This window comes from Lactuca virosa, chromosome 2, assembly GCF_052849685.1.
Source record: "Lactuca virosa cultivar CGN04683 chromosome 2, Lactuca_virosa_CGN04683_v6, whole genome shotgun sequence".
Lineage (NCBI taxonomy): Eukaryota > Viridiplantae > Streptophyta > Magnoliopsida > Asterales > Asteraceae > Lactuca > Lactuca virosa.
Genome location: NC_136427.1, coordinates 106308247 through 106380335, shown reverse-complemented (window position 1 = coordinate 106380335; position 72089 = coordinate 106308247). Strand labels below are relative to the sequence as shown.

General features: G+C 39.7%; 3 protein-coding genes and 1 long non-coding RNA gene across 4 annotated transcripts; all 4 read left to right on the top strand.

The window, feature by feature from the left end:
• Window positions 1–23526: 23526 nt before the first annotated feature.
• LOC145156468 (uncharacterized) lies at window positions 23527–31036 on the top strand. Its single transcript, XR_013736727.1, has 3 exons — window positions 23527–23670; window positions 24973–25061; window positions 30143–31036. It is a non-coding gene; the product is annotated as an uncharacterized LOC145156468 (long non-coding RNA).
• Window positions 31037–33899: 2863 nt separating this feature from the next.
• On the top strand, window positions 33900–36561 carry LOC145157662 (uncharacterized). Its single transcript, XM_079076672.1, has 6 exons — window positions 33900–34182; window positions 34456–34536; window positions 34921–35117; window positions 35212–35233; window positions 35387–35452; window positions 35540–36561. Exons 1-6 carry the CDS (start codon window positions 33900–33902, stop codon window positions 36559–36561), a joined length of 1671 nt encoding a protein of 556 aa, XP_078932798.1.
• A 62-nt stretch (window positions 36562–36623) lies between these two features.
• Window positions 36624–37750, top strand: LOC145157661 (uncharacterized). Its single transcript, XM_079076671.1, has 3 exons — window positions 36624–36705; window positions 36801–37006; window positions 37052–37750. Exons 1-3 carry the CDS (start codon window positions 36624–36626, stop codon window positions 37748–37750), a joined length of 987 nt encoding a protein of 328 aa, XP_078932797.1.
• Window positions 37751–37762: 12 nt separating this feature from the next.
• On the top strand, window positions 37763–38587 carry LOC145157660 (uncharacterized). Its single transcript, XM_079076669.1, has one exon. The coding sequence runs from the start codon at window positions 37763–37765 to the stop codon at window positions 38585–38587; it is 825 nt and encodes a 274-aa protein (XP_078932795.1).
• Window positions 38588–72089: the final 33502 nt, after the last annotated feature.

The following is a 72089-nucleotide window of genomic DNA, read 5'->3' as shown; positions in this document are numbered from 1 at the left end:
ATGAAGTTACATATTGACAAGCTGTGAGAGTTGGGTATCGAAGTCTCAAGGAAGTTGGTTGTTGACTGGGTTCTTCAATCACTTACCGAGTCATATAGTGAGTTCATTAAGGACTACTATGTGACAGACCACGACATGACCCTTATTGATCTTACATATTTGCTTGTTGCTGCTGAATCAACAATGATTTGGCGCACTGGTAAAAGCAAATTTGATTGGAAGATCTACTTCCCAAACTTCCATGGACATTGAAAATAGTAACATTGGAAGTTCAGAAAAGCTTTCTCTTCCCAGTGGAAAGGGATCGGCCATGGTCAAGTCATTTGACCAAATGGTAAAGAGAAAGGCTAAGTATGAGATAGTCCCGTGTACCATTCCAAAGAGTCCATATGTTTCTATTGCCAAGAGAAGGGGCATTGGTTGTGAAGTTGTTGTATCTACCTGAAGGACCACGAGGATGGTAAACTCAGAGTGTATGACTCTACTTTAGGTAAAATCCACTATCTAACTCTATTCAGTTCCTATTTGGAGATTCTTAATATATGATATAATGCAGTTACATTTTGATGTTTTGTAGACTCAAAGGAAGCTTAAAAGAAGAGTAAGCTGAGTTTGATCGTGAAGAAATGGATTTCGATCGCATGGTTCGATGATCAAATTCTTGAGCTGTTGCTTAAGAGTTATGATAAATTGCTTAGAAATATTTAGAAACATAGTTTTCATTTGTAACTGCATTGTAAGGAAAAGTTTTCCGCGTTTTATAAATAAATAAAAAATTTTATTTTGTTTTATTTTATATCTCCTTACAATGGCTTTTGTGAAAATTGATGTTTATGTATATTCTAGCAATGTTCGATATGGATTTGATTCTTTCGTTTGTGGTAGTGTCATAATTTACCAAATAAGGAAAGATTCTCATCACCCAAGTTTCAGTTGGATAGAAACTTGGAATCATGCAACTTGTATTTTGTGATGAATAAGAACCTTCATCTTTGGGAAATTAAGACTATTTCTTTGTTCACATGTATATGTGAGTCAAGTGAAGGACTAGGGGATTGGGTACACTAGGTGTGTGCTGGTTAGGTCCACCACAAAGAACGATAAGACTATTCGTCATGATTTACTAAAGTTTAGTAAATATGGTTATGCTTACAAGTTTAAGTATAATTCTGAACATTGAAAAAGTTTCAATGTATGGCAGTACGAATGAGAAGAATCAAATTAGGGAGAAAGATAAAAGTTTCTCCAATCAGAAAAGATGGGAGAGTACTTTAGTATCGTGTTTTATGATCATCTTAATGATTATGAAAACCAGATCACAATTGATCCTCTAAGGTCATCTTAGTGCATTTCTATGTCTAAGAAGATTAATCGTGAACTGTTGGAATGGTTAAATCAAAAAGGTGAATCATACTTCGTTCCAAATCGAGTCTTAGAGTCATACTCCAAAATTGAGCCTTGAGTGACATAATCTTAAGAAAGGTTTATAACACTTATCAAATGTAGAGTAAAATGTTTTCTACTCTTGTACATTTGAAATTGGTAAGTTGTGATGTTTTGGCTAAAACAAAGACCGACTAAGGCCAATGGTGTGAAGCGTTAGTCTTGATTAGAATCCGCACTAACTCTTGAATATTTGTTTGTCAAGGAATGGTTCATGACAAGAGAATCTTATATGTCAAGAGGTCAGTAGGAGTCTTAAAGATCTTGACAAGTTTCAAGAACTAATCAAGAATAAACCTATTGTTAAACACTAGCAAACGACTTGAGGTTTGTACCCTATCGTGTTGACTATGCAAGTGAATTCTATGAGTTCTCAGTTGTTTGCATAACAACTTGGAAGTGATGGCAGGCCCTTGTGCTTCCAGGTGGCAACAAATTAAGATTGAACAAATTCAATCCATATGAGTTTGGATTTGTCACTAACATTGTCTTGTGATTATGGTTATGACAAATTCACATGGATAGGAACACATACACCATAAAATCTAAGTGTCATAAGGTTTCTCTCCAATTCTTGAAAATGATTGTGAGGAAACGCTTTCACTAAGTAGATTTTAAGGAGATAGAATTATGATATTTGCATCCTCCGATTCAATTATGATTACGTCATCCCTCTTCATAATTTGAATTGTGAGAAATGGAAAAGGGTCTAAACATTTGAGACTTATTGATGTAAGTTCTATAATTGTTAAGACACACATGTGATCTATCTAAGAAGAGGTGTATGATTTTGAGAAGCCTAGATAAAGTCTTATCGAAGCATCTCGTATCAGAAGTCTGAAGTTTTGTAATGAAAGTCAATAAGTATTGATTTCTAGAAGTCCAACTGATTTCTGCGTACCTGTCAAAGCTAGTGGGAGCATAAGTGTTATGCTAGTAAGATAATAATTATTGTGCTAGTGGGAGCATAATTATTATGGTAGGTGTTGCAAGTTAGCAATGTGAATTATAGAAAACAAAAGTTTCAATTCGCAAAGTTGTGGGTTTGAAAAGTTGTTTTGCTATAATTAAGGGAGAAGAATTTATACCTCATTTCAAAATCTAAAAAGCTTACATTGAGTTTTTAATCAAATTTAGTCATATATGTATGAATCTTATATTGGAATGGTTCAACATAAGGAAATTCTATATATAGAAATGTTAATTGTGTTCTCAAAATTTGATTATGATTACGACATCCCTCTTCATAATCAAAATTATGTGTAGCACCCGATTCCTGGTACATATTTAATTTCATTGAAATGTTACAATTTACTCTGGGACTCGGAGATTTGGAGGCCCAACTCGTCGAGTAGACTCGACTGTTGGATCGGGGGTTTAAGTGACCTACTCGATGAGTCGGAAGACCGACTCGACGAGTAGGAGCTGTCTGGACAAAACCCTAATATTTAGGGTTTGCACCTTATTTAAACACTTTATCTCGTCCCAAACCAGCCTCCATCACCCTCCCAACTCAGAGAAACCCTAGGTTGAAACGCTAAACCCTTTTTGAGTGATTCTTGAGCTTGTTGTGCCATTTTGTGCAAGTTCGAAGGTTGAAGAGTAGAAGAAGGAGCTTGGGATTTTAGAAGAAGCAAGGAGATCCAGAGATTTTGCTTCATTTCCTGTTTATAGAAGGTAAAAAGTCCAGACCTTGCTTCTTCTTTCATTAGATACTCTTTTGGAGTAACTTAGGGCTTTTGGAAGCCATTTTGGAGCCATACTAGGATGCAACCACGATTTTGGGATTAAGACTTCAGATCTGGAGCCATTGAGGGTTCCCATGGCATAAAGGTGCCAACTTTATGGACATGGGAGACCCATGCATCATATAAACCCCTTTTTATGGCTTTTTGAGCCAAAGGCCCCATGCATGTGCATCAAGTTTGAAGCTTTACGTATAAAATGGACCCTAGGAGGCCAGATCTATGGTTTTAACGCGTTAAGACCCATTATAATCGACTGTATAGTGTTGGAAAAAGAGGGACTCGGCGAGTCACTTGGGTGACTCGGCGAGTCGGGACGCTTTTTCCCCCAAAGTGTCTCCTGGAAATGGTTTTGGTTGAGTGGAAGGAACACTCAGCCTGATAGGGGTTTGTTTTGGACCTGGAAATCATGGGACTCGACGAGTGTAAGAACAGACTCGACGAGTCCAAGGCAATCTCCCAACCCTTGAAGACGGACTCGACGAGTTGTTCATACAACTCAGCGAGTCATAGACTGAACACGTTCGTATGAGGGAGATGAACTCGACTAGTTCAAATGGAATTCGGCGAGTCGGTTGAAGATGGTCCCGATGCTATGGATGAAGGCGAACTCATTGAGTTCTTGCTAGACTCGACGAGTAGAGTCGGGGTCGTAACACTTGAAAGGATAGGGACTCGACGAGTTGGTGGACCAACTCGGCGAGTCAAGTCAATTGGATGTTGACTTTGACCATGGATTGGACTTGGACATTAACTGGGATTGTGTGATCCTTGTAAGGGTTATGAGTATGAGTTGATAATTTAGAAGAGTTGTCGTGTAGGGACAGAGGAGTCGGGGAGACTCGATTTCCACATCGAGATCAGTGCAGCCACTACGCGACCGCGAAGTGAGTTACCTTCCAGTAGCGGTGGGTCAACGGCCACAATGCCAACCCACCGGTAGGAATTGTATGTTAGATGATTGTCTTTGTGATATTCATCTAGGTTTGCTACTACCTAATATGTTTATGTGCTAGCATGGTATGTTATATGTGATAGTGGTAGTAGGGGGAGAATAGTCCCCAAGTTCGGTCCTTAGGACCGAAGGGTAGGTCGGACACCCCAAAATTGTCTGACAGTATCCTATGATATTATGTGGTAGTAGTAGGAGGTGAAATAGTCGTCGGGTGTCGGTCGTGAGGACCGACGGGTAAGTCAAGCACCCCAGAACGGCTTGACCTGGGTAGTCAGGCACCCCAGAATTGTCTGGCAATATATGTGTTATATTATTATGTGGTAGCGGTAGGGGATGAAATAGTCCCCGATAGTCGGGCGAAATAGACCAACGGGTAAGTCAAGCACCCCAGAATGGCTTGACCTGGGTAAGTCAAGCACCCCAGAATGGCTTGACCTGGGTAAGTAAAGAACCCCAGAATGGCTTGACCTGGGTAGTCAGGCACCCCAGAATTGCCTGACAGTATGTTATTGTATGGTGTGTGGTATGATGGGGGAACTCACTAAGCTTCATGCTTACAGTTTTCTGTTTTGTTTCAGGTACCTCTTTAGTGAAGGGGAAAGAGCCGATGCGTTAGCGGCACATCACACTCACGCATGATTTCCGCATTGAGTTTCTAGGATTGTACTCTGATTATTATTATTGTCCGATGATATGTTTTTGAGACACGACGTAATGGTTATGAATTAATATAATATTTGCAATGTTTGATAAGTGATTTTACATGATTACTTAATTAAAAATTGAATTTTTGGTCTTGAAATTTGGGATGTTACAAGTTGGTATCAAAGCCTTAGTTTGATGGATTCGGATACACTCTCGGGTGTGTCTGAACTCAAACTGAGGACTTGATAGGAAAATTTTCAAAAAGAAAATCATTTTATGAAAAGGAGTTTGAAAAGAGAAAAAGGAACCTTGAAAAAGAACAAGATGTGTGATGTGCGCGAACGGCCGAGCTCAAGTGAGTTTTCCCCAAGATACCCATACATGTTATGTTATGATATGATATGATTATGAGAACCGCATGCTAGATTAGGGCTAGAGGATCTAGGAAGGATGCCTTATATGCCTACTATGTATGTATGAGAAATGCATGCTAGATTAGGGCTAAGGATCTAGGAAGATGCCTGATATGCCTGCTATATGTATTTTTGAGCTGCAAGATGTTACTGATTAGTCAGTTATATGATAGCTTGGATAGAGTATGATTGGATTGGGTTACTCAATGCCCGAATGTTGTTGCTTTGTGCTTCGGAAGTCCTAGTTATCTTTAGCTAACTAGTAAACGAATACGTTAAGTTACATATTGCGAGGACGAGATAATTCCAGAAGGTTAGGTCTAGCCCTACTACACAGCTCTTGTTTGAGTCCAACCGTTGTGGGGTAGGACCTTTCATTCGAATAATTATCTGGTCTTAGTAATATGTAATGGTATTCGCAAGCTAGCTAGGTAAAGGTAGCAGGGGTTCCTTATGCAGCTGATGGTGGAGAGTAGGTTGGAGAGTTACCCTAGGGTAAGCCTAGGACGAGATTGGAAAAGAGTGCAACAATAGTAGAAGGGACTTGGCGAAGTCGAAGAAATCCTTGAGGAAAGTGCGGATAGATGTGGAAGGTAGTATGGGCCCGTACTACTGAAAGCAGAGGATCCGTACTCGAGTCAATGAGGGCCGAGGTGGAACCAGGAAACTTGTAGAGTGTATGAAACCTCCAGAGGTTTATGTATGAATCTGACAATTATGTGTTATGTTTCAGAATGGTGATGATCACACGTCATGGAGGGGGAGGTTCAGGATTAGGATCTGGTTCAGGATCGGGCTCGGGGGCAGGTTCCGAGCCAGTGGATGAGGGACTACGCGAGTTGATCGCGTCTGAGGTCACGAGAGGTATCCTTGAGTTGATCCCAGTGATTTTCGGGTTGATCAAGGAAGGGATCATTGAGCTCATGGAGGATCGCCTCAGGGAATTCAGGAGCGATATGGCACTCAGTCAGTCAGGATCACGCACATTGTCCTTCATGGACTTCAGGGTAGTGGTGCGCCGGATTTTCATGGGGCTAAAGACCCCATCGCAGCCAGGAGACGGATTGCAGACATTAAGTCTGCATAGTTGACGGGCTTCTTCCCTGAGGGGTCGAAGGTGCGATGTGTCGCAGGTTGTTTGAGAGATAGGGCCAGGGATTGGTGGGAGTCGGTTGGTGACTCGTTGGGGGCCTCGGCTATTGAGGCTATGACTTGGTCCAACTTTGTGACCAGGTTCAGGGCTGAGTTTGCGCCATCTGTGGAGCTTCAGTAGTTGGCCAGGGATTTCCTTGATATGAGGCAGACGACAGAGACGGTGGCGGAGATTACCGCCAAGTTCTGGGAGAGGGCATTGTTGGTGCCCCAGTATGCGGGAGATGAGGATATGCGGAGGACCTGCTATCACGACATGTTGAGAGCTGATATTCAGGACCATGTCAGCTTCTCAGCATGCCCGACCCTAGATTCCATGATTGCCAGGGCGAGGGAGAGAGAGATAGACTTGGAGCACATCAGGAAGAGGAAGGCGGAGGAGAGGCTTCGGGGAAGATGTCCAAGGAAGCAGACACTAGCCCGAAGGGCCAGTCGGGACAGGGCTGCTGCAGGAAATGCGGCAGGGCTCATGAGGGGGTTTGTAGGATGGGATCATCGGGCTGCTACAAGTGCGGAAATACGGGGCACGTCAGTAGGGATTGTACCGCCCCTGCGCCCACTTTCTAGACATCAGAGTTGTTGTGTTTCCACTGCAACCAGCGAGGCCATAAAAAGGCCAATTGCCCTCAGTTGACAGCAGCAGTGCCAGTGAAGACGCCAGCTCCAGCGACCCTGCGGATTACTAATGGCCGGCAGGGCAAGACAGAGGCTCCAGTGGTGAGGAGCCGATCCTTCCAGTTGACTACCGAGGAGGCACGCGCCGCACCCGATGTGGTGATGGGTAAGATTTCTCCTCCCTAGATTTTATTTTATGTTGCTTATGATATTGATGTGCCATATGATATGTCTTGTTTAGGACCGTTCCATGGGAACGGTATCCCAGTTTAGGTGTTGTTTGATTCGGGTGCTACCCGATCATTTATCTCTCTTGCGCTTAGCAAGAGGTTCCCTGAGTCTTCGGGCATGTTGGATTGCCCTCTAGAGGTCGAGATTGCGGATGATCAATCAGTGCAAGCGTCAGAGGTTTTCAGGGACTGTGTTTTGAGGATGTTTGAGGAGCGTTATTTGGTAGACTTGGTTCCCATTCCGTTGCGTGGGAATAATGTGATTATAGGCATGGATTGGTTGAGCCCCAACGGAGCAGTGATCGATTGCGCACCGCAGTTAGTTCGGATCAGGACCCCGAGTGAGGAGATCTGGTGAGTCAGGGCGAGAGGCCACAGCGCGGACCAGCACTATGTTCAAAAGCGAGGGCTGGGCGCTATCTTCAGCAGGGCTGCGCTGGGTATGTCGCCTATCTTATGGATACCCGGGAGGTGGGTAAGACGACGGTGACAGATGTTCCGATGGTGCGAGATTACGCGGATGTATTCCCAGAGGAGCTGCCTGGGATACCTCCGGAGCGACAGGTGGAGTTCAGGATCGACCTAGTCTCTGGTGCGGCTCCGATAGCCAAGGCACCATATCGGTTGGACACAGCTGCAGGAGTTGTTAGACAAGGGATTTATCAGGAGTTGTCTACACAGCTGCAGGAGCTGTTAGACAAGGGATTTCTCAGGCCGAGTAATTCACCTTGGGGAGCCCCGATCCTGTTTGTCAAAAAGAAGGACGGGTCGCATCGCATGTGCATAGATTAACGGGAGCTGAACAAGGTAACAGTGAAGAACCGTTACCCACTCCCGAGGATAGATGACTTGTTCAACCAGCTTCAGGGAGCATCTTGGTTTTCCAAGATTGACTTGCGGTCAGGCTACCATCAGATGAGGGTCAGGGATGAGGATATACAGAAGATTGCTTTTCGGACTCGCTATGGTCACTACGAGTTCGTGGTGATGTCCTTCGGGCTTACCAATGCTCCTGCTGCATTCATTGACCTCATGAACCGCGTGTGCAAACCGATGCTAGATTGGTCTGTGATAGTTTTCATTGATGACATCTTGGTTTACTCCAAGACGCAGGAGCAGCATGAGGAGCATCTATGAGAGGTTTTGGATACATTGAGGAAGGAGAGCTTGTATGCCAAATTCTCCAAGTGCGAGTTCTGGTTGCGCGAGGTGCAGTTTCTTGGGCACCTTATCAACCAGAACGGGATATTGGTTGACCCGGCCAAGGTGGAGGCCGTGATGAGATGGGAGGTTCTGAAGTCTCCATCTGAGATTCGGAGTTTCCTCGGATTGGTAGGCTATTATCGGAGATTCATTCAGGACTTCTCCAAGATATCCGTACCTCTGACCTGACTGACGAAGAAAGATGTTGTCTTTCGCTGGGGGCCTGAGCAGCAGGCAGGGTTTGAGACGTTGCGATAGAGATTGTGCGAGGCGCCGATCCTCGCCCTGCCCGAGGGCGTGGAGGATTTCGTGGTGTACTGTGATGCGTCCATTTCAGGTTTAGGCGCAGTCTTGATGCAGAGAGGGCATGTCATCGCCTACGCCTCGAGGCAGCTGAAGCCTCACGAGGCGAACTACCTGACGCATGATTTAGAGCTGGGGGCGGTCGTCTTCGCCCACAAGATTTGGCGACACTACCTCTATGGGGTCCGTTGTACCATCTACATGGACCACAAGAGTTTGAGGTACCTCATGGATCAGCCGAATCTAAACATGAGGAAGCGTCGGTGGTTAGATGTGGTGAAGGATTACGATTACGAGATCCTTTACCACCCGGAGAAGGCCAATGTCATGGCCGACGCGCTTCGCCGTAAGGCAGCGCCGATCAGAGACATCTGCATGAGGATGACGGTGGTGACTCCTCTTTTGGAACAGATCCAAGAGGCCCAACATGAGGCTATCAAGGAGGAACATCGGAAGAGCGAGCGTATTGTGGGACAGATTTCCTCCTTCGTCTATGATAGTCGTGGGTTATTGACGCTATACCACAGGGTGTGGGTTCATTATCATGGGGGTGTGCGCCAGGTTCTGATGGAGGAGGCGCACAAATCCCAATTCTTGATTCATCCCGGGGCAACGAAGATGTACAAGGATCTTCGGCCCGATTACTGGTGGCCCTGCATGAAGTGGGACGTCGCCTGGTACGTAGAGTGATGCTTGACCTGCAGGAAGGTCAAGGCCGAGCACCAAAGGCCACATGGAAAGATGCAGCCGCTAGACATTCCCATGTGGAAATGGGAAGATATTACTATGGATTTCATCACCAAGCTTCCCAGGACTGCACGAGGAGTGGGTTCGATCTGGGTCATCGTGGATCGGTTAACCAAGAGTGCTCACTTTATACCGATCTAGGAGAGAATCTCGGCCGAGAAGTTGGCTGATATCTACATCCGAGAGGTTGTGGCTCGACACGGAGTGCCAGTCTCCGTGATTTCAGACCGAGATGTGCGGTTTACTTCCAGGTTCTGGAAGAAGTTTCACGACGAGTTGGGTACTCGTCTGCACTTCAGCACAGCGTTCCACCAGCAGACGGATGGTCAAAGTGAGCGGACCATGCAGACTTTGGAGGATATGTTGCGGGCCTGCGTTCTAGACTTCGGTGGTAGCTGGGATACCTACATTCCATTAGCCGAGTTCTCCTACAACAACAGCTATCACGCGAGTATCGATCGTCCTCCCTTCGAGATGTTGTACGGGAGGAAGTGCAGGACCCCGATATGTTGGGGCGAAGTCAGACAGAGGCTCATGGGGAGCACCGAAGTGGTGCTCAAGACGACAGAGAGGATTCAGCAGGTTAGGAGCAGGCTTCAGACTGCTCAGAGTCGGCATAAAAGTTACACCGACAAGCGCCGATCAGACCTGGAGTTTCAGGTCGGGGATATGGTCCTCCTAAAGGTGTCGCCTTGGAAAAGCGTCATCCGATTCAGGAAGCGGGGCAAGTTGGGCCCCAGGTACATTGGACCTTTCAAGCTTGTAGCGCGAGTGGGAAAGGTTGCATATAGGCTGGACCTGACAGCCAAACTCAGTCAGATTCACAGTACATTTCATGTCTCCCAGTTACGGAAGTGCCTGGTGGACAACTCGGCTGTGGTACCCTTGGAGGATGTTCAGGTGGATGACAACCTGAATTACATCGAGCGGTCAATAGCGATCCTCGACAGGAAGTCGAAGGACCTGAGGAACAAGAGAGTGGAGCTGGTGAAGGTGAAATGGCAGCACCGCAAGGGATCGGAATGGACTTGGGAGCCGGAGGATGAGATGAGGGAGCACTACCCCGAGCTTTTTCCAAAATCAGCAGCAGACTTCGAGGACGAAGTCTAAAATAAGTGGGGGAGATTTGTAGCACCCGATTCCTGGTACGTATTTAATTTCATTGAAATGTTACAATTTACTCTGGGACTCGGTGAGTTGTAGGTGATCACAAAGTGATTTATAGTTTTTGAATATATACATACAATGTGTGAATTTTGTCTAATTCGGAGACTACATCATTCCACCCGAAAAGTTCGCGCACCAACCCTAAACCGAAAAACGACATTTCTAGCCCCTAAACAGTCCCGAATGGCAGAAATAACATCGTCGGTCATAAAACAGTTTTTTCTATAGTTTTAGCATATACATACAATGTGTGAATTTCGTCCAATTCGGACACTACATAATTCCACCCGAAAAGTTCGTGCGCCAGCCCAAAAACGAAAAACGACATTTTGAGCCCCTAAACAGTCCTAAATGGCCAAAATAATAATGCCGGTGATCACAAAGTGATTTATAGTTTTAGAATATACATACAACGTGCGAATTTTGTCCAATTCGGAGAGTACATCATTCCACCCGAAAAGTTTGTGTGCCAATCCAAAACCAAAAAACGACATTTTGAGCGCGTAAACAGTCCCGAATGGCCAAAATAACATTGTCGGTGATCACAAAATGACTTAATGTTTTAGCATATACATACAATGTGTGAATTTCGTCCAATTCGGAGAGTACATCATTACACTCGAAAAGTTCGCGCTCAAACCCAAAACAGAAAAACGACATTTTAAGCCCCTAAACAGTCCCGAATGGACGAACTAACATCGTCGATGATCACAAAGTGATTTATAGTTTTAGCATATTCATAAAATATGAAAATTTCCTCCAATTCGGAGACTGCATGATTCCACCCGAAAAGTTCGTGCGTCAGCCCAAAACTGAAAAACGACATTTTGAGACACTAAACTGTCCCGAATGCCCAAAATAACATCGTCGGTGATCACAATGTGATTTATAGTTTTAGCATATACATACAATGTGCGAATTTCGTCCAATTCGGAGACTGCATCATTACACCCGAAAAGTTCGCGCTCTAGTGCAGAACCGAAAAACGACATTTTGAGGCACTAAACAGTCCCGAATGGCCGAAATTACATCGTCGGTGATCACAAAGTGATTTATTGTTTAAGCATATGCATACAATGTGAGAATTTCGTCCAATTCGGAGACTGCATCATTCCACCCGAAAATTTCGCGCGCCAACCCAAAGTCGATAAACGACATTTTGAGCTCGTAAACAGTCCCGAATGGCCAAAATAACATCATCGGTGATTACAAAGTGATTTATAGTTTTAGCATATACATACAATATGCACACTTAGTCCAATTCGGAGACAGCATCATTCCTCCCTAAATGTTCGCGCGACAGCCCAAAACTGAAAAACGATATTTTGTGCCCCTAAACAGTCCCGAATGACCAAAATAACATCGTCGGTGATCACAACGTGATTTATAGTTTTAGCATATACATAAAATGTGCAAATTTCGTCTAAATCGGAGACTGCATCATTCCACCCAAAACGTTTGCGCGCCAACCCAAAACCGAAAAACGTCATTTTGAGCCCCAAAACAGTCTCAAATGGCCAAAATAACATCTTCAGTGATCACATTGTGATTTGTAGTTTTAGCATATATATAAAATGTGTGAATTTCGTCCAAATCGAAGATTGCATAATTCCACCCGAGAAGTTCGCGCGCCAGCCCCAAATCGAAAAACGACATTTTGAGAATGTGAACAGTTTTAGCATCTTGGTGATCACAAAGTGAATTATAGTTTTAGCATATAAATATAATGTGCAAATTCCGTCCAATTCGTAGACTTCATAATTCCACCCAAAAAATTCGCGCTCTAGCCCAATTCCGAAAAACGACATTTTTAGACCCTAAACAGTTCCGAATGGCCAAAATAACATCGTTGGTGATCACAAAGTGATTTATAGTTTTAGAATATACATATAATGACAGATGTTCATCCAATTCGGAGACTTCATCATTCCACCCGAAAAGTTTGTGCGCCAACCCAAAATCGAAAAACGACATTTTGAGCCTGTAAACAGTCCCGAATGGCCAAAATAACATCTTCGGTGATCAAAAAGTGATTTATAGTTTTAGCATATACCTATAATGTGCAAATTTCGTCCAATTCGGAGACTGCATCTTTCCACCCAAAAGTTCGCGCTCCAGCCCATTTTGAGCCCCTAAACAGTCCCGAATGGCCGAAATAACATCGTCGGTGAACACAAAGTGATATACAGTTATAGCATATGCATACAATGTGAGAATTTCGTCCAATTCGGAGACTGCATTATTCCACCAAAAAAGTTCGCTCGCCAACCCAAAACCGATAAACGACATTTTGAGCACGTAAACAGTCCCGAATGGCCAAAATAACATCGTCGGCAATCACAAAGTGAGTTATTACTTTAGCATATGTACATACAATGTGCAAATTTAGTCCAATTCGGAGACTGCATCATTCCTCCCGAAAAGTTCGTGCGGCAGCCTAAAACCGAAAAACGACATTTTGAGCCCCTAAACAGTCCCGAACGGCCAAAATAATATCGTCGGTGATCACAATGTGATTTATAGTTTTAGCTTATACATAAAATGTGTGAATTTCGTCCAAATCGGAGACTGCATCATTCCACCCGAAACGTTCCCGAATTGTCCCAAAACCGAAAAACGACATTTTAAGCCCCTAAACAGTCCCGAATTGTCGAAATAACATCGTCGGTGATCACAAAGTGATTTATAGTTTTAGCATATACATATAATGAGAGAATTTCGTCCAATTCGGAGATTGCATCATTCCACCCGAAAAGTTTACGCGCCAACCCAAAACCGAAAAATGTCATTTTGAGCCCGTAAACAATCCCGAATGGCCAAAATAGCATCGTTGGTGATCAAAAAGTGTTGTATAGTTTTAGAATATACATACAATGTGCAAATATCATCTAATTCGGAGACTGCATCATTTCACCCGAAAAGTTCGCGGTCCAGCCCAGAACCGAAAAACGACATGTTAAGCCCCTAAACAGTCTCGAATGGCCAAAATAACATCTTCGGTGATCACAATGGGATTTAATGTTTTAGCATATACGTACAATGTGCGAATTTCGTCCATTTCGGAGACTGCATCACAACACCCGAAAAGTTCGCGCCGCTAACCTAAAACCGAAAAACGACATTTTGAGCCTAAACAGTCTCGAATGGCCGAAATAACATCGTCGGTGATCACAAAGTGATTTATAGTTTTAGCATATGCATACAATGTGAGAATTTCTTCCAATTTAAAGACTCCATCATTCCACCCGAAAAGTTTGTGCGTCAACCCAAAACCGAAAAACGACATTTTGAGCACGTAAATAGTCCCGAATGGCCAAAATAACATTGTTGCTGATTACAAAGTGATTCATAGTTTTAGCATAACATACAATGAGCAAATTTAGTCTAATTCAGAGACTGTAGCATTCCTCCCGAAAAGTTCGTGCGGTAGCCTAAAACCGAAAAACGTCATTTTGAGTCCCTAAACAGTCCCGAATGGCCTAAATCACATCGTCGGTGATCACAAAATGATATATAGTTTTAGCATATCGATACAATGTGTGAATTTCCTCCAATTCAGAGACAGCATCATCCCACTCAAAAAATTCGCGTGCCACCCCAGATCCGAAACACGACATTTTGATCCCCTAAGGGGTCCCAAATGACCAAAATAACATCGTTGGTGATTACAAAGTAATTTATAGTTTTAGCATATACATACAATGTGCGAATTTCTTCCAATTCGGAGACTACATCATTCCACCGGAAAAGTTCGTGCCAGCCCAAAACCGAAAAACGACATTTTTAGCCCTAAAGAGTCCCGAATGGCCAAAATAACATCGTCGGTGATCACTAGGTGATATATAGTTTTAGCATATACATACAATGTGCGTATTTTGTTCAATTCGGAGACTGCATCATTCCTCCCGAAAAGTTTATGCGCCAACCCAAAACCGAAAAACGACATTTTGAGCCCCTAAACAGTCCTGAATGGCCGAAATAACATCGTTAGTGATCACAAAGTGATTTATAGTTTTAGCATATACAAAAATGTGAGAACTTCATCCAATTCGGACACTGCATCATTCCACCCGAAAAGTTCGCGCGCCAGCCCTTAATCGAAAAACGACATTTTGAGCCTGTAAACATTCCCGAATGGCCAAAATAACATCGCCAGTGATCAAAAAGTGATTTATAGTTTTAGCATATACATATAATGTGCAAATTTCGTCCAATTCGTAGATTGCATCATTCAACCCGAAAAGTTCGTGCTCCAGCCCAAAATCGAAAAACGACATTTTTAGCCCCTAAACAGTTCCGAATGGCCAAAATAAGATCGTTGGTGATCATAAAGTGATTTATAGTTTTAGCATATACATATAATGTGCAAATTTTGTGCAATTCGTAGACTGGATCATTCCACCCGAAAAGTTCGCGCTCCAACCCAGAACCGAAAAACGACATTTTGAGCCCCTGAACAGTCCCGAATGGCCAAAATAACATCATCGGTGATCACAAAGTGACTTAAAGTTTTAGCATATACTTATAATGTATGAATTTTATCCAATTCGGAGACTGCATCATTACACCCGGAAAGTTCGTGCGCCAACCCAAAACCAAAAAACGATATTTTCAACCCCTAAACAGTCCCGAAAGGCCGAAATAACATCGTTGGTGATCACAAAGTGATTTATTGTCTTACCATATACATACAATGTGCGAATTTTGTTCAATTCGGAGACTACATCATTCCTCTCGAAAAGTTCGCGCCAACCCAAAACCGAAAAACGACATTTTGAGACCCTAAACAGTCCCAAATGGCTGAAATAACATCGTCGGTGATCACAAAGTGATTTATAGTTTTAGCATACATACAATGTGAGAATTTTGTCCAATTCGGACACAACATCATTCCATCCGAAAAGTTTGTGCGCCAGCCCCAAAACCGAAAAACGACATTTTGAGCCTGTAAACAGTCCTGAATGACCAAAATAAGATCGTTGGTGATCACAAAGTGATTTATAGTTTTAGCATATACATATAATGTGCAAATTTCGTCCAATTTGTAGACTGCATCATTCCACCCGAAAAGTTCGTGCGCCAGCCTGAAATCGAAAAACGACATTTTGAGCCCCTAAACAATCTTGAATGGCCAAAATAATAATGTCGGTGATCACAAAGTAACTTATAGTTTTAGAATATAAATACAATGTGAGAATTTTGTCCAATTCGGAGACTACATCATTCCACCACAAAAGTTTGCGCGCCAGCCCAAAACGGAATAACGACATTTTGAGCCCTAAACAATCCCGAATGGCCAAAATAACATCGTTGGTGATCACATAGTGATTTATAGTTTTAGGATGTACATACAATGTGAGGATTTCGTCCAATTCGGAGACTGCATCATTCCACCCGAAAAGTTCGTGCTAGCCCAAAACCGAAAAACGTTATTTCTAGCCCCTAAAGTGTCCCGAATGGCCGAAATAACATCTTAAGTGACCACGACATGATTTATAGTTTTAGCTTATACATACAATGTGCAAATTTCGTCCAATTCAAAGACTACATCATTCCAACCGAAAAATTCACGCACCAGCCCAAAACAGAAAAACGACATTTTGAGCCCCTAAACTGTCCTGAATGGCCCAAATAATATTGTTAGTGATTGCGAAGTGGTTTATAGTTTTAGCATATACATACAATGAGACTGCATCATTCCACTCGAAAAGTTCGCGCACCAGCCCAAAACCGAAAAAACGACATTTTGAGCCTCTATACTGTCCCGAATGGCAATTTATAGTTTAGCATATAAATACAATGCGAATTTCGTCTAATTCGGAGACTACATCATTCCACCCGAAAAGTTCGCATGCCGGCGCAAAACCGAAAAACAAAATTTTAAGCCCCTTAACAGTCCCGAATGGCCGAAATAACCTTGTCGGTGATCACAAGGTGATTATATTTTTAGCGTATTCATGCAATGTGTGAATTTCGTCCAATTCGGAGACTGCATCATTCCACCTGAAAAGTTCGTATGCCAGCCGAAAACCGAAAAAATATATTTTAAGCCCTGAAACAGTACCGAATGGAAAAAATAACATCGTCGATGATCTTGAAGTGAGTTATAGTTATAGTAAATACATACAATGTGTGAATTTTGTCCAATTCAGAGACTGTATCATTCCACCTGAAAAGTACGTGCACCAGTCCAAAACCGAAAAACGATATTTTGAGCCCCTAAACAGTCCCGAATGGCCAAAATAACATCATCGGTTATCACAAAGTGATTTATAGTTTTAGCATATACATATAATGTGCGAATTACGTCAAATTCGGAGACTACATCATTCCACACGAAAAGTTCGCCGCCAGCCCAAAACCGAAAAACGACATTTTGAGCTCCTAAACAGTCCCGAATGACCTAAATAACATCGTCGAGATCACAAAGTGAGTTATAGTTTTAGCATATACATACAATGTGCGAATTTCGTACAATTCGGAGACTGTATCATTCCACCCATTACGCGACATCCCAAAACCGAAAAACGAAATTTTTTGCCCCTAAACAATCCCGAATGGCCGAAATAACAATGTGTGAATTTCGTCTAATTCGGATACTGCATCATTTCACCCGAAAAGTTCGCGTGCCAACCCAAAACCGAAAAACGACATTTTGAGCCCCTAATCTATCTCGAATGGCCAAAATAACATCGTCGGTGATCACGAGGTGATCTATCGTTTTTGCATATACATACAATGTGCGAAATTCGTCTATTTCGGAGACTGCATCATTCCACCTGAAAAGTTCACGTGCCTGCCCAAAATCGATAAACGACATTTTGAGCAGCTAATCAATCCCGAATGGCCAAAATAACATCGTCGGTGATCACAAAGTGATTTATAATTTTAGCGTATATATACAGTGTACGAATTTCATCCAATTCAGAGACTGCATCATTCCACCCGAAAAGTTCACGCCAGAACAAAACGAAAAACGACATTTTGAGCCCCTAAACTGTCCGATTGGCCAAAATAACCTAGTCGGTGATCTGAAAGTGAGTTATAGTTTTAGTAAATACATACAATGTGTGAATTTCGTCCAATTCGGAGATTGTATCATTCCACCCAAAAAGTTCGCGTGCCAGCCCATAAACGAAAAACGACATTTTGTGCCCCTAAACAGTCCCGAATGGCCAAAATGACATTGTTGGTGATCACAAAGTGATTTATAGTTTTACCATATACATTTAATGTGCGAATTTCATCAAATTCGGAGACTGCATCATTCCGCCGCCAGCCCAAAACCAAAAAACAAAATTTTGGGCTCCTAAACAGTCCCGAATGACCAAAATAACATCATCGGTGATTTATAGTTTTACCATATACATACAATGTACGAATTTCGTCAAATTCGGAGACTGTATCATTCCAACCGAAAAGTTTGTGCGCCAGCCCAAAACCGAAAAACGACATTTTGAGCCCTAAACAGTCCTGAATGGCCAAAATAACACCATCGGTGATCACAAGGTGATTTATAGTTTTAGCCTATACATATAATGTGCGAATTTCGTCAGATTCGGAGACTGCAACATTCCACCCGAAAAGTTTGCTCGCCAACACAAAACCGAAAAATGACATTTTGAGCCATTAAGCAGCCCAGAATGGCCGAAAAACACAACTAATGGCGGAGCTAAGATTCATGTTTATTTTCCCATTTTACATCAACTGTGCGAACTTCGTCCAATTAGGAGACTGCAACCTTCCTCTCAAAAAGTTTGCACGCCACCCCAAAACCGAAAAACGACATATGAGCCCCTAAACAGTCTCGAATGGACGAAATAACATTGTTGGTGATCAATAAGTGTTTTATAGTTTTAGCATATACATACAATGCGTGAATTTCGTCCAATTCGGAGACTGCATCATTCCAGCCGAAAAGTTCGCGTGCCAGCCCAAAACCGAAAAAAATGACATTTTGAGCCCTAAACAGTCCTAAATGGCCAAAATAACATCATCGGTGATCACAAAGTGATTTATAGTTTTAGTATATACATACAACATGCGAATTTCGTCTAACTCGGAGACTGCATCATTCCACCCGAAAAGTTTGTGTGCCAGCCCAAAACCGAAAAACAACATTTTGAACCCATAAAATGTCCTGAATGGCCGAAATAACATCGTCAGTGATCACGAGGTGATCTATAGTTTTATCATATACATACAATGTGCGAATTTCGTCTAATTCGGAGACTACATCATTCCAGCTGAAAAGTTTGCGCGCGAGCCTAAAACCGAAAAACGACATGTTGAGCCCCTAAACATTCCCGAATGGCCAAAATAACATTATTGGTGATCACTAAGTGATTTGTAGTTTTAGGATTTAGATACAATGTGCAAATTCCGTCCAATTCGGAGACTACATCATTCCACCCGAAAAGTTCGTGCGCCAGCCCAAAATCGAAAAACGACATTTTAAGCCCCTAAACTGTCCCGAATGGCCGGAATAACATCGCCAGTGATCACTAAGTGATATATAGTTTTAGAATGTACATATAATGTGCGAATTTCGTCCAATTCAGAGACTGCATCATTCCACCTGAAAAGTTTGCACGACAACCCAAAACCGTAAAACGACATTTTGAGCCCCTAGTTTGTCTCGAATGGCCAAAATAACATCATCGGTGATCACAAGGTGATTAATAGTATTAACATATATATATATACAATGTGCGACTTCCGTTTAATTCGGAGACTGCATCATTCCACCCAAAAAATTCGCGTGCCAGCCCAAAATCGATAAACGACATTTTCAGCCACTAAACAGTCCCGAATGGCCAAAATAACATCTTAGGTGATCACAAAGTGATTCATAGTTTTAGCATATACATACATTATGCGAATTTCATCCAATTCAGAGACTGCATCATTCAACCCGAAAAGATCGCGCGCCAACCTTAAACCGAAAAACAATATTTTGAGCCCTAAGTAGTCCCGAATGGCCAAATTAACAACGTCGGTGATCACTAGGTGATTTATAGTTTTAGCATATACATTAAATGTGCGAATTTCGTCCAATTTGGAGACAACATCATTCCACCCAAAAAGTTCGTGCGCCAACCCAAAACTGAAAAACGACATTTTTAGCCCCTAAAGTGTCCCGAATGGCTGAAATAAGATCGTCGGTGATCACGAAGTGATTTATAGTTTTAGCATATACATACAACATGAAAATTTCATCCACATCGGAGACTGCGTCAATCTACCCGGAAAGTTCGCGCTCTAGCCCAAAACCGAAAAACGACATTTTGAGCCCTTACACTGTCCCGAATGGCCAAAATAACATCGTCGGTGATCAGGAATTGATTTATAGTTTTAGTATGTACATACAATGTGCAAATTTCGTACAACTCGGAGACTGCATCATTCCACCTGAAAAGTACGCGCACCAGCCCAAAACGGAAAAACAAAATCTAATACGGAGACTGCATCATTCCATCCAGAAAGTTTGCGCGCCAGCCCCAAACCGAAAAACGACCTTTTGAGCCTTAACTCTCCCGAATAGAAGAAATAACATCGTCGGTGATCACAAATTCATTTATAGTTTTAGCATGTACATAGAATGTGCGAATTTCGTCCAATTCGGTGACTGCATCATTCCACCCAAAAAGTATGCGCCCCAGCCCAAAACCGAAAAACGACATTTTGAGCACCAACACTATCCCGAATGGCCAAAATAACATCGTTGGTGATCACAAAGTGATTTATAGTTTTATCATATACATAAAATTTGCGAATATCTTCCAATTCGGAGACTGCATCATATCTCCCGAAAAGTTCGTGTGCCAGCCCAAAACCGAAAAACGACATTTCGAGCCCCTAAGCTGTCCCGAATTGCCGAAATAACATCGTCAGTGATCACGAAGTTATTTATAGTTTTAGAATATATATACAATGTGCGAATTTCGTCCAATTCGGACACTGCATCATTCCATCCGAAAAGTTCTTGTGCCATCCCAAAACCGAAAACGACATTTTGAGCCTCTAAATTGTCCCGAATGGCCAAACTAACATCGTCGGTGATCACGACGTGATTTATGTATACTTAAAATGTGCAAATTTCATCCAATTCTGAGATTGCATCATTCCACCCAAAAAGCTCGCGCGCCAACCCAAAACCGAAAAACGACATTTTGAGCCCCTAAATAGTCCCGAATGGCCGAAATAACATCGTCGGTGATCACAAAGTGATTAACTGTATTAGCATATAGATACAATATGCGAATTTCATCCAATTCGGAGACTACATCATTCCACCCGGAAAGTTTGCGCGCCAACCCAAAACCGAAAAACGACGTGTGGAGCACCTAAACTGTACCGAATGGATGAAATAACATCTTCGGTGATCACAAATTAATTAATAGTTTTAGCATGTACATACATTGTGCAAATTTCGTCCAATTCGGAGAATGCATCATTCCAGCCGAAAAGTACGCGCGCCAGCCCAAAACTGAAACATGACATTTTGAGCACCTAAACATGACATATAATGTGCAAATTTCTTCCAATTCGGAGACAACGTCATTCCTCCCAAAAGTTCGTGCGCCAGCCGAAAACCGAAAAACGACATTTTGAGCCCCTAAACTGTCACAAATGGCCAAAATAACATCGTCAGTGATCAAAAAGTTATTCATGCGTACAATGTGCGAATTTCGCCCAATTCGGAGACTGCATAATTCCACCCGAAAAGTTCGTGCGTCACCCCAAAACAGAAAAACGACACTTTGATCCCCTAAACAGTCCCGAATGGCCGAAATAACAACGTCGGTGATCACAACGTGATTTATAGTTCTAGCATATACATACATTGTGCGAATTTCTTCCAATTCGGAGACTGCATCATTCCTCCCGAACAGTTCGCGCGCGAGCTCAAAACCGAAAAATGACATTTTGAGCCGTCTAAACTGTCCCGAATGGCCGAAATAACATCGTCAGTGATCACAAAGTTATATATAGTTTTAGCATATACATACAATCTACGAATTTCGTCCAATTCGGACACTGCATCATTGCACCCGAAAAGTTCGCGCGCCAGCCCAAAAACCGAAAAACTACATTTTTAGCCCTTAAACTGACCCGAATGGCCAAAATAACATCGTCGGTGATCACAAGGTGATTTATAGTTTTATCAAATACTTACAATGTGCGAATTTCATCCAATTCGGAGACTGAATCATTTCACCCGAAAAGTTTGCGCGCCAGCCCAAAACCGAAAAACGAGATTTTTAGCCCCTAAACTGTCCCGAATGACCAAGATTACATTTTCGGTGATCAAGAGGTGATTTATAGTTTTAGCATATACATATAATTTGTGAATTTCGTCAAATTCGGAGACTGCATCATTCCACCCGAGAAGTTCGCACGCAAGCAATCCTGAATAGCCAAAATAACATCGTCGGTGATCACAACGTGATTTGTAGTTTTAGCATATACATACAATGTGCGAATTTTGTCCAATTCGGAGACTGCATCATTCCACCCGAAAAGTAACTGCACCAGCCCAAAACCGAAAAACGACATTTTGAGCCACTAAACAGTCTCGAATGGCTAAAATAACATCATTGGCGATTGCAAAGTGATTTATAATTTTATCATATACATACAATGTAAGAATTTCGTCCAATTCGGAGACTGCATCATTCCAACCGAAAAGTTCGAGCGCCAGCCCAGAACCGAAAAATGACATTTTCATCCTCTAAACTGTCCCGAATGGCCGAAATAACATCGTCGGTGATCATGAACTGATTTATAGTTTTAGCATATATTTACAATGTGAGAATTTCATCCAATTCGGAGACTGCATCACTCCACCAGAAAAGTACGCGCGCCAGCCCAAAACCGAAACATGACATTTTGAGCACCTAAATTGTCCCCGAATGGCCAAAATAAAATTGTTGGTGATCACAAATTGATTTATAGTTTTATCATATATATATACAATGTGCGAATTTCGTCCAATTCGGAGACTGCATCATTCCACCCAAAAAGTTTGTGTGCTAGCCCAAAACCGAAAAACGACATTTTAAGCCTCTAAAAAGTCCCAAAACCAAAAAACGACATTTTGAGCCGATAAAAATCGTTGTTGATCACTAAGTGATTTATAGTTTAGGATATACATACAATGTGCGAATTTCGTCCAATTCGGAGACTGCAACATTCCACCCGAAAAGTTCGCGTGCCAGCCCAAAACCGAAAAACGACATTATGAGCCCCGAAACAGTCCCGAATGGCCAAAATAAAATCATCGGTGATCACAAAGTGATTTATAGTTTTAATATATATATATATATATATATATATATATATATATATATATATATATATATATATATATACACTATATTATAAGGCATACATACTTATGTCTTAAATATAATTTATTATGCATGATGTACAATAAAAATAAGCATCTCTTAAAACAAATGTCTTAAAAACATATTATACTCCATAAGATAAAACATTTCAATGCACCACAAATCCTACCCCACCCAAACCCCCTCCCATTCACACACATACAAAAAAATAATAATAAAAACACGGATAAGTATACAAGATATCATTCTATAGCATACTACACATACATATAAATATAAAATACAAAAAATAAATAAAAGCTTAAGAGAAAAGGTGCAAACTGGATTTGTCTGACAATCCAACAGTTCCCCAAGATTGCTATCTTTTTAGCCTTTCCCCTATGTTACCATCTAATCCAACGCCTTTCCCCTATGTTACCATCTAATCCAATGGAGGATATTACATCTTAGCATTAAGAGGATGAATCAAAGGATGGATTTTAAACAAATAAATATTTCACTCGGATCGCTGATGGTTTTTACCTGCTTTAAAACCAGAAGACCCATAACCATTTTTTTACTCCTCATCTTCTCTCTTATATCTCTTTCTCCCTCTCTTTGTCCCAAAAGTAGCTTCACCACTCTATATTTTTTTTTTGATAACCATCTACATTGGCCTTTCTCCTTGTGCCATATTTTCGATAATATAGTTGAAGCCAGGTAATGGTTTGTTTGCACCTCTTTATCTCTTTCAAAGGTCTATCATCTCCTAGAAAAATCAAAGATTATCAACATGATTGCACATTACTTCAATATATAAAAAATCATTTGTATCGTTTTTATTTTACACAATGTAAAATGATATAAATGAACTTTTCAACAAATTATTACATGATTTTAAAACCATACACATGATATTCTCATTAGATGTAAATGATACAAATGAACTTTTCAACCGAAGTAACTTTTAAACAAAATGAACTTTTAAACAAATAAATTTGTCATATAACTTTCTACTAAATGAACTTTTCAACAGATGTAGAATGATACAAATAAATTTTTTTAACAATTAAAGTTTTCAATATATATATATATATATATATATATATATATATATATATATATATATATATAAAAGAAAGAATCCAAATAAACTTTTGAAGAAATCCAATACTAATGTTACATATAGCTTTTAAAAAAATGAACTTTTCAACGAATGAATTTTTCAATAGATGTAAGAGGATACAAATGAATTTTTTTAACAAATGGACTTTTGAACAAATTATTATTATTATTATTATTATTATTATTATTACTATTATTCTTTTTGCAATCAGTAAGTAAAAAAAAATAAAGAATCCAAATGAGCTTTTACAGGAATCCAAGAGTAATGTTATAGATTAATCAAGAGGTTATCATTACCTTTCAAGCATAATATCCCACGTATGTATTTTCTCGAGCAAACATATGATGGTTAGGAAATGGTCGATTAAACACTATTTCACATAAATCTCAATATTTCTAAGCTGGAACATGCTTCATAAAAATAAAAAAATCCCAAAAGCATCAACTCTACATCTAAATTAGAAAAGATTAAAAAAACATGGACCAAAAGTGATTGAAAAATGAGCATCCATGCATAAGTATTTTTCCATTGGGGTTTGAAAAAAATAATAGGCTACCTTTACTTCAGATGTAGCACGGAGAATCGAAAAAACCATTGCATGTACTGATATTTTGGAGTCTAAAAAAGTTAAAAGAAAAAAAAAGAGATGTTCCACATATTAAAGTGATTCTTGAAGTCCCTTTTGGCTGTAATTTCTATACAAAAATAGTTGATCAAATATTAGTTAATAAATTACATCTTAAAAAATGGCTAACAACTTGTCTTTTTAAATTTTAATGTTGAAGATCTTATGGAAAAAAAATTAAAAAAAAAAAAAGAGGACAAGGAACAACAATAATAAAATTTTAATAATATAAATGTATTTTTCACTTAACTAATTTTTTATTATTGTATAGGGAACAAAGGTCATAGTTGGTGTTCTTGGAGCTGAAGGATCATAAGAAAAGTTCATCAATTTCTCCAAACAGCAAGCTGGTGCAAGAAGGTACTAAACTAAATACTATCAAGAGATACGATTGTTCTTAATGTCCATTAGGAAACGTGATTTTTACCATCAATTGAGCAAAAACCAAGATACTTGTACTAAATTCCAAATGCTATATGACATGATTTATTTGTTTTCATGTTTGGGTAAAGGATAAAAAACCATTGTAATTATACTAAATTTCTAAAACATAAACCCACATTGTATTAATAGAATGTGTAGATGAGTAGAAAATACCATCATCAAACATATGTGTAGATATATGTGACACCATAGGCATATCTCCACTTACTATTTGTTTATTGTTTGATTTAAAGCCTCCCAAAATCAAACCAAATATATGAACAATTACATATCTAAATAGGAGAATATTAATGACGACTTTCAATAATGAGTATCAATTTACCTTATTAGCACAAATAGTATATCAACAATTATGCATAGGATTTTACGAAAAGGAAATGTTGGGTCAAAATATTGGTTTATACTTTGCTTTTCTAGTTGATTGTATTTTTCTGTAATGTCTTATGAGTTTACGGTCAGGTTTACGGCCGTAAACCCTGTTTACGGCCAATGTTTCTCATGTATATATAGGGGTGTGGGGTGTGAGGTACGATATAAGAGAGAGAGAGGAGCTTATGTGTGTGAAACTCAAGGTGTGTTCTAGAGAGAGAAAGTGAATCTTGTGTAAGGAACTTCAATCATATCATCAATACATTCAAGATTCATCATCTTCTTCTTCTCCTTCTCTTCTATTTTGATCTGGCATCATCCGTTTGATTGGGATTCCGCACCATCAAACGGATCTGATTGATACACAAGCATTTTAGGGACTTACAATTGGTATCAGAGCTTGGATAGTATCAATCATTTTGGCCAGATCTGGAGCATATTTGATCTTATTTTTGAAAGATTCTTGCGTTTTTGGATAGATCGTGGCAAAATAAGGGGGGTTTGTTCTTCGCGTTTTTGATAAAAATGAGTTTTTGATCGAGTTTTGGAGCTACAAAGTCGAAAAAATGTTGTTTTTGGTCGTAACCTGCAAGGGGGTGGCGGCGTGTATGGCCAGCAGCTAGGGTTTCCGACGATTTTATGGCCGGGGTTGGAGTTTACGGCCTCGGTTTACGGTCTTCGGTTTCCGGTCAGCAGTTTGCGGCCAGCCTCGCTTCGGACGTTTACGGCCCTCGGTTTGCGGCCAGCGTCGCACGTGTACGACTCGGAGTTTCCAGTTCGCTTCGATCTCGGCCTCGCACCTCGTCCTCGCATCCGCGCATCTTCACTTCGCACATTATAAAAAAATTGGAAACGGAATTGGGGGGTGCCGGTGATCGAACCCGGGTCTCCTCCCTACTAATCCAAGCGCCTTACCAACTCCTCTAGCATCCCCTTTGTTCCTTTCCTTCGCAATTTTTATTCAAAAACACTCCTTCTCGGTTCCTTTTTCGATTTTTGACACTTTTAACCCCAAAAAAAATTCAATTTCTTTTATTTTTAAATTACTTTTTCACAAAAAAAAAATTATAGTTTTTAATTTTTTACTTTTATTTTTGACTTTTTACTTAAAATTTTGACTTTGACTTTTAAAATTTGTCCTTTGACTTTAAACTTTAACTTTCTCGTTTAAACTTTTAAATTTTCAAATTTAGCTTTTCAGTTTGACTTTTAAGTTTGACTTTTCAAGTTTGACTTTTGAGTTTGACTTTTTAAATTTGACTTTTAAGGTTGACTTTTGAGGTTTATAGTCAAAGGGCATTTTTAAATTTAGGTTTGACTTTTAAGTTTGATTTTGGCTTCTAGTTGTGCTTTTAATGGTTTTTGAGGTCTACGAGGGAATTGAAGACATGAAAGAGAGTCGTCAGGATATGTTAAGACAAAAGTTCAACATGTTCAATTATATCCCTGGAGAAACCCTGGAAGCTCAGTTGCAGCGATTTACTACACTTACTACTGAGATAAATATAGCTGGGATCTTCTTAACTAAATCTAAGATAAACAAAAAGCTACTGAATTCACTTCCGAAATCGTAGGATATGAACGTGGTTGTCATCAAGAAGACAAAAGATCTCAATCGTCTTAGTCTTGCTGCTGTAACTGAAGAACTTGACGCTTTGAAGTGTGGAAAAACAATGAGTTCCGCAAACATCCCGGTCAATGAAGTTTCATGTACTCCATCTTGTGAAGATACGATTAAAATTCTTCGTGAACATAATGATTTGCTAAAAAGGGAAGTCGAGGACCTAAAATACGAAGGATATCAACTCAGGAAAGGATAGAAACCCCTAAAGGCTGAATTAGAAGCAAAAACCAAAGACTTTAGGAAGCTTCAGGAAGATTATAGCAATAAATATGAAAATTATAACTATGTCATGAGACAACTTGCTGAATTAACTGCTGAGCTTGTTAAAAAACAAATTTGAAAATGCAGATTTTGATTTTAGAAAATTTGATGTGTCAAGCGAAGTAGTTGCGAACATGATAGATCATTGTTTGCAATTTAAAAATAACCAACAAAAAGGTCTAGGTTATGATAGTGTTGCTCCACCTTTCAATCATAACTACACATCCATCCCTATGACACAGGAAGAAATTGACAGGGAGGCACATCTTCAATATGGAAAACCAGCTGGATTTGTGTCAGGAGGTATTCAGGTTGAAAATACTAATGCTTCTACTTCCTATGCAGATCAACCACTAAGCCAATCCAAGCAAGCATCTGAAGAGAGTGTGTCTGATAGTAAAGTAGCAGAAGATGAGAACAAGGAGAAAACCATTGAACAAACCAACATCTCCTTGAACTCTGAATCTGTTGCTTCGAACTCAGCTGCTTCTGATCAACCTGCTGTTGGTAAATACAGGCCACCAATTCCAGTGAAACAGAGTGCCTGTTGTAATTGTGCTTGTGGGAAAAATAAGAGACAAGGCAAGGATACGCCACCAGGGGCAGGAAGAAACAATTTCACAGTGAAGAAAAGGACATGTTTTCACTGTGGAACACCTGGACATATTGCCAGAAATTGTCCTAATCGCGCATACGTTCCCTACTATGCACAAGGGTGGCAGAACGCGCCAAGAGGGAGATACTCCAAAAGAAACCCCTCAAGGTCACGTTCAGACAATGGTGACTGGAATGCGCTGAAGGCCAAGAATCAAACCCACAAGGCCAAGAATCTGAATCCCAAGGGCAAGAAGGGAATGTCAGCCAAGAAGCCCAATCCAAGAGATGCTCCAGTGAAACAAAGACCGGTTAGGTCAAAGTCATCTCAACGGCCGACATCAAGATCAAAATCAAGTATTGAGCCACCCATCAGATCGAAAAAGAAATGGGTTAAACCCAACTACAAATGGGTTCCAAAGGCTCACTCTCCCAAATCTTCTAACGATTCTAATATTTCTTTATCTTTTGTTTGTGATAAACAGGATATGTCATGGGAGAGAGTACCGTGCAAGGATGAAAAAGCTCAACCCAGTTTCAAAATGGACTGGGTTCCAAAGACCAACTAATCCCGCTCTGTGTCGGAGCAGCTATGGAGGCATATCATCAGACTTCGGTTTGTTGGTAGTGGCTGTTCCAGGCACATGATAGGGGACATCTCTCAACTGTACAACATTTATAACTTTGTTTGGGAGTATGTGTCCTTTGCGGGAAAGGAAGAAAAGAAGGGATCACACATGGGGTTAGTGCTTAATGACATGAAGAATTTTCGGATCTGTTCTGAGATTATGCGTGCTGTTCTCAGACCTCCTGAATGCAAATTCAATCGGTGAATTACGGTTTGTGTTTTGCTCTCTATACTCCTGAGTTTATCTTAAATTGATTCTTTTCAAAGACAATTTTTCATTTTCTTATAGTTTTTCGTTAGTAGGTATTGTTTGGGAAGTGATATCAAGAAAGTGATAACGGGCAGTCTAAAACCAGTGTAAGGGACTGAATCTGAATTGTCTAGACTCTGTGTTCAATGTGCTGGTAGGCACGAAGGATTTGACAGTGTGGATTTAGTTAGGATTGTTTGGACTGACCATACGACGCTCGAGTAGATTAAGCAGTGAGATAAACACGGGAACCCACGGGATACACTAAATTAATACGCATCTAGAACAGTGGTTCAACTTTTCCTTGATGTACGGACTTATGTCCTTAATTCTGGTTCTGATAGGGCGACTGGGGGGTTCTGATAAAGTAGGTCTGTAGGAAATTATTTTCTTGCTTTCTATCTGTCAGTCATATGTTGCTTCCTCTGCGTGATTGGAAGAGATCCGACCTGGATTGCAACATATGCAACTCTATTTCTATGCATTTTCTTTATCTCTGCAATTCTTCCTATCTGTGAGCCATATTTTGTCCCCTCTGCGTGATCGGAAGATCCGACCTGGGACACAACATATGCAACACCCTACTATCTCTATAACCCTCTATCTCTGTTAGTCATATGTTGTCCTCTCTGCGTGATTGAAATATATCCGACCTGGGACACAACATATGCACCTATTTCTAAATCTGACTTCCTCCTTAATAATTGTTTACTCACCTAAAGTAAGGAGTCCTTAGGAAGTTCTTGATAACCAGGGTATATCGGGAAGTGGGGAACACGTTCTAGTGCAACTAAAATTGAACCATTTAAGAGGTTGCCTGTAGATCTCGTTGCTTAATTTAAGTGGACAACAATACCCGTAGTCGTCGTCAGCTAAATGGTTTATTTAGAAAAGTTTGTCGATCTCCTTCGTGTTTAAGTGGACCACAATACCGGCAATTGACCAGATCTATTCATGAAGGTGAAGGTACTGATAAACAAGTTCAGACTGTCTCACAACTTTGATCCCAAATATTTTTGTTTTTGTTAAATTTGTTCATAGTTTTTCTCTATGCACAAATTTAGGGGGAGAATTAAAAAAAAAACAAACAAACAAAAATCAGAAAAATTCAAAATAAAAAAAATAATGTTATATTCTGTTTTATTTCTTGTTCAAGAAAATCAAAAGTCCAAAAATATTTTTGTTTCTGTTTTATTTTTTTTCAGAAAATATGAAAAACCTAAAAATATTGTGTGCTAAATTTTCTTTTAGTTTTGTTTTGTCTTGAAAAGTGAATTCAGGTGAAGATGAAACTCATGGAGTTTGTGTCGAAGATTTCTGAGCCAAGGCTTCATCCGTGATCATCGAAGAATTCTTATTCGAAGGAGCAAGAAATGAAGACATTCTTTCGACATTCAATCTTTCAACCCCAGAAGCAAGGTGAAGTTGCACTTGAAGATTAGGTGATAGATTGCATTGAAGCCTCCTCAATCAGTCTGATGCTATCTTGAACCTGCTGAAGTGATCCAGAAGATTTGTTCTCTCTGATGTTCTCTCTGAAGATTCTCAAGCTGAAAGCGCTATCTTTCAAGAATCAGTACATCAAGCCTCCTGACCCAATGTGCGTTCAGAGTCAAATCTTGAAGAAATGCCCAACTGCTCAAGATGAAGTCAATTATTGAAGATTCATCATGTTCATCTTGAAGCTGTGAAGAATTTGAAGATTATTGTTGAAGCCAAGCTCCCAATGAAGATTAACAAGAAAAGCCAGCTACTTTTTAGGGGGAGCTTGTTGGGTCAATTAAGAAAAGAAAGCTATAAACCAAGGGGGAGATTGTTGGGTCAAAATATTGGTTTATACTTTGCTTTTCTAGTTGATTGTATTTTTCTGTAATGTTTTATGAGTTTACGGTCAGGTTTACGGCCTGGTGGGTGTTTACGGCCGTAAACAGGTTTACGGTCGTAAACCCTGTTTACGGCCAATGTTTCTCATGTATATATAGAGGTGAGGGGTGTGAGGTACGATATAAGAGAGAGAGAGAGAGAGAGAGAGAGAGAGAGAGAGAGAGAGAGAGAGAGAGAGAGAGGAGCTTATGTGTGTGAAACTCAAGGTGTGTTCTAGAGAGAGAAAGTGAATCTTGTGTAAGGAACTTCAATCATATCATCAATACATTCAAGATTCATCATCTTCTTCTCATTCTCTTCTATTTTGATCTGGCATCATCCGTTTGATTGGGATTCCGCACCATCAAATGGATCTGATTGATACACAAGCATTTTGGGGACTTACATGAAAAGATCAATGGAAAAAAAATCAACATTTAAAAAGGTGGAGTTATTATCCATTTTCATATACACATCTAACCAGGAGCATATTAATGAAAAAAAATCAATAATGGTTATCAATTTACCTTATTAGCACAAATAATATGTCAACAACTATAGATAATCTTTTACAAACAATATAAGATTAATGAAAAAAATCAATTATTAAGAAGGTGAAGTAATTATCGGTTACCAAGATGTTGTCTGATTTTCAAACGAACCGATTCTCGACCCAATGAAGATGAAGGTCGAATGTTGAAGGATACGGTCTGATTTTCAAAGTCGAAGGTGGCATCTCCAATGATATGATGTTATTAGGGAATTTTCTGGTGTCGAAACCATGTCGGTGTAGAGACTGGCGATTAAACAAATAGAAATCATCACCGATGGGGAAGAGATACATAAGTAGAGGTAGGTACAGGAGGAATCGTGATCGATGGGGAAGAAGGAGAAAGAAGAGATATTGTAGGTTAAAGTGTGGATTCCAAGAAAAAATTGGGTTAATTTATGGGCTGAAATTTATAAATTTATGGGCTGAAATTTCAAATTTATTTGGATTGCAAAAGCCCAAGACATTACCATTAGTTTTTTTAAGATTTAATTATTTACGTTATTTTTTTTATTCACTAATAACTAGCATATAATTATGGTCTTTTTAATCACATATTAAAATAGACATAAATAGAAATTTAAACAATTATTTATTAAAAAAAATAAAAACTTGCGTATGAATGTTTCCTAAATAAATGGAAAGTGAATAAATAGTGGTTTTTTATATTACTATTGTTACGTATTATGTATTTTTTATTATTTATTTGATATTTTGTAGAAAAGGGATATGTATTTTGAAGTTGAGACCTTTCGTTCGTTAAAAGATGTAAATTGCTGGTATAATTTCAAGTGTGTTCGTGTTGATTTGGTTTGGCGGGATGTTAATTGCTGGTATAATTTCAAGTGTGTTCGTGTTGATTTGGTTTGGCGGGATGTTATAAAAACAGACTAATACTGCTTTTAATTGATAAAAATGTAAGTTCCAAATACTATTATTATCTTTTTTATACTTAATTTAACTATTTACATAATTTACGCTTTATTTATATTTGTTCAACAATATTTTAATTTAGAGACAGAAAATGGTGGCTATTGTGCCTAGCTATTTGATGGAATTATATGAAAGGAGATGTATGACTGGAAATTTATATTCTATAAACCATTTTAAAGTCGAATGGACTCACAATGACTACCCGCGGTATGAATGATACATCATTGATGATGATGAGTGGATAATAGCTATCAATCAATATACACAGTTTACTTATCTTGAACCGGGTGTTGAAAACCCATTTCCGATTTATCCTATGGTTGCTTCCATTGAAAGTCTTGTAAGAAATTATCATCAACGAAGATTAATTGGTAAATTCACATTATATTACTATTTAATATTTAATCTATATGTCTAAAATATCTAAGTTTGTTTAATAGATGTTGCTGGAAAAGTTATTACCGGAGGCCTTCTACGATTTGATTGCGCGTGCGAAATAGTTCTTCAAGACCAGTCGTAAGTTTTCATATTATTATTATTATTATTATTATTATTATTATTATTGTTGTTGTTGTTGTTGTTGTTACAATATTTCTTCCAAATTTGAACAGGGGCTTTGTAATTAACCGGATTTTGTATCTTGCTCCTGCGTCATTACCTTATAACGTCGTCCATGCAATTAAAAGCAATTGGATCATATACGTATCTAATGTGAAACTCAATGGACGAGGTGGAAGTAAGTTTAAAATAATTATTTTCAATTATTAAACAAGTTAACTAGTTTTATTATGTTAATTGATGGATTAATGTACAAAAACATTTCAACAAATTATCTATCTTCTACAAACATTTCGAGGGTTACTTTTCATCCGGATATGCCAGAAGCAGAAACTATTAGGAATATATATGGATGAATAGTTTATTTATTTTTATTTTGTATGTTTAAGTATTTATAGACGAATGAATGAAGTACTGGACTATCATTGGTAGTAATATATATATTTTTGAGCCTTATTTAAGTGTCGAACATGTTGAAAGACTTTGTAGATGAACAAATTGAAGTATTGTTCAAACTTTATTGTAGTCATACATATTCTTGATTTTTGTGTATTCAAGTGTTGAGTAAATTTATGTATTGAAAGATTAAAATATAATACGTTGTTTTTCATATTTTGTAATTTTATAGCGTGGAATGACGAATGAAGATAGTGAAATGAGGACTGAAGATAATGAAAATGAAAATGGCAATTTGACCCAAATCTGTATAGATATTGAAAAGGGTATGTGTGATATATATAAATGTAATTATATGTTTAGTTTATTTATTTGAGCTAAGACACTTGTAAGAAACACTTTATTATAAAAATTATTGCAGAACGAAGAAAAATTAAGATACAATAAAAAGTATTATACAACACATAATGAGAAAAACAAAAAGCAAAAAGTTGTTAGTGGCGTTGCATCCCAAACTAACTCTTGCTGAAAAACGAAAAAAAGTTAATCAAGGATATTACGCACGAAAAAAGGAAAAACTTGGAAAGTTAGGTGATGGTGAAGGAACAAGTCTATCATAAGTACTTACCACTAACTTCACTGAAGAAATAATAACTCCAACAAGTAGACAACAATTGGAAAGAGTACCATTTGAAAACTTGCAAAATCGATGGTACTTTAGCCGTGAAATGAGGTCATTTACAAATGAGGCTTCAACATCACAAGACACTCCAGTCGTGGATAAGGAAAATACTATACCGCATGGTGCAAATAAAGTTGCTCAAAATAGGAAAGATACTAATCGAAATTATTATAAGCGAAGTAAAGAGAAGAAGAGGATGCTTGAAAATATTCACCAAGGAAACATTGAAGGTTTGTCAACTACCGAAGAGACTATTCAACAACATCATGTTACACGTAGAGAAGAAAACAACGAAATATGTTCGGGGTTAACACATCAAAGCTTCAATGGTAAAAAACATACAATTTATAAACTTTTAAATATTACATTGCTTATAATTGTGGCATTCTAACATTATTTCATTCTAAAATAGACATACAAAGTCATGCGAACATATTACTACCTCTATTTTATGAAGCGATCAGCCGAACCTCGAATGGTTAGTAGCTAATCTAAATTCACTTCAATATTTTATTTTAACATCGTTTACTTAAAATGAACAATTCCATATTTTTACTTTGTTGTTTAAAAATATTTTCTTTATTCACATTTCGTAAATGTAGGAGGTGGTGGTGAGTTTCATGGCGATCCAATGATTCGAGATGGAATCCTCCCAGAGGATCCATACCATTTTGTTTTCGCAGGTATCCCTGAAGTACATCGCGTTTTAGAAGGAAGTGATACATGTGTTCATTGTGGAGCAAAGCGATTCAAATTTGAATTCGCTACCTTTTGTTGTATGAGTGGGAAAACAAAGTTAGTGTCTTCTCAAATTCCTGATGAGTTATACCATCTTTTCACATCACAAAATGAATTAGGAAAAATGTTTAGAGATAACATACGTTCTTACAATACAAACTTTTCTTTCACATCTATGGGGGTAAATTTGGATGATGATTTGGCCAATATGAAATCTGGGGTATATACATTTCGAGCCAATGGATGAATATATCACAAAATCGACCAGTTAGTACCACGGGATGGAAAACCTAGATACTTACAATTATATTTCTATGATTCTGAAACAGAATTTACACATAGACTTCAATGGCCAAATCTTGACAAAAGCATCATTCAAGCGTTGATGAATTCTCTTGCTACAAATCCATATGTTACAACGTTTCGAAGCCTTCGTGAGCTAGGACCTCTCGATAACTATAGAGTCACTCTGAATGCATCGGTGGATCTTGACCAAAGGGTATACAATCGGCCTACCACGTCTGAGGTTTGGATATGTTTATTTACTTTTTCTTAGTTTGAAGTCATTATACTAATTTGCATGTTTAATATACACCATACTAAAATAAAGAATTATGTAGGTTGCTAGTATTTGGGTAGAAGGTAATGACAATATAACCACATATAAAAGAAGCATTGTTGTGTATGGGCGTTCTGACTACAATACACAAATTTAACCCTATGAAAGTTGTTATGATCCTTTGTCTTATCCATTGTTATTTCCTAATGGTGAGCCCGGTTGGCATGCAAAAATAGCAAGAGATGAGGTGTCCATTCATGAAGTTATGGCTGATGAAGAAAATATTGAGGATGATGTAGAAGGTATGTATGTTTCTATTATCGTAAATTGAATAATTTAGATGAAAGTTTATGTATAATTTATATGTTTTGAACATTCCCATCATGTAGGGACTAACCTGAGAAAGGGTAGGAATACTGTACCGATGCGTGAGTATTACTGTTACAAATTCCAGATTCGTTCATATAATAATTTGATATTATTGGGGGGAAGATTGCTACAACAGTTTGTGGTAGATATTTATATAAATATCGAGACATCACGATTGCTATTTTGTAGACTAAACCAAAAAAAGATAAGATCGGACCTTTACCAAGGAATTGTGGATTGTGTCAATGCTGGAGAGGTCGAACCAAGTAGAGTCGGAAAAAGGGTTGTCTTGCCTGCATCTTTTATTGGAGGTCCACATGACATGTGGCGATGGTTCTTGGATGCAATGACGTTAGTTCAAGATGACGGAAAGCCTGATATATTCCTTACCCTAACATGCAATCCAAGTTGGCCGGAAATTGTTAATGATCTGAAACTTGGCCAAAGTGCTCAAGATCGGCCAGACCTTGTATCTAGAGTGTTTCGTGCAAAACTAGAAGATCTTAAGGATCAACTTCTCAAGAAGCATATCCTTGGCATGGTACGAGCATATGTTTATGTGGTAGAGTTTCAAAAACATGGTTTGCCACATGCGCATTTCCTCCTGATAATGAGACCAGAACACAAGATGACAAATGCATACCATTATGAGAAGATGGTGTGTGCAGAACTTCGCGACCTGAAAAAGTATCCCAAAATTCATGAAATTGTTGTGAAACACATGATGCATGGTCCTTGTATGCAAGGTGAGCCAGCACAATGTCGTTGGAGATATCCCAGACAATTTAATGAAGCGACGACACAAGGAAATGACTCATATCCGTTATATCGTAGGAGAAACAATGGGATAGAGTTAGACGTACCAGGAAATACACTTGATAATAGGTGGGTGGTCCCATATAATCCAAAGTTGCTAATGATGTTCAATTGCCACATGAATGTAGAAGTTTGCTCGAGTATAAAATCTGTGAAATACGCTTTTAAGTATGTTTACAAGGGACATGACAAACAAGTTCTTCATATTGATCCAGATGGAGCATAACCTATTGTTAATGAGATCACCAGATATCAAGATGCATGTTATGTCTCGCCTCCTGACGCAATATGGCGGATTTTCAGCTTTGCACTTTCTCAAATCCACCCTTTTGTCATGGCTTTGCATCTTCATCTCCCAAACCAACAGTTAGTTAGATTCTCAGATAACGATACGATGACTAATATTATTGATAGGGAGAAAGATAGAAGTTCAATGTTGACCGCTTTTTTTTGACACGAATAAAGAACATGAGATAGCGAGGCAATATCTGTATAAAGAATTCCCAAAATACTTTACATGGAATGCAACCAAACGTTGTTGGAATCAACGAAAGAAAGGAGCAATGAGAGGCCGATTGGTTTCTGCTAACCCCGCTGAAGGAGAGCGATACTACATGCGAATACTATTGTCACATGTTAGAGGGCCAACATGCTTTGAAGATCTTTACAAGGTGAACAACATATTACACCCGACATTTCGTAAAGCTGCCATTTAGAGAGGATTAATAGAGAACGATGATAATCTATCAGAATGTCTTACAGAGGCCTCATTATTTCAATTTCCTGGGGCTCTAAGAAGGTTATTTGCTACTATATTGATTTATTGTGACCCCGGAGATGTTCGTAAGTTATGTGATAGCCACTATAATTCACTTTCTGAAGATTACAGGCAACAATGTGAAAGTGTTGAACGAGTTCAAACTATGGTTCTTGCGGATATTGCTATATATTTGCAATCTATGGGTAAGGATCTTGGTGACTTTGATCTTCCTAGGGTAAATACAAACATCAACTTGGAATCTAGAGGATATCGTGAGGTTCAAGAGGAGTACTCTATTGTTGTTGAAGATGAACACATTTGTGCTAAAGATTCTCTTAATCGCGATCAAAGAACTGCATATGATGAGATCATGAGGCATGTAGATCATAATATACCAGGTGTGTTCTTTATAGATGGTCCTGGTGGAACTGGAAAAACATTTTTGTACAAAGCATTACTTGCCGAGGTTCGTTCTCGTGGTCTTATTGCACTTTCGACTGCTACATCTGGTGCTGCTACTAATAATATGCCTGGAGGGAGAACAGCTCACTCGCGTTTTAAGATTCTGATAAATCTTGATAATAACTCATTGTGTAATATCAACCAACAGAGTGGGGCTGCACAACTACTTCGTTTGGCCAATATAATCATATGAGATGAATCATCGATGGCGCATAGGCATGAAGTGGAAGCGGTGGATCGAACGATGCAAGACATTACAAAGGTGAGCTTCCCTTTTGGTGGAAAGATAATGGTCTTAGGAGGTGATTTTAGACAAGTGTTGCCAGTCATTCGACGTGGCACTCGGGCACAAATTGTAGACTCCAGCCTGCGGATGTCACCTCTTTGGTCTTTGATTAAAAAGATATGGTTAACTATAAACATAAGGGCATTGGTTGATCCATGGTTTTCAAATTTCTTAATACGAGTTGGTGATGGTGATGAAGAAGCTATCGATGGAAGTTTTATTCGAATACCTGATGACATGTGTATTCCTTACATTGATCAAGCTAAATCGAAAGATGATTTGATTAATGCAAATTTTCCTTCTTTGCAAATCAATGGAGGTTTCTCAGATTATATTATTTCCAGGGCAATATTATCAACTAAAAATGAAAATGTCGACGAAATTAATGTCCAACTGATCGATAGGTTCCGTGGAGACGAAAAGGTGTACTACAGTTTAGATGAAGCAGAAGACGATAAGAATAACTTCTATCCGATGGAATTCTTAAACTCTCTAAATGTTAGTGGTTTGCCCCCTCACTACCTTAGACTTAAAGTTGGATGCCCTATAATATTATTACGGAATATTGATCCTTCGAATGGGTTATGTAATCGAACAAGATTGATATGCAAAGGTTTTCAAATGAACGTCATCGATGCAGAAATAGCAGTTGGTCATCATGCTGGAAAAAGAGTATTTTTGCCAAGAATCCCTCTTTGTCCATCTGCGGATGATATGTTTCCATTCAAACTAAAAAGAAAATAGTTTCCGGTTCGACTTAGCTTTGCTATGACAATCAATAAAGCTCAAGGCCAAACAATTCCAAATGTGGGTGTTTTTCTACCCGAATCAGTATTCTTGCATGGACAACTTTACGTGGCGCTCTCAAGAGGAATATCACGCTAAAATACAAAAGTCCTAGTGAAGCCTACTAAAGATTTTAATCAAGCTGGAGTTTACACATCAAACGTGGTGTATCGAGAAGTTTTACGTGATATGTAAAATAAAATTACGTTCAAATTCTATTTATATGTATTTAAATGTTAATGATATATATCGATGCATTCTCTGATTTTTGTAATGTGAAAAGTTTTCGTATAAAACTAATCGTTTAAAGAACACGATTCACCAAGAGAATATTGTTCGACGCCTAACTAAAAGAAATTAATTATAATATTTAACCAATAGATATGTTCGTTAATGAATATAATGTCGTTAAGTTCAAACATTAAAAAGAAAAATTATGGACTTTTAATTCTTTAAGATAAAACAATAATTCATATTTTTAAACCTAAACAAATTATCGTTGGACATTAATCGCCGAATAAAGTATTTTCCGCCGCCGCATCGCACGGGTACCCTACTAGTATATATATATATATATATATATATATATATATATATATATATATATATATATATATACAATGTGCGAATTTCGATCAATTCGAAGACTATATCATTCCACCCGAAAAGTTCGCGCGCCTGCCGAAAACCTAAAAACGACATTTTGAACCCTTAAACAATCCCGAATGGCCAAAATAGAATCGTCGGTGATCACATAGTGACTTATAGTTTTAGCATATATACATACAATGTGCGAATTTCGTCCAATTCGGAGACTGCATCATTCCACCCAAAAAGTTCGTGCCAGCCCAAAACTGAAAAACGACCTTTTGAGCTCCAAAACAGTCCCGATTGGCCAAAATACCATCATCGGTGATCACATAGTAATTTATTGTTTTAGTATATACATACAATGTGCGAATCCGTCCAATTCGGAGACTACATCATTCCACCCGAAAAGTTCGCACGCCAGCCCAAAATCGAAAACGACATTTTGAACCCCTAAACAGTCCCGAATGGCTAAAATAATATCGTCAGTGATCACAAAGTGGTTTATAGTTTTAGCAAATACATACAATTTGCGAATTTAGTCGAATTTAGAGACTGCATCATTCCGCCCGAAAAGTTCGCGTGCCGCCCGAAAACCCAAAAACGACATTTTGAGCCCCTAAACCGTCCCGATTGGCCAAAATAACTTTGTCGGTGATCACAGTGTGATTTATAGTTTTAACATATACATACAATGTGCGAATTTCGTCCAATTCGAAGACTGCATCATTCCACCCGAAAAGTTCACGTGACAGCCCATAACTGAAAAACGGCATTTTGAGCCCTTAAACAGTTACGGGTGGCCAAAATAACATCGTCGATGATTTTGAAGTGATTTATAGTTTTAGCATATACATAAAATGTGCGAATTTCGTCCTGTTCGGAGACTGCATCATTCCACCCGAAAAGTTCGCGCGCCAGCCCAAAACCGAAAAACGACTTTTTGTGCCCCTAATCAGTCCTGAATGGCCAATATAACATCGTCAGTAATCACATAGTGATTTATAGTTTTATCTTATACATACAATTTGCGAATTTCGTCCAATTCAGACACTGCATCATTCCACCCGAAAAGTTCGCGCGCCAGCCCAAAACCGGAAAACGACATTTTGAGCCCCTAAACTGTCCCAAATGGCCGAAATAACGTCCTCAGTGATCATGATGTGATTTATATTTTTAGCATATATATACATTGTGAGAATTTCATCCAATTCGGACACTACAACATTCCACCCGAAAAGTTCGCACGCCAGCCCAAAACCGAAAAACGACATTTTGAGCCCCTAAACAGTCTCGATTGTCCAAAATACCATCGTCGGTTATCACAAAGTGATTTATTGTTTTCGTATATACATACACTGTGCGAATTCCGTCCAATTCAGAGACTGCGTCATTCCATCCGAAAAGTTCGCGTGCCAGCCCAAAATCGAAAAAAAGACATTTTAAGCCCCTAAGTAATCCCGAATGGCCAAAATAACATCGTCAGTGATCACAAAATTATTTATAGCTTTAAAAAATACATACAATGTGCGAATTTCGTCTAATTCAGAGACTGTATCTTTCCATCCGAAAAGTTTGCGCGATACCCAAAAACCGAAAAATGACATTTTGAGCCCCTAAACTGTCCCTAATTGCCAAAATAACATCGTCGGTGATAACAATGTGATTTATAGTTTTAGCATATACATACAATGTTCTAATTTCGTCTAATTCGGAGACTGCATCATTCCACCCGAAAAGTTCGCTTGCCAGCCCAAAACCGAAAAACAACATTTTTAGCCCTTAAACAGTTACGCATGGCCAAAATAACATCGTCGATCATAAAGTCATTTATTGTATTTGCATATACATACAATGTACGAATTTCGTCCAATTCGGAGACTACATCATTCCACCCAAAAAGTTCGCGCGCCAGCCCAAAACCGAAAAACAACATTTTGAGCCCTAAACAGTCTTGAATGGCCAAAATAAAATCGTCAGTGATCATGTACTGATTTATAGTTTTATCATATTGTAACGCCCCGTTCGAAAAGTACTTATTTATGAACTTTCGAGATCAAGAGTAAGGGCGTTTCGGTCTTTTATGGGAAATGGGTTTTATTCGAGAAGGTTTCGGGTCGGGGTGTGTTGCTAGAAGCATAGGGCTTCTCGCCACCTTTTCGTGGATATAAAGTTCGTCGGAAGTGGACTTAGAATAAAGGAGTTATGACACTCTGAAGATAGTGTCAAGAATGGTCCCTAAAGGAAATATCTGGCAAAGGGGTCCTAGACATGCATGGAGTGCATGCGTGTAATTGGCTGGGTACGCCCAGCGTAAGCTAGGTTACGCCCAACGTAGAGTGGATAAATGAACGCGGGTGTTGGGGGCGTACGCCCAGCGTACAGGATGTACGCCCAGCGTACGTCCAGAGTCTTTAAACCCTAATTTGAGGGTGAACCACTATATATAGAACATAATGGCTTCAACCCTAGCCCCCATATCATCCTCCCTAACCTCAGAAGAAACCCTAGAACGTTCCAACCTCCATTTTTAGAGATCTTGGCCTTGGAAAGCTCATCTTGGTGGTTTAAGCTTGGAAGAGGAAAAGAGAAAGTTGTCAAGGAAGGAGTTGGGTGGCTGGAGCTCGTAGATCTGGGAAGGCATCATCTTCTGGAGCCTTTTTGAGGTATAAAGTCTCTTGCTTGTCATCTATTTTGTGTAGATCTTGGTGTTATGAAGTTTTGACATCATTTCTTGTCCTAAAACCCCAAAGTGATGCATGATGTGAGTTGGTTGAGATTAGCTGTCCTTTCAGACCTTAGGAGAGGTCTTGAGTGAGAAAAATGAGGTCCCAATGGCTTTGGTTGTCTCATGTATGATGTAGGTGGGTCTTAATGGATTAAGACCTTGAGTTAAGAGCTTTATGGACGTCCCAAGTGATAAAGTTTGAGACTTTATGGATCCTAGGCATGTTTGGTCGATGGATCTGAAGTTTGGGCTTAAGAGCTTAAGCCATTAAGAACTTATGAGGACTTTTAGTTCAGCGAGTTTACGCCCCGCGTAAAGTGATGTACGCCCAGCGTACTCACCATTCTGCCTGTACGCTTAGCGTACATGGGGGGTACGCCCCGCGTACTCTGTCTGTATGGATCGTGAGTTTTTGGGCCGTGGTTTGCGGCATGTTTGGGTATTTGGGCCTTAGTGGGCCATCAGAAATCATATTATATGGACCAAGGAATATATTTTGGGCTTAGGGTGAGGCCCATTAAGGGATTGGGCCCAATGTAGCAAATTGGGCCATTAGTGGGTCACTAGTGGGCTTGAGAAGCTTACCTAGTGTTGGGCCCTTCATATTATGGTGTTGGGCCTTAGTCATGGACCAGATTTGGTTAAGGGTAAAATGGTCAATTTACCCTTAGAAGGATATTGTTTTGGGCTAAGTGTTATTGTGGCATTGATAGTTCGGGGAGCTAGAGGAGCAGCAGTGCGGGGATTGTCAGATAGCAGCCAGAAGGGTACCAGCAGTATTTCGGCAGTCGCAAGGTGAGTTATCCTCACTATATCGACAGGGTCTACGGCACCAAGGCCGACCCTTTAACGGATGGAAATCCGGGTATTGATTGTTATGTGATTGTTTTGCTCGATCTGCATCATGGTATTTAGAATGGTGTTATGTTAGTGACCTGATTAAGGTCGGTACCCGGGATATAGGGTAATGTTATGCTAGTGACCGGTTAGGTCGGAATCCTGGTTAGGATGTTGATATGCTATGTGATCTGTTAGAATGTTGTCTGGTTGAGGATTGTTATGTGATTATTTGTTTTATGTGCACATGATTGTTTGACGGGGGTTGGGTTGAGGCGGGTCCTGCTTAGTGGTGTAGGCCAACATACCCAGGGCGGACCGGACATTCCGAAGGCCCAGCGAGCGGTCCGGATAGGCTGAAGGCCCCGAGAGGGCGGAACAGACGTGCCGAGGCTCGGAGAGTGGACCAGGCCGACTGAAGGCCCGGTGTGGGCGGACCAGTCATACTGTAGACTTAGAGAGTGGACCAGGTGGATTGAAGGCCCGGTGCGGGCGGACCAATCACACTGTAGACTCGATGTACATGGCTAGACTCGGAGGGTGGACCAGGTGGACTGAAGGCCCGGTGCGGGCGGACCAGTCACACAGTAGACCCGATATGCGTGGTTGTTCCATTTGTGATATGATATGAGTATGTTATGTGTGGTTGGTATTTTGGGGGTAACTCACTAAGCTTTCGGGCTTACAGTTGTAGTGTTATGTTTCAGGTACTTCAGGAGATCATGGCAAGGCGAAGGCGTGATCGTACCGCTCCTCATGTTTTATGATTTTTATGATATGGTTCTGGGGGATACTCTGATAATAAACTATTTTGAAAACGAGATGTATGAAGTTAATGGTTTTTGAATGCATGAAAATGTTTTAATTTGACTCAATTTTTATGGGTGTTACAAGTTGGTATCAGAGCCTTGGTTTGAGTGAATTAGAGGAACATTCGTGTGAATCCAGTCTCAAATCAAGGAGGGATTTTCAAAATGGTTTTCAAAAGGTTTTCGAGATAAGTAAAGGAGGATGCAGAGGGTACGATCAGCCAGAGCCAGTAAGTAGACCCCAAAATACCATACAAGCTATTTGATTTTTTGATATGTTAGAACAAAATGCTAGTGATAGGCTAAGGATCTTCAGGAATTTGCATGATAGAATTGCCTGATTATATGATGTCTATTAGCCTAGGGTTATCCTTATATGAGATATGCAGCTTTCCCTCTAGGAGTGAGGTTTGAGCGGGTGTGTATATATATGGTTAGAGTGTTGTGGTGATACTTGAGACAAATATGGGTAGGTGTGGAAGGTAGTATGGGCCCGTACTACTGAAAGCACAGGACCCATACGCGTATCAAGGAAGTCACAACTCTCTAGGGTATCGGTTATGAGATAGCTCCCTGGGTGGATATGTGATGTGTCTAAGGGTCTTGTTGGTGTATTGCAGTATGGCGATTACGAGACGTTTCAGGGCAGGATCCGGTTCGGGATCGGGATCAGGAGAGGGTGGTCAGGATGGAGCAGTGCCACCCGAGGTCATCGGTCAGATGAGTACGGACGAGTTGGATGCCAGGATTCGTGAGATCCTGCATGATGAGGTTGCTGCTATGTTCCGGGCTGAGTTGTCGGAGATGTTTGGGTCGATCAAGACCGCCATGGTTGAGTACTTTGATGAGCGCTATGCAGCTCTTGCGGAGACGGCTGCCGCGGTAGCTACATTGGCTGTAACAGCGGCAGGGGGAGGAACCGGTCGAGGTTTTCAGTATCGGGACTTCGATAATACGAAGCCCCCTACTTTCGATGGAGTTCAGGATCCGATCGTTGCGATGAGATGGTTGTCAGACGTGGAGGGTTGTTTCTTCACGTGTTCATGCCCTGCGGATCAGAGGGTGAGGCGTGCTCTGAACCTTTTGAGGCTCGGAGCGAAGGATTGGTGGAGGTTGACTACGAGATCTTATTCTGACGCGCAGCGGGCTGCGGTTACGTGGGATCAGTTCCGGGAAATGTTCAGTACCCGTTATGTTCCACAGGTTGAGAGAGAGAGGTTGGCTCAGGAGTTTCTGGAGCTGAAGCAGGATTCAGAGTCGGTGACGGAGATCACCAGGATGTTTACTGAGAGGGCGATGTTTTGCCCGGAGTTTGCTTCGGAGCAGGCTCAGATGTCCCGATATCTGAGTATGCTCAAGAGGGATATCAGGCAGTGTGTCTAAGTCCATAACTATAATTGGTAAGACTTGACCCGACCCGGCATGGTCCATTTGGGTTGCATGGCATCATGCATTTGGATAGACTACAATGAGAGAAATAACACTTAAGGTTTGTGAATATATTATAAGTTCTAATATATTAATAAGATTATTTAATTAGTATTGATTAAGAATTAATCTAGGATTAATTAAGTGATCAAAAGAAGACTAATTAAATATATGGGTTGATTGTGTAAATCACTCATTCTTATATATGTGGGCTTGTGATCCAAGATTCCTTATGTTGGACTAAGTCCATGGGGTAACCCATGGATACTCCATGGAGGTTAAAATCCATGGAGCATAAGGAATGGGTAAAGTTAGGAGTTACATAGTGTAACCCTAATAGCCACCATATAAAAGAATCCCATGGCTCAAGAAATCGTGCACTAGTGTGTGTGAATATGAGGGCTACACGATTTCAAGAAGTGTTCAAGTTTCTCTCAAGTCATTCCATGTGTATTTGGTGTTGTGTGAACCATTTGAGGTGTCACACTTGGGGCACTAGGCACTCAAGCTTCATGATGACATTCTACATCAAAGAGGTATGTATTCTATCTTGTTATATTCATTGTTTTGTATGCTAGATTAGGATAATACCTTGGATGTTCATATTTGCATGTATAATAGAGAAAACATAGATCCAAGGTATTTAGGGTTGCATGTACACTTAGGAGTGTTAGAATGCTCATAACCCATCAGTGGTATCAGAGCCTGGTTATTTTTCAATTATACTTGATGCAAGCTGCTGGAAAAAATACTGGAAAAAATTAAAAAATTTTTTTCGCCTGTTTTGGATTAGAATCATTACCACAAAGTGTTTTTGTTCATAAAATTTGTTTTTTGATACTATGGTAATGTTTATTCTCATCCAAATAAAGGATAATAATCAAAGTTTCAAGTTTTATACATGTTTATATGATGTTTGAAAAATGTTGATTATGGATGTTCATGTTTATGAGTTTGTTTAGATTAATAGGAAAAATTATGAGATAGTTGTTTTCAATCCATTTTAATCTAAGAGTTGATTCCAAAGTGTGTTTTTGTAACTTGTCCTCAAGTTATATGAAAAGTCACATTTAAGAATCATAAAACTCATAAAAGTTGGCAAAGGTTACAAAATGAAGAGTCTAGTTCTAATTAAATGGTTTTATGACTCCATAACTTGTCCTCAATTTATGGAGGTTCAAGAGTCTCTTCATTAAATTAAAAAAAAAGGTGTAACCTTAATTAGTTCCATAAGTTACAATAAAAAAAAGTTTTGTATTAATTAGTTTAAAGTCTTCCATAACTTGTCCTCAAGTTATGGAACTTGAAGAGTTTTTTTTTTTTTTTTTTTTTTTTTTTTTTTTTTTTTTAAATTAAAACTACTTTAAATTCATAAGTTATGGAATTAATTAGTTTTGAATAGTTTCAAAACTTGCCCTTTGGAATTTGAAAAGTTTTCACTTATGAATACTTTAATTCCAAGTTAGCCCTTAGAATTTTAAAAGTTAAAATTCAACCCTTATACTTTATAATATTATAAGTTAATAATATTTATATATATGTATAAGAGTAAAGTCAGTCTTACCGTTAGTAGGCCTCATTCACGAAGCCGGTCTATAAGGGGGGTATAAGGTTACTGCCTATAAAATGGCAGTTTAATGGGTGTCCACTCTCACCCACCGCTTCCTTGACTGGTGGAGGGTCGTTAGCCGAACGGGTAGGACAAGGACTATAATTCTCCATTCATTAAAAGTATTAATGATAAATACTAAGTAACTAAACTCTTATTAATAGCCAATCTTAGTTACTTAGGAAAATGTGAATTTGGTGCTAACCCATGAAATTACACTTTGCACTTTGCTTAAGTCGTTAGTGGAGCGTGTGTGGTTAACCGGCACACTAACCTGGACTTAACAAGGTAGGCAAAGGGTAACTTAATATTTATCATAGTATCGGTGGAGCGTGTGTGGTTAACCGGTACACAGATTAAGGGGTAAATATTAAGGGTACCAAGTATATTTGCATGGTTATTCACACCTTGTTTTGTGATCCTCGGCATCCCAGTCACAAAACCTGAAGGGCACACTCGAGATTGAAACATGCCTTTGAACAGTTCAATGAATCTCAAAGATCTAGGAATTTCAAATCCAATTAAAACCTAATAAATTATTTCGTTTTTCGTGGTGGAAATTGGTGAATCGTCATTCACCTACCTTCAAATATTTTATAGCTTGGATTACGGCATCCCTCTTCTAAGTTATAAAATAGTTTGTTGGGTCCTAGCCTTAATATTTCAAATTGGGTGTCATATTAAGGACTTTAAATCAACTATCTTGAATATCTCCCAAAAAGATGTCTGGTCTAGACATTTATGATCTTCCCAAATCTCTTGAAACAAGCTTTCCTAAATGAAGATGATGTCCCATGGATATTATACTTCTTTCACCTCCTCCAATTATTCTCCCTAACCCACAAGTTCCTAAAAAGTTTAAAGTCACTCAAGCCCTATTGGCAAGGCAAGGTCTAGGTGTGATCACATCTTGGAGATGCAGTCACATATTGACAAGCCGGGAGAGTTGGGTGTCAAAGTCTTGAGAAAGTTGGTGGCTCAACTACTTTCTAAGTCACATAGTGAGTTCTTTTGGGAATCCTATGAAACAGACTAAGACAAGACCCTTAATGATCTTATCTATTTGCTAAGATCAACTTCCTAAAAACGCTATGGACATTGACAATGATGACATTGGATATCCAGTAAAGCTCTCTCTTCCCAATGGAAAGGGATCGGCCATAGTCAACTCGGTTGACCCAATGGTAAAGAGAGAGGCGAAGTCTGAGATAGTCCCATTATCAAGGGTCCATAGGTAACTATTGCCAAAGGAAGGGGCATTGGTTGCGAAGCTGCCAAATTTACCTAAGGATGTTAAAGTCAATAAGTTTGGCTCTACTTCAGGTAAAGTCCATTGTCTAACTCTATTAAGTACATGCTGCTTCTGATCGCGAAGATGGATTTCAATCGCATGGTTCGGTGATCAGAATTTTGGGCTATTACTTAAGAGTTATGATATTTATATTGCTTAGGAATAGATAACAACAAGGTTTTCATATGGATTGTAAGGATAAGTTTTTCCACAAAGTTTTAAAATAAAAGAAAAAGGTTTTGATTTTATTTATTTTAAGTATCCTTACAATGGCATTTGTGAAAAGTTGTTGCTTATAAGATTCCATTGATAGCAATATTGGAAAAAAATGGATTTGATTCTTTCGGTTGTGGTAGTGTCTAATATTACCAAATAAGGAAAGATTCTCATCACCCAAGGTTCAATTGGACCGAAACTTGGAATCATACAAGTTGTATAGTATGATGAATGAGAACTTTCAGCTTGGAAAATTAAGACTAATTCCTTATGTGAATAAGGAAAGGACTAAGGGATCGAGTACACATTCTTGTGCACTGGTGAAGTCCACCGCAAAAGATCAAGAAGACTATTCGTCATGATTTACTTAAGTTCAGTAAATATGGTTATACTTATAAGTTTAAGTATAAGTCTGTAGCATTGGAGAAGTTTCAATGTGAGACAGAACGAATAAGAAGAATCAAAGTATGGAAGAAAGATAAAAGTTTCTCAAATCTGAAAAGATGGGAGAGTACTTTAGTATCATGTTTATGATCATCTTAATGATTAAGATACCATATCATAATTGGTCCTCTAAAGTCATCTTAGTGCATTCTTATGACTAAGAAGGGGAGTCATGAATTGTTGAAATGGTTAAATCAAAAAGATGAGTCATACTTCGTTCCAAAACAATTCTTAGAGTCATACTCCAAGATTGTAACTTGAGTGACATATCTTAAAGAGGGTTTGTTAACACTAGTCAAATGTAAGAGTAAAATGTTATCTACTCTTGTACATTTGAAATTGGTAAGTTGTGATGTTTTGGATAAAACAGAGACCAACTTAGGCCAATTGTGTAAAGTGTTAGTCTTGATAAAGAATCCACACTATCTCTTGAATATTTGACAAGGGAGTCTTATATGTCAAGAGGAAAGTGGGAGTCTTAAAGCTCTTGAAAGTTTCAAGACTTAATCAAGAATAAAACCTAAAGTCCTTCACTAGCACACGACTTGAGGTTTATAACCTATCGTGTTGAAATTTTTGTGCCTATTCAAGTTGGCTTTGCATAAGAGTTCTGAGAGTTCTCAATTGGTTGCACAACTACTTGGAAGCAATGGCAGGCACCTGAGCTGCCAAATGGCAAGAATTTAAGATTGCACAAGTTTAATCAATATGAGTTTGGATTTGTCACTAACCTTGTCTTGTGATTATGGTTTTGACAAATTCACATGGATAAGAACACATACACTATTAAATCTAAGTGTCATAAGGTTTCTCTCCGATTCATGAAAATGATGGTGAGGAAACACTTTCACTAAGTAGATTTTAGCTAGATAGCAATTGTGATATTTGCATTCTCAAAGTCGTTAGTGGAGCGTGTGTGGTTTACCGGCACACTAACATGGACTTGTGAGAAGTGGCAAAGGTCTAAACAATTGAGACTATGATTACGGCATCCCTTTTCATAGTTTTAAAATTGTTTAGACACACATGTGAGCTATCTAAGAGAGGTGTATGATTTTGATAAAGTTTTATCAAAACAATCTAGTATCAGAAATCTGAACTTTGGTAAGAAAGTCAGCTGATTTCTGAGTACATGTCAAAGCTAGTGGGAGCATAAGTGTTATGCTAATAATCATCATGTTAGTGGGAGCATGATAATTATGACAAAGGTTGCAAGTTAGCAATGTTAATTATAGAAAACAAAAGTTTCAATTCGTGAGGCTGCAGGGGTTGAAAAAGTTGTTTTGCTATAATTAAGGGAGAGGAAATTATACTTCATTTCAATTCTAAAAGCTTAGATTGAGATTTTAATCGTATTTAATCAAGGATATATATATGAATTTCATGTTGGAATGGCTCAACATAAGGAAATTCTATATATGGGTCCATTATTTGCGTTCTAAAATTCGATTATGATTACGGCATCCCTTTTCATAATCTGAATTTTGAGAACTTGGCAAATTGAAATGGAAATATTATAGCAAAAGACTGGTTTAGTCTTTATGTGAGACATCATGAATCGTGTCCCATATGCTTCAGATATAGGATCGATTACATGTGCTATATTTATCCTTTCTAAAATTTTCCAAATGCCTGGGGCATTATGAAGGGACAAGGTCTAGAATTGGATATGACTAAAATGATTAAGCAATTGTCGAGGACAATCTAAGGTTTACCAAAGATTGGTTGCTCAAGGATAGTTGGAAGTATAATATTAATTCTGGAAGGACCATATTGACATAATCTGTAAGGAGGCAACTCTTGTTCAGAAGTGATAGTCAAAATGGAATATGGAAATGTTTCAAAGTTAGAAATTGTTCAATAAATATGTGTAAGATTAGGAAACTTAATGCAAGAAGGATGTTTCCAAGGAGTTGATATCCTTTGGAATGCTCTGTAATGTTTCTTGTCAAATCTTTCTGACTTTGTGCATAATCATTACAAGAGGATCAATGCATATAAGTTTAGAATCTAACAGATTTTAGTAAATGGCATGAATTTGGAATTCTTGCATTTGCAGTAAGGAATTGGGAATATGAAATGAGAATCGTAGGAGTTATGTTCAATTGAACTATTTCACAAAGTAAAGATCATAGACAAACATAGTATGCATACTTGGTGTATGGCATGACTGGTGTTTAGAAAAACATAGTGTACATGCTTGGAGCATGGGACAACTATTGTTTTAAATTCAAGAATAAAGTTGATAGCTGAAACAGTATACAATGAATAATGTGTAATCATATGGTGATAAATAAAAGGTGTTTTATTTATATTCATAAGTTCTAAGACCATATTGGATTCGATTATTATTGTGTTTCACTTTGCATGTTTTGACTTCCAGAATAACTAGGTCATTGTTCTGATGGACTAAGTTATTCAAACCATCCACAGTCGGTCATATGTTGGAAGTAGATATGAATCAAGACTGTCATGGGTTGGCTTGTAGAGGTCTAAGATGTTGGACAAAGGGCTACAACACTCATGAGTGCTCATAAGTTCTGAGTATTGGATTCAATCCGCACTCATTGGAATCACTTCATGGATTTTATCACGAGTGATCATGAGACGATAATATCTTATATTCTTCAAACCTAGAGATATGAGTTGTTACTATGAGTTGGTTATACATTGATTGCACGAAAAAGCATTGGTAACTCGATGTTATAAAACGTGCCTTTGTGTATGATTCAACAAGTAGTAGAACAAGCCATATGAGTCGAAGTTTATCCATTCCTTTTACCTTCGGGATAAAAACGATATCTGTGGGCCCCTCGATGATTTGGTGATGACAAATGTAAGTGCTCGGCCGGGCCTGGACTGATTTGATTTGTTCAATTAGTCAGTTGTCATAAATCGGAAATCGAGAAACAACAAATGGACAGAGAGAATGATTATAATCCATGTCTCAGTCCATATGATATCTAGAATGGAGGAATATATGATCCCTTATTTAATGGACAAGTCATTGACAAAGGTCAGAGATCATCGGCAAGGTCAGAGTTCGACGGAAGCTTTGGAGAGCTACGATTGCCAGTCGGTTCTTGAAGTCATACTTGCAATAATAGTTTTAGACTTATCCAAGTGGGAGACTGTTGGATTAATGTCTAATTGGTAAGACTTGACCCGACCCGGCATGGTCCATTTGGGTTGCATGGCATCATGCATTTGGATAGACTACAATGAGAGAAATAACACTTAAGGTTTGTGAATATATTATAAGTTCTAATATATTAATAAGATTATTTAATTAGTATTGATCAAGAATTAATCTAGGATTAATTAAGTGATCAAAAGAAGACTAATTAAATATATGGGTTGATTGTGTAAATCACTCATTCTTATATATGTGGGCTTGTGATCCAAGATTCCTTATGTTGGACTAAGTCCATGGGGTAACCCATGGATACTCCATGGAGGTTAAAATCCATGGAGCATAAGGAATGGGTAAAGTTAGGAGTTACATAGTGTAACCCTAATAGCCACCATATAAAAGAATCCCATGGCTCAAGAAATCGTGCACTAGTGTGTGTGAATATGAGGGCTACACGATTTCAAGAAGTGTTCAAGTTTCTCTCAAGTCATTCCATGTGTATTTGGTGTTGTGTGAACCATTTGAGGTGTCACACTTGGGGCACTAGGCACTCAAGCTTCATGATGACATTCTACATCAGACTTGACCCGACCCGGCATGGTCCATTTGGGTTGCATGGCATCATGCATTTGGATAGACTACAATGAGAGAAATAACACTTAAGGTTTGTGAATATATTATAAGTTCTAATATATTAATAAGATTATTTAATTAGTATTGATCAAGAATTAATCTAGGATTAATTAAGTGATCAAAAGAAGAATAATTAAATATATGGGTTGATTGTGTAAATCACTCATTCTTATATATGTGGGCTTGTGATCCAAGATTCCTTATGTTGGACTAAGTCCATGGGGTAACCCATGGATACTCCATGGAGGTTAAAATCCATGGAGCATAAGGAATGGGTAAAGTTAGGAGTTACATAGTGTAACCCTAATAGCCACCATATAAAAGAATCCCATGGCTCAAGAAATCGTGCACTAGTGTGTGTGAATATGAGGGCTACACGATTTCAAGAAGTGTTCAAGTTTATCTCAAGTCATTCCATGTGTATTTGGTGTTGTGTGAACCATTTGAGGTGTCACACTTGGGGCACTAGGCACTCAAGCTTCATGATGACATTCTACATCAAAGAGGTATGTATTCTATCTTGTTATATTCATTGTTTTGTATGCTAGATTAGGCTAATACCTTGGATGTTCATATTTGCATGTATAATAGAGAAAACATAGATCCAAGGTATTTAGGGTTGCATGTACACTTAGGAGTGTTAGAATGCTCGTAACCCATCATTGTTATCACTGCCATCAGGTTGGACACTTGAGGGCCAACTGTCCACAGCTTGTTACAAGACCGGTGCAGGTTCCAGCGCCGACCACTTTGAGGATTACGGGTGGAGGTCAGGGTGGAGCGGAGCCTCCGAGGGCTCAGGGATGCGCATTCCAACTTACGGCAGAGGAGGTCAGGGCAGAGCCAGATGCAGCTGCGGGTATGTTTCCATTTTGATGTCTTGTTATCTGTTGATTATGTGGTATTGTAAATCTGTCTGCCTTGTTCCACATGTTTCGTAGTATGATTGAGGATCTTAGTAGTTAGGAGTTGTAGTTAGCGTTCAGGAGGACTCTTGGACAAAATATAAGGTACATGATCTCGTCGCTAGGAATAGCGACTGCGATGCAAGAAGTGTTCAGTTGGGATTCGAACTTCCTTAGAGTTCGGGTGTACAATGGTGGAAGGGTCATTCGGTGGAGGTTACTCACTCCCGAGGGAGTCAGTTCATGGATAAGAGGGAATATATGGAGTAAGGGCGATTGAGCTATGCCGGTTTTGGGCATCGGTGGTTAGTAGTCAGTGCACTAAGTGGGGAGAATTGGAAAATTCTCCAGTAAAACAGCAAGTATCCAGGGTTGGTTAGCTGTTTAGATTTATCAGTGTTGTTAGCCAAGAGTGTGGCATGTTTAGAGCAAGTGATAGACAAGTGGGGCAGGGAACAGACCATGATTTCAGTTAAGGTAGTTGGTCGATGTGAGGCCTGGGTTTAGGCCACGGAAAGGATTCCGGGAATGGAGCTGGAGTTCGGAACCCCAAGAGGGCTAGAACAGACTGCATGGGAGAGATTCCCGGGAAGAATGGATTAGGGTGATGTGCGACAGTCTTTGAGCGGTCCGGATAGACTGAAGGCCGGTAGGCGTACCAGTCAGGCCGAAGGCTCGGGGAACGGTCCAGATAGGCTGAAGGCCCAGGAGGGCGGTCCAGACATGCTGAAGGTTCTGAGAGTGGTCCAGATAGGCTGAAGGCCTGGAAAGGCGGTCGAGTCATGCTGAAGACTCTGTATGTGATAGTGGATCGATATGAGGAGAATGAGTAAAAATGTAGCCATGCAATAGTAATCGATATGGTCTGGCCCCAAGTATTGATCATGATGATGAAGATGGCTGGAGGCCGTGCGTGGGCCTTGTTAGTTATGTGATCGGATTCAGAGTATATGGGAGTTAGAGAATAACGGTTGCTCTACATGGATAGTGTAGAGCGGAGTATAGCTCTGTAGCACTTATAGGTGCGGTAAGGGCTGATGAGTAGACTTCCTGGAAAGGAAAGGTATGTAGCTCTGGAAGGAGTGTGGGTCCTCTGAGAGGAAGGCATGCAGAGTAAAAGGATGATCGAAGATGCTTCGGTTATTGGTAGTAAGCACTGGGATTGTACCAAATATATGGAAGCACATACGGGTTGGATGCCCATTGAGATGCCCGTTGTGGCAATGTTGGATGATGCGCATGCATGTGTTCGGTCTCCTTGGAAGAGGAGAAGGTAAGGGATTCCCGATTGGAGATTGGGACAGAAGGAAGGTAGTGTCTTCAGGTGGCACTTCGTTGATGAGCGTTGTCATCAGAGAAAAGAAGCCGGTGACCGGCTTGAAGCAGTTGATCGGAACCCTGCAAGGGAATAGATGGATTTAGAGATTCGATACCTGTGTTTGAGGGAAACTGAGCCGGTTTGAGATCAGTGGATGCATTGTAGGAGTATCATCCGGAAGTTTGTGTTACCGCAGGCTTCGAGGACGAAGCCTAATTTAAGTGGGGGAGAATTGTAACGCCCCGTTCGAAAAGTACTTATTTATGAACTTCCGAGATCAAGAGTAAGGGCGTTTCGGTCTTTTATGGGCAATGGGTTTTATTCGAGAAGGTTTCAGGTCGGGGTGTGTTGCTAGAAGCATAGGGCTTCTCGCCACCTTTTCGTGGATATAAAGTTCGTCGGAAGCGGACTTAGAATAAAGGAGTTATGACACTTTGAAGATAGTGTCAACAATGGTCCCTAAAGGAAATATCTGGCAAAGGGGTCCTAGGCATGCATGGAGTGCATGCGTGTAATTGGCTGGGTACGCCCAACGTAAGCTAGGTTACGCCCAACGTAGAGTGGATAAATGAACGCGGGTGTTGGGGGCGTACGCCCAGCGTACAGGATGTACGCCCAGCGTACGTCCACAGTCTTTAAACCCTAATTTGAGGGTGAACCACTATATATAGAACATAATGGCTTCAACCCTAGCCCCCATATCAGCCTCCCTAACCTCAGAAGAAACCCTAGAACGTTCCAACCTCCATTTTTAGAGATCTTGGCCTTGGAAAGCTCATCTTGGTGGTTTAAGCTTGGAAGAGGAAAAGAGGAAGTTGTCAAGGAAGGAGTTGGGTGGCTGGAGCTCGTAGATCTGGGAAGGCATCATCTTCTGGAGCCCTTTTGAGGTATAAAGTCTCTTGCTTGTCATCTATTTTGTGTAGATCTTGGTGTTATGAAGTTTTGACATCATTTGTTGTCCTAAAACCCCAAAGTGATGCATGATGTGAGTTGGTTGAGATTAGCTGTCCTTTCAGACCTTAGGAGAGGTCTTGAGTGAGAAAAATGAGGTCCCAATGGCTTTGGTTGTCTCATGTATGATGTAGGTGGGTCTTAATGGATTAAGACCTTGAGTTAAGAGCTTTATGGACGTCCCAAGTGATAAACTTTGAGACTTTATGGATCCTAGGCATGTTTGGTCGATGGATCTGAAGTTTGGGCTTAAGAGCTTAAGCCATTAAGAACTTATGAGGACTTTTAGTTCAGCGAGTTTACGCCCCGCGTAAAGTGATGTACGCCCAGCGTACTCACCATTCTGCCTGTACGCTTAGCGTACATGGGGGGTACGCCCCGCGTACTCTGTCTGTATGGATCGTGAGTTTTTGGGCCGTGGTTTGGGGCATGTTTGGGTATTTGGGCCTTAGTGGGCCATCAGAAATCATATTATATGGACCAAGGAATATATTTTGGGCTTAGGGTGAGGCCCATTAAGGGATTGGGCCTAATGTAGCAAATTGGGCCATTAGTGGGTCACTAGTGGGCTTGAGAAGCTTACCTAGTGTTGGGCCCTTCATATTATGGTGTTGGGCCTTAGTCATGGACCAGATTGGGTTAAGGGTAAAATGGTCAATTTACCCTTAGAAGGATATTGTTTTGGGCTAAGTGTTATTGTGGCATTGATAGTTTGGGGAGCTAGAGGAGCAGCAGTGCGGGGATTGTCAGATAGCAGCCAGAAGGGTACCAGCAGTATTTTGGCAGTCGCAAGGTGAGTTATCCTCACTATATCGACAGGGTCTACGACACCAAGGCCGACCCTTTAACGGATGGAAATCCGGGTATTGATTGTTATGTGATTGTTTTGCTAGATCTGCATCCTGGTATTTAGGATGGTGTTATGTTAGTGACCTGGTTAAGGTCGGTACCCGGGATATAGGGTAATGTTATGCTAGTGACCGGTTAGGTCGGAATCCTGGTTAGGATGTTGATATGCTATGTGATCTGTTAGACTGTTGTCTGGTTGAGGATTTTTATGTGATTATTTGTTTTACGTGCACATGATTGTTTGACGGGGGTTGGGTTGAGGCGGGTCCTGCTTAGTGGGGTAGGCCAACATACCCAGGGCGGACCGGACATTCCGAAGGCCCGGCGAGCGGTCTGGATAGGCTGAAGGCCCCAAGAGGGCGGACCAGACGTGCCGAGGCTCGGAGAGTGGATCAGGCCGACTGAAGGCCCGGTATGGGCGGACCAGTCATACTGTAGACTGAGAGAGTGGACCAGGTGGATTTAAGGCCCGGTGCGGGCGGACCAATCACACTGTAGACTCGATGTACATGGCTAGACTCGTAGGGTGGACCAGGTGGACTGAAGGCCCGGTGCGGGCGGATCAGTCACACAGTAGACCCGATATGCATGGCTGTTCCATTTGTGATATGATATGAGTATGTTATGTGTGGTTGGTATTTTGGGGGTAACTCACTAAGCTTTCGGGCTTACAGTTGTAGTGTTATGTTTCAGGTACTTCAGGAGATCGTGGCAAGGCGAAGGCGTGATCGTACGACTCCTCATGTTTTACGATTTTTATGATATGGTTCTGGGGGATACTCTAATAATAAACTATTTTGAAAACGAGATGTATGAAGTTAATGGTTTTTGAATGAATGAAAATGTTTTAATTTGACTCAATTTTTATGGGTGTTACACATATACATACAATGTGCGAATTTCGTCCAATGCGGAGACTGCATCATTCCACCCGAAAAGTTCGCGCGCCAGCGCAAAACCGGTAAATGACATTTTGAGCCCTAAACTGTCCCGAATGGCCGAAATAACATCCTCGGTGATCATTAAGTGATTTATGGTTTTAGCATATACATACAATGTGAGAATTTCATCAAATTCGGAAACTACATCATTCCACCCGAAAAGTTTGCACACCAACCCAAAACTGAAAAACGACATTTTGAGCCCCTAAATAGTCCCGAATAGCCGAAATAACATCGTCGGTGATCATGAAGAGATTTATAGTTTTAGCATATACATACAATGTGTGAGGTTTGTTCAATTCGGAGACTACATCATTCCACCTGAAAAGTTCACGCGTCAGCCTAAAACCGAAAAACGACATTTTGAGCCCTTAAACAATCCCGAATGGCCAAAATATCATCGTCGGTGATCACAAAGTTATTTATTATTTTAGAATATACATACAATGTGTGAATTTCGTCTAATTCGGAGACTGCATCATTCCATCCGAAAAGTTCGCGTCAGCCCAACACCGAAAAAATGATATTTTGAGCCCCTAAACAGTCCCGAATGGCCAAAATAACATTGTAGTTGATCACAAATTGATTTATAGTTTTAGGATATACATACAATGTCTGAATTTCGTCCAATTCGGAGACTGCATCATTCCACCCGAAAAGTTTGTGCACCAGCCCAAAACCGAAAAATGACATTTTGAGCCCCGAAACAGTCCCGAATGGCCAAAATAACATCATCGGTGATCACGAGGTGATTTATAATTTTAGCATATACATACAATGTGCGAATTTCGTCCAATTCGAAGAGTGCATCATTCCACCCGAAAAGTTCGTGCGACAGCCCAAAACAGAAAAATGACATTTTTAGCCCCTTAACAGTCCTGAATGGCCAAAATAACATTGTCGGTAATCACGACGTGATTTATAGTTTTATCATATACATACAATGTGCGAATTTTGTCCAATTTGGAGACTGCATCATTCCACTGGAAAACGACATTTTGAGCCCCTAAATTGTCCCGAATGGCCGAAATAACATCGTCGGTGATTATGAAGTGATTTATAGTTTTATCATATACATACAATGTGAAAATTTCATCCAATTCAGAGACTACATCATTCCACCCGAAAAGTTCGTGCGCCAGCCCAAAACCGAAAAGCAACATTTTGAGCCCCTAAACTGTCCCGAATGGCCAAAATAACATTGTTGGTGATCACGAGGTGATTTATAGTTCTAGCATATACATACAGTGTGCAAATTTCGTACAATTCAGAGACTGCGTCATTCCACCCGAAAACTGAAAGAGAATGAAGAAAAGAAAAGATGAACGAGAATGAAGAAAACAAATCTATTGTTATGAAAAAGAAAACTGATAAGAAATAATATTCATTTGAAAAAATGAATAAAAGATGAGAAATAAATCCTTTGTAATTTATTACAGTTTTTATTGTTTTGGATCATTCTGAAAAAAGAATCAATATTGTTCACGAGAAATCAATTGAGAATGAAGTTCCTATTGCTGGCAAAGGAAAAAAATTATTTGAAGGTAACACAAAGGAGAATCAAGTGAGAGATAATGGTAAGTTTTATTTATTATTTATTATTTTATTTTTATTTACTTTTATATTTTGAATCAGTTCATATTTGTGTGGACAATGTTGATAAAGGAAAGAAGTTTGTTGAAGAGAACTTAATTGATAATGAAATGAGAAATGATGGTAAGCTTTATTTTTTTAAAAAGTTTTTAATATATATTTTGAATTTTTTTATTTGGTTTTGATAAATATTATAATGTGAATGAAGATTGGATGGATGGCAATCCTTCTGTTCCTCGATTTGATATTATCCTTGATGGTTCAAAGTATTTAGAGGTATATATGTTTTTGCATTATGTTTTTGAATCATATTCTATTGGATCATTTTTTTATCATCTTTTGATTTTAATATTATTTTTCAGGATTTTAAGGAGAAGATTTATTTTTTGTTTAAAATTTATAGTTATTTGAAGCCTGCCATCGATCATTTGTTGAGGTCGAATATAGTTGTGAGATGTTGAAGACTATCTGAGTCTGTCTTAGTGTCGAAAGTTAGTTTGTGTATTTTGCATAGGGCATTGTTAGTTTCGAAACTGTAATGTTTAGTCCCTTATGTATTTTTTGTATGTTTTTGTATTCCCTATAAATAGGGAAGGGATACTAGAGTTAGAGTAACTCTGGTGGGTCTGAACACTTTACTCTATTTTTCTCTGTATTCTTCAAGAGCATAATCCAGCCAACCAGATCATATTTACACCATGTGTTCTTAATTCGTTCATTACTCTGATTTATGTTTTCATCCTCGATCATATAACAACTACATTTGGTATCAGAGCAGGATTCATTCACTTATGATCTGATTTTCTCGAGTTTTCAAAAGTTTTTGAGTCACGTTCCAGATTCAAAATTTTCCGCTCTTTTGATTCTGAAAATCATTTTAGATCATCTGTTGTGATTCGATTCTGGGTTTTGTTTGTTAAATCGAGTATTCAGTGTTAAATTTCTGGAAGTTTTATCCATAAAATTTCAATTTTGAAGCTTTTCTCAAATTTCTTCCGTACAACAATGGCGAATTTTAACATGAACACCATGACTTCATATTCTCATTTCTCGGTTCATCCACAAAAATTCCTATGCTGATTCCAGAATTCTATGATCAATGGGTTGATCGAATGGATGGTTATCTGAATGGAATCGATGAGGAACTCTGGAAATGCATCATTGATGATGTTCGTTTTCCTACTGTGTTACAAAGTGTTGGAAATTCTGCTACCAATCAAGATGTTGCTCAACAAACTGAGAAACTGCAGAAAAACGAGAAGAGATGTATGCGTGAACTCCGTGGTGCTCTTCCACATGTTGCGTACAACTATGTGCGTAGTTGTAAGACTTCAAAGGAAATTTGGAATACTTTGAAGGAAAAGTACCAAGGCAGTGAGAAGACAAAGATAAGCTTGGTTAAGCAGTGTCTGTTGGAGTTGGGAGAATTCAAGTAGAAAGAAGGAGAATCGATTGAGATTTATTATGACCGTCTGAATGAACTAATCTATAAATGCAACAGATATGGAGTCACAAGGTTAACAATGGAGTTCAATTTGACTTTCATCATGGGGCTTCACAAGGAATGGCACAATGTCAGCTTAATGATAAAAACTTTGTTAGAACAAAGTTCTTGTCGGATCGATAGATTCTAAGCAGAAACACAATTAAAGACGTAATGAAGAACACAGGAATGGTTTAACTGATGTCGAATGATTAAACTTTAACACCTCAAAAGAGCTCGATTAAGAACTTCGACTGTAGAGGTGTTTAGGGTTATAAAGCAATAATAACTATAATCACGTTAGTTTGTAAGGCATACATGCATGCACTATTTATAGCTAAACCCTACTCAATAATCACGGATGGACAGGCCCAATCCGGATATACAATACTAAGCCCATGACGCAACATAAAATACCCAACAATCTCCCCCTTTGCGTGAAAGGAGCCGAAAGCTCAGTTCGGTTGAGCTATAGAAGACTTCTTGACAGTCTTGAACACCTTCGGTATGATGGCCAAAAGAGTATGACGAAAAGTGATATACCACCGAAGCATGTCCGTGAAGTTCTTCTTGTCTGCCTCAGAGTTCTGCTTACACCGATGGATGATACTAATTATGTGCTCTAAGCAGTCCGTTGAGAACAGATGCTTGTCAACAAGAGCGAAAAGAAATCTGTTGGCTTCGCCTCTTGTGAACATCACAGTGAGATGTTTAGAATCAATTTGTCCCATCTTCATTTTATTCACATCTCCAGGTTTTGCAGTTGGCTTTACAGTGGGTTTCTTCGTCAAAACTTTAGCTATCTCTTGATCCATTGCAGCTACTTCATAGATATAGGAGGCCAACATCCTCTTTAGATGATCTAGGATCGGCTTATATTCGTTCGCATTGGTGAGCAGTATGTTGAACAACAAGATCCAATCATGAGGATTCAAGTTTGGAAGATCTGCCAGGGATATAATCGAAACTGAGTTTGCTGAACCTCGGGTTATTTTGAAACTAACATTGATAAACTTCCCAGCAGGCGAAGGTTTCGGCACCTTGACAGTTATAATCTTCTGTACACTCCATGTCAGGTAATGAGGCTGACCGAACTTGAGATAAAAATTGATGAGTTCACGATCAACCTGAGGGTGAGGTGAGGGAACTTGAACAGTCGAATAAAAAAAATGAAAAGTAAATGCCTTTCATGTTATAGGCATATCAAACTGTGAGTCCCTCGAATTCTCACAATCAAAAGAAGCTACACGTTCCAGCCAGTACATGCTCGGAAACTCTATTGCTTCTTTGATGAGCGTTTCTCTAGTCCAAAGAGGAAACAAGGCCTTTTTGCAATTTAAGGCATCTTGCTCTTCTTTGTTCTTTCGCTCCCTCTCTTCTGCTTCCTTCGCAACCCGAAGGGTTTCATCCAATTCCTTATCCCTTTTCTTTCGTTTCAGGGCTTCGACAATTGTTTCCTCTTCATCACTATCATCAGCAAGTCCCTTCTTTTTATCTTGATTACTAGAACCCGAAGCTTCATTACCCTTCGGTTCGGTTTTGACAGTGACCTTCAGTTGAGTCATTTGAACACCTTCTCCCCCTTGTTTTGGAGGTACGAATCTCTCCGAAACACCCTTCATTTCATGTAAGAGTGCAAGGGCAGGAAGAAGCTTGGAAGTCAGATGATTCCTGATGGTCAGAGTAAGTATCAGATCATGAGCACTAAGAAGATTGGTTAGCATATTCGTTACATCACCAGCACAACTCCGGAATACAGCTCGCTCAGTCTTCAATAATGGAATCTCCCTTTCAGCTTGAGCTAATTGAACTTTCTGAACTTCAATAGTAGAGGCTTGTCGTGCAAGATCCTCCTTTAATGCACTCTCCTTCGCTAAATTAGCCTGGAGTGTTTCAAGGCGAGAATTCACTGAGCTAAGTAGAGAAGTGTTCTCAGCTTGAATGGAAGAACGAACATTCTCAAATTTAGCTTGCTCCTCTTGAAGTGACTTGGATAAAGAATCAACTGAAGTTCACTTTAGCGGCATTCGAATCAGCATGACCTTTGAGGGATTCGAGAAAAATCTGAGAACTGTGAACAAGTTCTGCAACTTCAGTAGTGGCCTTCTTGCAAGAAGAAGTGGAAGCTTCAACCGCCTTTGTTGATTTGTCTATAGCTCCAGTATATTGCTCAAAAGCGGTATCCAGAAAAGCTTTGAGCACAACATCGTTATATGTTTTTGTAGAGGCAAGCAATTGATCAAGTTTCTCATCTAGACTCTGCACTTGTTGTCTGGTGACAGGAGCCTCTTCATCTTTGTCTGTTGGAAGCCGATAAGGACTGTAATAAGTTGAGTCAAACTCAAAATTATCACCACCGAGAGTATCACCAGAATCGGTTGAGGGTGAGGGTGAAAGAGGTTTGGAAGTAATCGGAGGTTCGGTTTCAGTATTAGCCCCCGTATTAGATACGTTGACGTTTACTGGAGGTTCGGTTGTTGTGGTGGTGGGAGTAGTTGTGGTGGGAGTAGTTGTGGTAGTTGCTTGTGAAAATATAGGAGGTGGTAAAGGAGTTGTAGAGATTGGTATGGTACTAACTGGTGGTGGTCGTGGAATAGAAGTAACCGAAACTGGAACAATGGTTTTTGGTGGAGATGGAGGAGGGGTTGGAATCTTGTCATTAAGTGGTTCAGTTGGAATTGGAGAACAAGGAGGTGTATTACCTCTCAGTGAACCATGATGTTGAACTTCATCTTCTTCATCTGCTGATCGCTCCTCATCATTGTCTGAGCTTGAAGGAGAAGGAATCTTTGATTTCTTTGCCATCTTTTTAACCATCTTTGGAGCCGAAGAATCACCCTTTTCAGCCTTTCGCTTTTTAGACTTGTCAGCTTTAGACGAAGGACCTTCGGTTGTCACTTTCTTGGCATTTGCCCTTTTGCCTCGGTTGGCTGGCTTCTCCACAGCTTCTAAAGCAGCTTGTTGTTCAGGAGTCAGTTCTCTTGGTCCTTTAGGAGGAAGCTTTCGGTATTCGGTCATCACTTTACTTTCGGCTGACACACACCTGTACATCGTCTTAGGTATTGAACCATTGTGGGAGAACTTGGTGGCATCGGAGAAGATGATCTTCTTCGTATGAAAAGTAGCCGCAGAAGAGACCAATGCATCCTTCATGACTGGAATCTGCAAAGTATCAATGGCCCTGCGTGTGACAATGGTCCAGAAACGTCCACAAGAAATCTCAGAATGTCTCGTCGAAGTGTTGAGACTTTGTACCAATTGCGACCAAATGATCGACCCGTAATCGAGATTAATTCCATTGTAGAGACCATAGAGAATGGTCAGAAAACCCTTACTGGTACCATCTGACCCAGCAACCCTCTCCGCTAAACCCTTATTGAGAAGAGTAAGCAATCCATTCCATTGTGGCGGCAAACACGATTTCTTAATTTTCGTCACTGTGGTAAGAACATCAGTGTATCCCATCTCGTAAAGCATCGTAAACAGTTGGGTTGTAGTGAAAAAATCAGGAGAGATAACAGAGGCGTCGACGACAAGCTGTAACAGGGAACATAATCGCCCTTTCGAAATTGATGCCTTGTGCGAGAAGATTTGAAAGTAGATCCTCTCCTTGTTCTTGTCATAGGTTGTAGTAGAATAGACTTGGGAAAGAAGAGACATTGGGACAGATTCCACTTGTGTGAGTGCAATAACCAGAGGAGAGTATTTGAGACATTCAACAACCTGGAGCATGTACGAATCATACAGAAAGGGGTTCAGTTGAATGATCATGTTCTGATTGGGTTTGATCACGAGCAATGAGGACGAAGCAGTTTGATCTTGAATAGATGAGGAATCCGCCATTGTTGAGGTAAGGAAGAAGATGAACAGTTGCAAATCGCCTTGTGTATTTGAGAGAATCTGAAGAAGGTAAGAAGGTACAATTTGTGCGAGAAACCCTTTATATACCGTTGCCAGGAGAGAGAAAGAATCTTCGTGATGATGATACGATCACTGAAACGTCGCCTGAAAAAGCGCGATGTGACAACTTGGTTTCCCCAGATAGACGTCAGCAAGCGTGGGTTTAGGAACCATTGAAATTCACGCGCCCAAAATCTTATCCACATATGGTCTTTTCAAATTCACCTTCGCTCCAGATGTGATAATAACCACTTTCGCGCCTAAAAGAAACTTCAAACGAGCCATAAGAAACATCAACCAGAATTTTGGAAAATCACAAAGTATTTTCGTGCAAGAGTGTGCCAAAAATTAAGAAATAAAGCAAAATGTGTATAGGATGTGAGTGATGTCTGTTAGAAGACATAAAGCAGATGATTCTGGGCATGAATATCTTCCTTCAAAGTCAAGAGAGACTTGAAGTGCTTGCGTGGTTTCCCGAGAAAATACGATCGAGTGCTTGTAAAGAAACACCGAAAGGCTTCTTTTAAATAATAGTCTAAGGGTGGCTTATCTTCAACCGAACATCGATTCTTAACATAAGACCGAACGTTGGATGAAGTACTTGTGAGACTGATATGGTCTGTTGAACAAGTAGGTTGGATATAATTTGTTGTGACTAAAGATGTTATAAAAATCTCAAAAACAAAAACAAACTGGATCTTGTTGGAAAGAAATGCCTTGGTGTTAGACAATTTCATAAAAGACCACTCAAAAATAAAATGAGATTTCGTTAGGTAACAAGTAAGATCTTGAATATAAAGATTCACCGTCAATTCATTGTTGGTGTTGGATTTTGGGTCTCACTTAGCACGTGGTGTACGTATCTAGGATCATAAACACAGATTTTATGCAACCATAAACCTCAGTGGTAAAAGCTGAGAGTCTCAAGGGTTACAGTGTTGAACCGAAAGTTGATGGAGAATGTAAAGGAGGTGGTTAAGGAACCGAAAGTACCTCTGCTATATAAACGTGACAAAGCAGAAAACTCTTAACTCATTTTAGAAGAGTAAGGTAGCTCATGACATGAGTGGATTTTCCAGCCTAATTGGGAAGAAACGATATGTGTACATCGATTCATTAAGGCCTTACTCTTAGTCTTAGAGGCTTCGGTCGACATGCAACAGCATGCTTCTAGGGACACTTAACTAGTTCATATTAAAAGAATCATACTTGCCTGAGCTCCAAATTATGTTGCACTGAAGTACTTGAGACCTAGTAAAGAGAACAAGCAAACAAACAAACCACACAACCAAAACAAACAAAAAAAACAAAAAGAATAATTAAGAAACAAAAAACAAAAAAAAACTTTTGGAAAAATATTTTTGGATTTTTGAAATTTCTGAAAAATAATAAAAAAACAGAAAAATAAACAAAAAGAAATTAGCACAAAACACTCTAAAAAAAACTCTTAAAATAGAGTAAGAAATAGACTTAAAAACGAGTGTACAAAATATAAAGCCAAAACCAAACCGTAAAAGAATGAAGCGAAATAAGCCGAGCGTTCGGTTCATTTCGGTTCCCTAAAATTCCGGAACCGAAATAGACCGAGCGTTCGGTTCATTTCGGTTCCCTAAAATTACGGAGCCGAAATAGACGGAGCGTTCGGTTCATTTCGGTTCCCGAAAATTATGGAGCCGAAATAGACGGAGCGTTCGGTTCATTTCGGTTCCCGAAAAATCCGGAACCGAAATAGACCGAGCGTTCGCTCTATTTCGCTTGTCTAATTTTCAGAGAGAGATTTGAGGATTCGGTACCGACTCTGCTTCCATGATTCCCAAACCTTGTAAAATTTTATTGAAGCTTTCTTCTGGTAAGGCTTTAGTGAATATGTCAACCAGTTGATCAGAGGACCGAACAAAATGTACTTCCACGTTCCCATCTTCAACATGGTCCTTGATGAAATGGTATCTTAGTGCAATATGCTTTGTCTTTGAGTGTTGCACTGGATTCTGACATATTCTTATCGCACTTTCTGAGTCACAATAGAGAGGTATTTTCTTCATACTTAGTCCGTAGTCTCTTAGTTGGCTTTGTATCCATATCACTTGAGAGGTACAGAATGCTGCAACTATGTACTCAGCTTCGGCTGTTGAAAGAGACACACAGGTTTGCTTCTTGGACTGCCAGCTAACAAGTTTACCGTCAAGGAATTGGCATCCACCAGTTGTGCTCTTTCGGTCCAGTCCACATCCTCCAAGATCGGCGTCAGAAAAGGCTTGAACAAAAAATCCAGATCTAGCAGGGTACCAAAGACCGAGAGAAGAGGTCGCTTCAGATAACGGAAAATATTTTTCACTGCCACCATGTGAGGTTCTCTTGGATTTGCTTGAAACCTGGTGCAATAACAAATAGAAAACATAATGTCTGGTCTACTAGCCGTTAGATACATAAGAGACCCTATCATTTGACGATAGAGTGTTACGTCAACAACAGGTTTTTCCAAAGACGGTGTTAACTTTGTGCCAAACGCCATAGGAACCTTCACTTTCGAATCAGCCGTCATACCGAACTTTGCCAGCAAGTTCTTCGTGTAGGCCTCCTGGTTGATAAAAATACCTTCTGGTCCCTGTCTTATATTCAAACCAAGGAAAAAATTAATCGGACCCATTGCGCTCATTTCAAATTTAGTCTCCATCAACTTCCTGAATTCAGCCGTTAAGCTAGGATTCGTGGAGCCGAAGATGATGTCATCCACATAAATCTGAACTATCATTAGATGTTCGCCTTCTTTCTTTCGGAAGAAGGTTGGGTCAACCGAACCTTGCTTGAATTTTGACATTTTAAGAAAGCGAGTTAAAGTTTCATACCAGGCCCTTGGTGCTTGCTTCAGACCATATACAACTTTATCTAACACATAATAGTGATCAGGGTATTTATCGTTCACAAACCCAGGTGGTTGCTCAACATACACCGTTTCTTCTAGTTCTCCATTCAAGAAAGCACATTTCACATCCATTTGGAAAACTTCAAAGTTTTTATGAGCAGCATATGCCAGAAAGATTCTGACCGATTCCAACCTTGCTACAGGAGCGAAGGTCTCCTCATAGTCTATCCCTTCTTCTTGGCAGTATCCCTTCACCACATATGACGTTGCCCTCTTTGTCCAACTTATTCCTAAAGACCCATTTTAAGCCGACCACTGAAGCATCCTTTGGAGTGGGAATCAGCCTCCAAACTCGATTACGTTCAAACTCATGGAGTTCATCTTGCATAGCTTGTACCCAATCAGCATGATCAAGTGCAGCATTAACCGTCTTTGGTTCGACTTTGGAGATAAACGAATTAAACATACAGAATTCAACATTAGAGAATAATGCAGTTTGTTTCGCTTTCAATTGAGAACGTGTGAGAACTCGCTCAGATGATTCACCAATTATTTGTGCTTTGGGATGATCTTTAGTCCATTTCATTAGAGGAAGGTAATTAGGGTCATAGGCTAGATCCAACTCTACATTTACTTCTTCTTCAAGTTCTTATTGATCACCTTCGTCATTTGTATTCTCATTCTCCCCCTCAAATGGCGAAGCGTATCCCTTGTCAGGTTCAGAATTCTCCTCCTCTGTTGGAGTTGGATGCTCCCCCTCGACTGGACTTTTATGGGTTGGGGATGGAGTTGGATTCTCCCCCTCGACTGAACTATTTGTTGTAGATGAACCCTCCCCCTTGAACGGTGAGCCGTTGTTTTGAGGGTCAGTTGAGGGTTGACCACCAGTTGGTTTAGGAGGTTCATTTTCCATTTCTTTTGCAGCTTCTTCAATGATCTTTTTCAGATTGTCGATTTTGTTGTCTGCTGCTTTCGCCTCCGAGTGTGCAGCCTTCTCTGGTTCTTCAAATAGCCTTATGCACTCTTCAAACAGGTTGGAAATTGGAACCGAGACTTGTCCTGATTCAAGAAATATTTCCCCCAAGGAACTTTCGATTCTTTGGACTTTCTTCATGTAGTTGTCATCAAAGGTTACATAGTATGTGTCTTCAATATGTTTGGAGCGTTTGTTCAAAACTCTGTATGCCTCTGAAGTTAGTGAATAGCCAAGAAAAATTCCCTCATCAGCTTTGACGTCAAACTTGTTTCGGTTTTCTTTGGAATTGAAAATGAAGCACCTTGAACCGAACACTTGGAAAAATTTAACGTTGGGCTTTCGATTGTTCAGAATCTCATACGGAGTGATGGAGAATCGTTTGTTGAGTAAGGATCGGTTCTGAGTATAGCACGCGGTTGCAACTGCATCAGCCCAGAAGTATAGCGGAAGAGAAGCGAAGCTTAGCATGGTTCGGGATGCCTCACATAAAGAACGGTTTCGTCTTTCAACAATCCCATTCTGTTGTGGTGTATAGGGGGCCGAGAAGTTGTGAGTTATCCCCTTGTCAGCCAGAAAATCCTCAAAATCTTTATTCTTGAATTCAAGCCCATTGTCGCTTCTGATATTCCTCACCAGCTTTCGCAACTGCACTTCCACTTGCTTGATAAACGTTTTCAACTTGGGAGTCGCGTCTGATTTCTGTTTAAGAAAGAAAACCCAGGTGAAGTGTGAAAAATCATCTACTATGACAAGAATGAACTTACTACCACCGAAGCTTTCGATAGCCGAAGGTCCACATAAGTCAATATGCAGAAGTTCAAGAGCTTCAACAATCTTTGTATTGATATGTGTAGGATGGCTCTTTCTGCTTTGTATGCCCATCTCACACGCTGCACATAGGTGTTCCTTATCAAACTTGAGAAGAGGAAGGCCTCGAACATGATCACCAAGCACCAACTTATTAATGTCTTTGAAGTTCAGGTGCGATAGGCGTCGATGCCACAACCGAATTTCATGAGTGTTCGCCTTTGACAGCAGGCATATTGTTGGTTTTCCTCGAATTGGGTTAAGATTTAAAGGATACATCTCTCCCTTGCGTTCAGACTTCAACAGAACTCTTTTGGATTGCTTCTCAATTATTTCTGATCCCTCATCATCGAATGAAACCTTCAAACCAGTTCCCACAACCAATTGTGAGACACTGATGAGGTTGTGCTGCAACCCTTCCACATAAGCTACTTTTCGAATCGAGAAGTCTTCGTTGGTTATCATTCCATATCCTTTGATTGTGCCATAAGAGTTATTTCCATACTTCACACATCCACCATCCTTAAGGGAACAAAACTCCCTCAGCTCTTCCCTCCTTCCTGTCATGTGGCGCGAGCAGATACTGTCTATGTACCATTCGTCATCGAACTGCTCGTCACTAATAACCTGCAAATTCAAGCAGATTTAGGAACCCAAAGTCTCTTGGGCCCTGGTGAGTCTTTTACAGAGAAAGGAATAGCAGTAGAAATATCAACCAAATAAGTTCTTTTGATTAGAGTGGTTTGGTCTTTTCTTTTGATGGTATACACCTTGATTTTGTTTTTATCTTGTTTAAATTGTGGTGTATTAGATGGTGTGTTGTTAGATGGTTTTGGAATATTTTTTTGAATCCTAGGGTTAGCTGACTTTTTCTTATTATTGATATCAGAATATGAATCAAGCTTTCCCTTTCCTTTGATGTCCTTCACTGAATTCGGTTTTCTTTGGGAGTAGGAAGGACCGAAACTTGACTTTCGGTTGTTAGCCTTGATGTTGTGACCGAAACTTGATGTTCTGTTCTGAGCGCTGGTGTTGGAACCGAAACTAGACGTTCGGTTCTGAGCTTTGGAATAGTAGGAGCTTGGACTAAAATTTTCTTTTCCTTTTGGCTTTTCATTTTCTTTGACAATTGACTCTTTCTTGGAAGGAACGGAGTTGGGGTTTTGAGATTGCCAATACCGTTTTTGCTCATTCAGATTTTCATGTATCTCTGATTTCTTTGGCGTTTCTGTTCAGCTAACTGCTTTTAAGATTTATGAATATTAAAGCTTGATTTTGGCTTCTCCTTTTGAGTTTCGGTAGTCTTGGAAGGAACATTCGGTGTTTTCTTTGGTTCTTCAGGTATCTCTTTTGTTCCACTTGTGCTTGGTTTGTCAAAACTTGAGGGTTTGTTGATGGGTTCAACAACATATCTACCTTTTACCCTCCATGAGGTTCGCTCCGATAAGCCGAGGGTTTCGTTTGCGTTATCAATAGGGGCTGACCAGAAATAATCGTCGCACCCTTCAGCATTGTCTGTGTCGACCAAGATTTTCAATTCCGCTGTTTGTTTTGCAGTGACCCCTGTAACAGCATACACCTGATTTGGCACAGTTTGAACTGTTAGTTGCCTTCTTTCTCTTGATTTCTTCCAACTTTCGCATGTAGTACACCTCATAATCTTCACCATCCCTTTTCTCAGCCATCTTCCTTAGCATGCAATCTTTGGCAAAGTGATTCTTGCCATGACAGTAATTACAGTCGAATCCAGAGTCTCCTGCAAGCTTGCTTTCCTTCTTGTCATCATCTTTTTGAGAGGTATTCTTCGTTTCTTCTTTCACCTTCTCAGAACTGTAACTTCCTTTCCAGTTTCGGTTCTTATTGACAGGGAACTTCTTTAGTGCAAACTTCTTTGGATTGGTGACCATCATTGCATATTCTTCGCTTGTAAGGTCACACTCAGACATATCTGACTCCTCCTCTTCTTCTGCAACACTTTTGCCTTTTGAGACAAGGGCCAACGATCCCACACCCGAAACTATCTTCGCCTCCTTGGTTACCACACTCTCATGGGATTTAAATATGCCCACCAGTTTCGCTAGTGAGTAAGATTTAAATTGTTCGTGAGCTTTCACTATTGAAACCACTGCCATCCATTTTGGTCTTAAGCCATTCATGAAGGTTACTTTTTGCTCAATAAATTTTCTTTCTATACCATGCTTGATCATCTTGCTAAGGAGATGATTGAAGCGATCGAAGGTATGTATCAGTTTCTCTTCAGGTTTCTGTTCGAAAACTCCAAATTCTGAGAGCAGCAAGGTTTGAATAGAGTGTTCTAGATCTTCATCGGTTGAGTAGAGTTCTTTCAACCTATCCCAGATTTCTTTGGCCGTCGTGCATGAACCAACTAACCCAAAAGTGTCAGATTGCAGTGCGAATTTGATCATTCTCATGGCCTTCACATTACATAACACCTTGTCCTTTTCATCCTGTGGCATCTTATCTACGTCTGCCACGAGCTGATTATATTCTTTTTGAGTCTTCACTGTCCTATTCGTTCCAGAGTGAACAAACGGCCCAAGTGTGATAGCTTCCCAGATGAAATAACCATTATCTTCAGATCTAACCACGTAATCTTCAAAGTGATGCGCCCATACTTCATAGTCTTGAGTGTAAAGAATGGGAACCCTTATAGTAGATCCAATGCTGTTGGAGATGTTGATGAGATTAGTTTGAGAATCTTCGTGAGACATGGTGAGCCTTTCCTTAGAACTGCTAGAATCAGACCTGTAAATTTGATATTAGGGTTTTATCAAACACACGAGTTACCGTCGACAGGAAGAAGACGACTTCTTTATATTCGATAAAAGCGGAAACCCTAAAGAATTCTTAACACAGAAGGAATGTGTATTGATCACACAATCTCCTGCTCTGATACAATTTTTTTAGAACAAAGTTCTTGTTGGATCGATAGATTCTAAGCAGAAACACAATTAAAGACGTAATGAAGAACACAAGAATGGTTTAACTGATGTCGAATGATTAAACTTTAAAACCTCAGAAGAGCTCGATTAAGAACTTCGACTGTAGAGGTGTTTAGGGTTACAAAGCAATAATAACTATAATCACGTTAGTTTGTAAGGCATACATGCATGCACTATTTATAGCTAAACCCTACT

Coding starts and splice junctions, on each gene's coding strand:
- LOC145157662 (XM_079076672.1), top strand. CDS start 33,900: ATGAGGTCATTTACAAATGAGGCTTCAACATCACAAGACACTCCAGTC. Junction 34,183..34,455: donor AACACATCAAAGCTTCAATG/GTAAAAAACATA, acceptor TCGTAAATGTAG/GAGGTGGTGGTGAGTTTCAT. Junction 35,118..35,211: donor ATCGGCCTACCACGTCTGAG/GTTTGGATATGT, acceptor AGAATTATGTAG/GTTGCTAGTATTTGGGTAGA.
- LOC145157661 (XM_079076671.1), top strand. CDS start 36,624: ATGGCGGATTTTCAGCTTTGCACTTTCTCAAATCCACCCTTTTGTCAT. Junction 36,706..36,800: donor ATCTCCCAAACCAACAGTTA/GTTAGATTCTCA, acceptor ACACGAATAAAG/AACATGAGATAGCGAGGCAA. Junction 37,007..37,051: donor GCTTTGAAGATCTTTACAAG/GTGAACAACATA, acceptor GCTGCCATTTAG/AGAGGATTAATAGAGAACGA.
- LOC145157660 (XM_079076669.1), top strand. CDS start 37,763: ATGGCGCATAGGCATGAAGTGGAAGCGGTGGATCGAACGATGCAAGAC.